The sequence below is a fragment of the Dasypus novemcinctus genome, chromosome 12 (assembly GCF_030445035.2).
Source record: "Dasypus novemcinctus isolate mDasNov1 chromosome 12, mDasNov1.1.hap2, whole genome shotgun sequence".
NCBI classification, from domain to species: Eukaryota; Metazoa; Chordata; class Mammalia; order Cingulata; family Dasypodidae; genus Dasypus; species Dasypus novemcinctus.
This window is the reverse complement of record NC_080684.1, coordinates 97,554,256-97,625,378: the sequence shown is the minus strand read 5'-3', so window position 1 is coordinate 97,625,378 and position 71,123 is coordinate 97,554,256. Positions and strand designations below refer to the sequence as shown.

The window sequence follows — 71,123 nt, the reverse complement described above, 5'->3', positions numbered from 1 at the left end:
TGTTCCTTGGCCTTAGCAGCCACTGTAGGTGCAGTAGGAGAAGCTCCTGGAGCTCTGCCCGACGCCCAGTGGATCGGGGGCCTCTCCTGCAAGCCCCGACCTGGAAAGACTGACCAGCCCCAACGTCTGCCTGTTCATGCACGTTAAAGCAGGACCGACCTCCAGGGGTCATGCCATGACTGGCAGCCCCCAATTCCCCCACTCCCAGTTCCTGCCCCTCTGGTCCCATTTTCCTTCCCCAAGTTTCAGTCCAAATAAAAGAACCCATCTTTATGGAGCCTTTCTGTGGCAGGATCTGTGGTTTTTGCTTTTCATGAACTTTAATGCTCAGGGCATCCACAATGTACAGAGGAAATTGAGGCACAAAAACATAGGATTGGCAGGTGGGAAACTGGGGTAGGATGCCAGGCCCAGCTCATGCTCCCAACCTCTTCGAGAGCCCGATGCCCCTTAAGGTTCCCTCTTTTCACCAGAGAAAGTGCCAGCTGTGCTGTGGGTCATGGGTAGAAGCTGCTTCCAGGTCTTTTCTGTGTCTGCCTTTCAAACAAGCCGCCTCCCTGGCTCCCGGCAGCCTCACTGCGCAGTCCTGAGCCAAGAGTGACGGCCACCCTCCCAGGACAAGCCTGTTTGCCCCGTGGCCTCTCCTGGCCCCTCCCAGGGTGCGGTGCCCTCCGGGTGGGCACGCCCACTCGTGTGCATTCGGGATCCGGGACTTCAGCCCCAGGGTCTCGGGCTGTTGATTCCCTGACCCGAGGGTGCAGGTCAGCGCCGTTCTGGGCGCTCCTCGGTGCTGTGTGCGCGCTCGCTGGTCACGTCCATGTTCCATTTGAGTGTGTTTTCGAGGGGCAGGTAGGAGAGCAGGGAATGAGCAAAGCGCGGGCTGAGCGGAACACTTGGTGAATTCCAAAGGAGAGGCCACCCAGCGCCGCAGTGGACGTGCCGGTGAGCGCATCTGCAGTTTGGAGACGGCAGTTTTTTGAATAGTAAACAAATAAATAATAAACATTGTGCAGCCACCACTGAAAAGTGTGTTGCAATGCATTGGAAATCCACAATAAAATTTTATTCACCAATGAGTATCAATAAAGTAAGTTCAGATGATGGAACCACCAAAAAAAAAAAAAGGAACTGCAGATAAGGCTCCCCACTGGGCCTCTTAGGACAGGTGCAGCCCCGCCTTGGGTGAGGTAATAGATAACGGTCTAAGATACAAGCTGGACTTGAAGTGACACCCGAGCACTGGCCTGCAGGACCGAGGACGCTGCCCCAGGAGCCACTGCCATGTCGGTGAGGTCCCCGGCCCCCCCTGCCCACCTCCCTCCCCTCATCCACACCCTCGCCCGGGTCAGGGGGTGGGAGGCTTTGGGGGAGAGCATCGCTGCTCCTCTTGGGGCCCTGGATGCCCCGACTGTACAGCAAGGACGCGGGACCTGTCACCTCCACGGCCTTTCAGCTTCGGGGGTCTCTCGCCTGCGCCCGGAGCCTGAGCCCATCTCTTTCCCTCTCCAGCCTCACTTTCCTCACCAGTAAGAATCATGATGTCAGGATCCTAAAAACTGAAGTCTACTGAGCTTTTAAAAAGGCAGTCGCTGATGCTAGGGGTGGAATAGCCCAAGTGAGAATCTGCACTGCAGGGGCTGAGTGGATGCTCTTGGAGGCTCCTGGTTTTTTGATTTCAAACCAGGCCCTACCAGCGCTTGCTGTGTGGCCTTGGGCAAGTCACAGCCCCCCTCTGGACCTCAGATTCCCATCTGTGGCATGGGATCATCAGTGCCACCCTGAGGCTTAGACTCGAGAGGGCCATGTGTGAATGAGGTGATGCCCCCTCACCCCCCAAGGAGGACCTTGGCATCCAGGGACCTTCTCCTTTCCCCTCTTCACCCACCTGTCCCCTTTGCTTTCCACTCTTCCTCCTTCTCCAGAGACCACCCAGCCCAAATCCCTTCTATCACAGATGGTGAGTGAGACCCAGAAAGGGGCAGGGGTAACCCCGGGTCACCCAGCCAGTCATGGCAGAGCTGGGAGTAGACCCCACTGCCTGCACCCAGCCCAGCCCACAGCTCCGTGCTCTTCCACCCCAGCCCCCCAGCTCTGCCTGCCCCACCCCAGGCCACAGTCTCTGTTGAGTAGAAAGAGGATGGCAGGCCTGCACCCTCCAAAGGGTCTGACACCCTATTTGTGCAGACGCACCTGCAGCAGCCCCACCCATCTTGGGGGCTCGGAACATCATTCTCAGCCAGGGAACCCCAGGGGGCACCCAAGTTCTCGCTCTCCCACCCCCACCCAGATTTTCTTGGGAAGGGGCTCGGGGCAGGCAAAGCACTGGGATTAGATGGAAGACTGGCCTTTCCAGGCCACTCGGCCTTAGGCGGGGCAGGCAATGCCCTGTGGCAGGCACAGGCCACTGCTTTTTGTCCCTCCGTTCATGTCTGCCCCTTTGGAAGTTCCGTCATCACCCTTACTGGGTAACCGCATCTCCAGGCGGTGCAGTTCCTTGTCTGCCAGTAAGAGACTTACTGAGAGCTTTTTCCAGGCTGCCCCTCCCAGCACTGAGACCTGGCGATTTCTCTAGGATCTGGGAACTGCATCTCCAGCTTCCCAATCCCACTTGCTTTAAGGCAGTAAATCTCCCTTCGAAGAATTTAGTCCTACGGGACACCTGGCACTGCTGGCGCGAGGTTTTTGGTTGGCAGAGCCTGGTGCGGGAGGGTCTGCTGGCACCGAGTTGGTAGAGGCCAGGGGTGCCGTGAAGATCCCACAGGGCACAGAGCAGTCTCCCACTCCCAGCAAAGAGTCCTGACCGCAAATGTGAAGTCCTGAGCTCCAGAGCCCTGCTCTCAGTCACCTGTCTCACCTGCCACCATCGCCTCTTTCTGACCTTCTCACACTTGTTGCCTCTGGGGGAGTCGGGCAACATCCTGCCGTCCTACCCCTGTGAGAAGGAGCAGCTCCCAGTCCTCCTTCCTGGGAAGGTGTTGACTTTGGGGGGTGGGGGGCATCCTCTTGTAGCCACTGTCCTTGAAGCACTGGGAGGCGCCCCTTTCTAGGGAGCTGCTTCAGGGCTCTCAGGTTATGCTCCTCAGAGAATAGGGCTGGTCACTGAACAGAAATCCCAGACTTTAAAAATGGTCTGCAGGGAAGGATGTAGCTCAGGGGTTGATCACGTGCTTCCATTTAGAAGGTCCTGGGTTCATCCCTGGTACCTCTTAAAACCAAACATTCGAAAAGAAACAAATGAAAAAACTAATTCTGATTGGGGAGCAGACGTAGCTCTGTATTTGAGCACTTGCTTCCATGTACCAGGTCCTGGTTCCTCCCTGGGACTTCCTAAAACAAAGAAAAGTTCTGCCTCTAATTACTCTAAATCTTTGGTGCCTGGTGTATATCATCAGTGTTCAGGCTCCAACTGCAGATGTCAAAAATGGGCCTTTTCTCCAAGTGGGGAAGGGGCTCTGCAGTCCTGCGTGAAGAACCTCCCTTGGCCCCAGCGCAGCCCTGGGAAGCTCTCGCTCCATAGAAAGCCAGTCCCCACCCGTCCTGCAGAAACAGGGGAGGAAATGCACAGTCAACCCCCAGATGCAGCCTGTGGGGTGGCTGGGAGCAAAGCAGTTAGGGCAGGACAGGGGTGCGGGAAGCCTTGGTTGGAGCGCTCTGAATGTTCCCTCCCCAGCAGGTGTGGGGAGCACTTCCCGGGCTTAGGATCCCACCTGGGCAGGGGGACGGTGAGACAGGAGCTGCTTCATGTGCTGAAGGGCCCAGGCCCACGTGGGACTGGTCTTCTGGGGGCCTCAAGTACAACGTCTCTCTCTGCTCTAACTGCCCAGGAGACATGTGAGGCTGCGAATATGGCCATGAAGTTGGGGACAACCCTGATGATCAAGGGCAAAATTGCCAAAGATGTTGATCGGTGAGTTGGGGGAAGGGGAGCAGGTGGGGGCAGGAGGCAGCCTCGGTGCCCAGAACTTGGGCCAAGCGTGCTTTTCCACATCCTGGCAGCCTGTCACCCCACACCCCTGCTGGCTCCTCTTGTGGTAGGACGTGCCTTCACCTCTGTGCCTGGGATTGGGGCCCTCAGAATTCACGCTGTGCCACGTCTCCGTTCCTTGTCCCCAGCATCCACTGTAGGGGCAGGAGGAGAAGCTCCTGGAGCTCTGCCCGGCGCCCAGTGGATCGGGGGCCTCCCCTGCAAGCCCCGACCTGGAAAGACTGACCAGCCCCGATGTCCACCTGTTCATGCACGTTAAACCAGGGCCGACCTCCAGGGGGCGATGACCGATGGTGTTCCCCCCCCTGCCCTAGAGCCCAGCAGAGGCAGAGCTCCGCCTCCAGGGGGCGCCTGTGAGCTGAGGGATTTCAGCATTTCTGGGGACTGACCCCTGTCAGCCTTTCATTATGAATGTCTCGGAGGATCACCACCTTGTTTTAGGGCAGAGACCTTGATTAAGACCACTTGTCTTTAGTGACTCTTCCAGCCACGACTCCCTGCCCCCAGACCATTCTATGCAGTGGTGGCCCCTGACCCTCACCTATTTCTCTCACCCTGCAGCTTTGCGATTAATCTGGGTGAAGGGCCCGAGAAGCTGGGCCTGCACTTCAACCCTCGCTACGACCAGTCCTCCATTGTCCTCAACTCGTTTGACGGCGGATGGGGGAAGGAGGTTGTGGTAGATCATCTGCGCTTTGCCCGAGGGTCAGAGATCACGGTGAGGTCAAAGGGGAAGGGACCTGGGAGGATGCCAAGGAGAGCCCAGCCTCGCTGCCACCCTCCTTCTCTCTGCAGGTCATAATGACCTTTGATAGTGACGGATTCAAGGTGACGCTGCCAGACTTGCACCAGATCACCTTCCCTAACAGGCTGGGCCTCTCCCAGGTGCCCTACCTGGGCGTGTCGGATGGCTTCAGCATCACCTCCATGAAGTTTGACTGAGTGGCAGCACCTGCCAGAGGAAAAGGCCCAGCCAGCACCCCACCCACGTCCTCCTGAGTCACGCCAGGAGCGGCAGCCCCCACTCCCCCACTCCCAGTTCCTGCCCCTCTGGTCCCACTTTCCTTCCCCAAGTTTCAGAGCAAATAAAAGAATGCCCCTTTACGGAGCCTTTCTGTGGCAGGATCTGTGGTTTTTCCTTTCCACGCACTTTAATGCTTAGGGCATCTTCCTGATACAGAGGAAACTGAGGCGCAAAGTCCCAGGATTACCAGATGGGACCTGGGGCAGGATGCAGGGCCAGCTCATGCTCCCAACCTCTTCAGAGTCTGCCCCTCCTCAGGGCTCTTCCTTTTCCCAGAGAAAGTGCCAACTGTCCTGTGGGATCATGGGGCAGAGGCTGCATCCAGGCACCTGGTCAGGGCTGTTCCCTGGATCTGCAGATGAGGCTCCCAGCTGGGCCTCTTATCCCAGGTGTGTTCCAGCCTGGCTGCCCGTGAGCCGAGCCCTGGGCGAGGTAATAGACAATGGCCCGTAGGGCAGCACCCCAGCACCGGCCTGCAGCACCGAGGACGCTGCCCCAGGAGCCGCTGCCATGTCAGTGAGGACCCCGGCTCCCCCTGCCCACCTCCCTCCCCTCATCCACACCATCACCCGGGTCTGGGGGTGGGAGGCTTTGGGGGAGAGCATCACTGCTCCTCTTGGGGCCCTGGATTCCCCGACTGTACAGCAAGGACGAGGCACCCATCACCTCCGTGGCCCTTCAGCTTCAGGGTTCTCCCCTCCCCTGCCACCCACCTGCGCCCGGGGCCTGAGCCTGTCTCTTTCCCTGTCCAGCCTCACTTTCCTCAGCAGTGAGAATAATGACATCGTGATAATAACAACTAAAGATTACTAAGCGTTTTAAAAAGTCAGAAAGTGATGCACAGGGGTGGAATAGCCGACGGTGACAATCTAAACAAAGGGGGCAGAGTGGATGCTCTAGGAGGCTCCTGGTTCTTTGATTCTAAACCAGGCCTTGCCAGAGTTTGCTGTGTGGCCTTGGGTAAGTTACAGTCTCTCTGGACCTCAGATTCCTATCTTAGGAATGGGATCATCAGTGCCACCCTGAGGCTTAGACTCAAGTGGGCCATGTGTGAATGAGGTGATGCCCCCTCACTCCCCAAGGAGGACCTTGGGATCCAGGGACCTTCTCCTTTCCCCTCTTCACCCACCTGTCCCCTTTGCTTTCCACTCTTCCTCCTTCTCCAGAGACCACCCAGCCCAAATCCCTTTTATCACAGATGGTGAGTGAGACCCAGAAAGGGGCAGGGGTAACCCCGGGTCACCCAGCCAGTCATGGCAGAGCTGGGAGTCGACCCCACTGCCTGCACCCAGCCCAGCCCACAGCTCCGTGCACTTCCACCCCTCCCAGCTCTGCCCGCCCCACCCCAGGCCGCAGTCTCTATTTGTTGAGTGGAAAGAGGATGCCCGGCCTGCACCCTCCAAAGGATCAGACACGCTATTCTTGTAGAAGCACCTGCTTCAGCTACCCCCATCCTGGGGGCTCGGTTTCCTCTATCTCAGCCTGAAAATCCCAGGAGGCACCCAGCACCAGCTGTTGCTGTCCCATCCCCCCAGATTGTCTTGCAGGAAGGGGCTTGGTGGGAGGAGCAGGCAAAGCCCTGGGAGGAGACTGACGACTGGTCTTCCCAGGCCACCCTTCCTTAGGTTTTGCAGGTGCTGCTCTGTGGCAGGCACAGGCCACTGCTGTCCGTCCCTCTGGTCATGTCTGCCCCTTTGGAAGGTCCGTCATCACCCTTATTGTGTAACCACATCTCCAGGAGGTGCAGTTCCTTGTCTGGCAGTAAGAGACTGACTGAGAAAGCTTCATCCAGGCTGCCCCTTCCAGCACTGAGACCTGGCGATTTCTCTCAGATGAGAGCTGGGTCTCCAGCCTCCCAATCCCACTTGCTCTAAGGCAGTAAATCGACCTGGGCAGATTTTAGTCCCAGGGCACACCTGGCAATGCTGGAGCGAGGTTTTTGGTTCACACATCCTGCCGGAGGTGGGGTGGGGAGGGCTGCTGGCACCGAGTGGGTAGAGGCCAGGGGCGCTTAAAGACCCCACAGGGCACAGAGCAGACCCCACCCCCAGCAAAGAGTCCTGAGGCCCCCAGTGTGCTATGATGGTCATGAATCTTTCTTCCTTGTTTCATTTTGCTGAAGACTGTTTATGTGCACATAACGAATTTCTTCATCTTCTTCCTCAAATTCTCCCCTTATCATATAACAAGTTGTACCGTTTCATGTACTAATATTTGAGGTTATCAAGATTCAGACTGAATATTACCCAAGACCTTGCACCCTCTTCTGTATAAAATTAATTTGTTTCTGGTATACGCTATAGAGTTGAACATCGTCAGGCAGATATATATATATATATATATATATATATATATATATATATATATATATATATATATATATGCATGTCTGTTATTGTGTTTACTTAGAGACTAAGTATGGTTTAAGGTAACGTGTATGGTTGCCAAGTTGAAAATGGCTGGACTGTGATGGGTAGGCTTTTGTGTCAACTCGCCCAGGTAAATGTGTCTAAGCAAGGCATTGGTCAAGCAAGCACTGGGCTAAGTGTAATACAAGGGCATTTATGGACTTGGTCTCCAATGACTTTATTGCAGTGGTAAATCACAGTAAATGATTACATCAGTCAGGGAGATTGCCATCAGCAATGAGTGATGCTTAACCCAATCAGTTGAATGCCTTAAAAGGGGAAGTGATTCCCGCATTTGGAGAGAATTTCCCAGCTAGTCTTTGGACAGCCAGAACTTGTAATGAACCCTTCTTGGACTTTCACTGCAGCCCCTGGTCGCAGCCTGCCTGCGCAACGTGGACTTGTGCATCCCCACGGCTGCGTGAGAGACTCTTACAGAATCGCATATTATTGACAGATATCTCGTGTTGATTCTGTTTCCCTAGAGAACTCTGACTAACATGGCTTGGTACCTGGAGTGGGGTACTGAGCTCCACAGCCCTGCTCTCAGGCACCTGTCTCCCTGCCACCATCGCCTCTTTCTGACCTTCTCACACTTGTTGCCTCTGGGGGAGGCGGGCAACATCCTGCCGTCCTACCCCTGTGTGAAGGAGCAGCTCCCAGTCCTCCTTCCTGGGAAGGTGGTGGCTTTGGGGGGCAGGGGTAATACTCCTGCGGCCACTGTCCTTGAAGCACTGGGAGGAGCCCCTGTCCAGGGAGCTGCTTCAGGGCTCTCAGGTTATGGCCCTCAGAGAATAGGGCTGGTCACTGAACAGAAATCCCAGACTTTAAAAATGGCTTGCGTGGACCAGATGTAGCTCAGGGGTTGACAGCCAGCTTCCCTGGGTTCAGTCCAAACAAACAAATGGAAAAAACCAACCCTCACTGGGGAGCAGATGTAGCTCAGTATTTGAATGCCTGCGTCCAAGCACCAGGTCCTGGGTTCTATCTCCAGTTCCACCTAAAATTAAAAAAAAAAAATTCTGCCACAAATTACTGTGAATCTTTGGAGCCTGCTCAAAACCATCACTGCTCAGGTTCCAGTTGCAGATGTCAACAATGGGCCTTTACTCCAAGTGGGGAAGGGGCTCTGCAGCCCTGCGTGGAGACCCTCCCTTGACCCCAGCGCAGCCCTGGGAAGCTCCCGCTCCACAGAGAGCCAGTCCTCGCCCCGTCCTGCGGGAACACGGAGCAAATGCACAGTGACAAGGGACCACGGTGAGGCCGCCTGCAGTGGCCGTCAGTCCTGCTGGGCCCTCTGCTCGGGGCTTTGCCAACAGTATTTCGAGTCGTCCCCACCGGCTTGAGGGAGGCTGCTCCCAGCCTCAGTGTCTGCAACGCCCCACAGCAGGGGCTCGGCCACTGTTTTTGGATGACTAGATGAAGTGAGCCAGTGGGAGGACGAGGGAAGTGATTTCTGGAGAGGGACTTAGGGGGACCCGTTCAGACACGTGACTTGTGGCAGCATCTGTGGTTTTTGCTTTTCCTTTCTTTCTTTTCTTTGCTTTTTTAAAAGATTTATTTATTTATTTATTTCCCCTTCCCCCAAACCCCCTCACTCCAGTTGTCTGTTCTCTGTGTCTATTTGTCTGTGTCTATTTGTCCGCTTCTGTTGTTGTCAGCGGCACGGGAATCTTTGTTTGTTTTTGCTCCGTCATCTTGTTGTGTTCTCTCTCCGTGTGTGTGGCGCCATTCTTAGGCAGGCTGCACTTTATTTTGTGCTGGGCGGCTCTTCTTATGGGGCGCACGCCCTGTGCATGGGACTTCCCTACGTGGGGGGACACCACTGCGTGGCAGGGCACTCCTTGTGCGCTTCAGCACTGCGCATGGGCCAGCTCCACACGGGTCAGGAGGCCCTGGGTTTGAACCGTGGACCTCCCATGTGGTAGACGGGTGCCCTGACCACTGGGCCAAGTCCACTTCCCGGTTTTTGCTTTTCATGCAGTTTAATGCTCAGGGCATCCTCATGATACAGAGGAAACTGAGGCAGAAGGTCCTAGGATTGGCAGGTGGGTAACTGGGGCAGGATGGAAATGTAGGCCATGTTTCCAACCTCTTCCAGAGCGCCCACCCCTCCTCATGACTCTCCCTTTTCACCAGAGGAAGTGCCAACTGTCCTGTGGATCATGGGGCAGAGGCTGCTTCCAGGTATTATCTGTGTCTGCCTTTCAAACAAGCCGCCTCCCTGGCTCCGGGCACTGTCACTGCGCTGTCCTCAGCCAAGAGTGACGGAGGACCTGGGAGCCTCATCTGCAGTTTCAGGGAACAGCCCCTGGTCCAGGTGCCTGTTGAGTGTTGGAAAGAGGATGCCCGGCCTGCACCCTCCAAGGGATTCGACACCCCTTTGTGCAGAGTCACCTGTTTCAGCTTTCCCCATCCTGGGGTATTGGGTTCATCTATCTCCGCCAGGAACCCCAGGAGGCACCCAGCACCCGCTGTCGCTCCCCACCCAGAATCTTGGGAGGGTGTGGGTGGGGCAGGTAAAGCACTGGGAGGAGTCGGGAGACAGATCTACCCAGCCCACCCGATCTTAGGCGGGGTAGGTGCTGCTGTGTGTCAGGCACAGGCCACTGCTATCCATTCCTCCGGTCATGTCTGCCCCTTTGGAAGGTCCCGTCATCACCCTCATTGGGTAACCGCATCTCCAGGCGGTGCAGTTCCTTGTCTGGCAGTAAGAGACTGACCGAGAGCTTCATCGAGGCTGCCCCTCCCAGCACTGAGACCTGGCGGTTTCTCTCAGATCTGAGAGCTGCGCCTCCAGCCTCCCAATCCCACTTGCTCTAAGGCAGTAAATCTGCCCTGGGCAGATTTTACTCTCAGGAAATATCTGGCACTGCTGGAGGGAGGTTTTTGTTGGCACAGTCTGGCGCGTGTGGGTGGCGGGCTGCTGGCACCGAGTGGGTAGAGGCCAGGGGTGCCGTAAAGATCCCCCAGGGCACAGAGCGGCCTCCCCACCCCCAGTGAAGAGTCCCTAGGCCCCCAATGTGCTATGATGATCGTGAATCTTTCTTCCTTGTTTCATTATAGTCATGATGATTTATGTACACAAAATGAATTTCTTTGTCTTCTTCCTCAACTTTCCCTCTATGATATACCAAGTTGTGTCTGTTTCATGTCATAGTATTTGAGGATGTCAAGTTTGAGAGTGAATATTATCAAAGAACTTGTACCCTCTTCTCTATGGAATTAATGAGTTTCCAGTCGTACGCAGGAGAGTTGAACATTGTTATGCGGAAATATATATATATATATGCATGTCTGTTATTGTGTTTACTTAGAGACTAAGTATGGTTTAAGGTAACATGTATGGTTGCGAAGTTGAAAATGGCTGGACTGTGATGGTTAGGCTGTCGTGTCAACTCACCCAGGTAAATGTGTCTAAGCCAGGCATTGGTCAAGCAAGCACTGGGCTAAGTGTAATACAAGGGCATTTATGGACTTAGTCTCCAGTGACTTTTCTGCAGTGGTAAATCACAGACAGCTGGCTGTAGTTACATTAATCAGGGAGCTTGCCATCAGTAAGAGTGACGCTTAGCCTAATCAGTTGAATGCTTTCAAAGGGGAAGGGATTCCCGCATTTGGAGAGAATTTCCCAGCTCGTCTTTGGACAGCCAACATCTCCCAGAACTCATCAAGAACCTTCACTGGACTTTCACTGCAGCTCCTGGTCGCAGCCTGCCTGCGGAAGCTGGACTTGTGCACCCCCACGGCTGCGTGAGAGACTCTTATAGAATCAAATACTATTGACAAATATCTCTTGTTGATTCTGTTTCCTTAGAGAACTCTGACTAATACAGCTTGGTACCCAGAGTGGGGCACTGAGCTCCTGAGTCGTGTTCTCGGGCACCTGTCTCACCTGGCACCATCGCCTCTTTCTGACCTTCTCACACTTGTTGCCTCTGGGAGAGTCAGGCAACATCCTGCCGTCCTACCCCTGTGCAAAGGAGCAGCTCCCAGTTCTCCTTTCTGGAAATGTGCTGGCTATGGGGTGGGGGGGGGCGCATCCTCTTGCAGCCACTGTCCTTGAAGCACTGGGAGGAGCCCCTGTCCAGGGAGGTGCTTCAGGGCTCTCAGGTTATGCTCCTCAGAGAATAGGGCTGGTCACTGAACAGAAATCCCAGACTTTAAAAATGATCTGCGTGGAGCAGATACAGTTCAGTTTCCATTTGAGTGTGTTTTCGAGGGGCAGGTAGGATAGCAGGGAATGAGCAAAGCGCGGGCTGAGCGGACCACTTGGTGAATTCCAAAGGACAGGCCACCCAGCGCCACAGGGGACGTGCCAGTGAGCCCATCTGCAGTTTGGAGACGGCAGTATTTAGAATAGTAAACAAATAAATTATGAACATTGTGTAGCCATGACCGAAAAGTGTGTTGCAATGCATCGGAAATCCACAATCAAATTTTATTCACTAAAGAGTATCAAGAAAATAAGTTCATATGATGGAACCAAGAAAAAATAAAAGGAACTGCAGACAAGGCTCCCCACTGGGCCTCTTATGACAGGTGCAGCCCCACCTTGGGTGAGGTAATAGATAACGGCCTAAGATACAAGCTGGACCTTGAAGAGACACCCGAGCAGTGGCCTTCAGGACCGAGGAGGCTGCCCCAGGAGCCGCAGCCATGTCAGTGAGGTCCCTGGTCCCCCCTGCCCGCCTCCCTCCCCTCATCCACGCCCTGGCCCGGGTCACGGGGTGGGAGGCTTTGGGGGAGAGCATCGCTGCTCCTCATGGGGCCCTGGATTCCCCGAGTGTATAGCAAGGATGAGGCACCCGTCACCTCCATGGCCCTTCAGCTTCCAGCATCTCCCCTCCCCTGCCGCCCACCTGCGCCCCGAGCCTGAGCCCGTTTCTTTCCCTCTCCAACCTCACTTTCCTCACCAGTAAGAATCATGATGTCAGGATCCTAAAAACTACAGTCTACTGAGCTTTGTAAAAAGGCAGACACTGATGCTCAGGGATGGAATAGTGCAACGTGACAATCTGAAGAGGGTGGAGTGGATGCTCTTGGAGGCTCCTGCTTCTTTGGTTCCAAACCAGGCCTTGCCAGAGCTTGCTGTGTGGTCTTGGGCAAGTCACAGCCCCATCTGTGGAATGGGATCATCAGCACCGCCCTGAGAGGCTTAGACTTGAGAGGGTCATGTGTGAATGGGTTGATGACCTCTCGCCCGCGAGGAGGACCTTGTGGTCCAGGGACCTTCTCCTTTCCCCTCTTCACCCACCTGTCCCCTTTGGTTTCTTCTCTTCTTCCTTCTCAAGAGACCACCCAGACCAAACCCCTTCTATCACAGATGGTGAGTGAGACCCCGAAAGAGGCAGGGGTCACGCCCGGTCACCCAGCCAGTCATGGCAGAGCTGGGAGTCGATCCCACTGCCTGCACCCAGCCCAGCCCACAGCTCCGTGCACTTCCACGCCACCCCCCAGCTCTGCCTCGCCCACGCTAGGCCGCAGTCTTTATTTGTTGCGTGGAAAGAGGATGCCCCGCCTGCACCCTGCAAAGCATCTGACACCCATTTTTCGGTGGCACCTGCAGCAGCCCCACACCTATCCTGGGTGCTCGGGTTCATCTATCTCCACCAGACAACCCCAGGAGGCACCCAGCTCCAGCTGTCGCTCCCCACCCAGAATCTTGGGAGGGTGTGGGTGGGGCAGGTAAAGCACTGGAAGGAGACGGGAGACAGGTCTACGCAGGCCACCCGATCTTAGGCGGGGTAGGTGCTGCTGTGTGTCAGGCACAGGCCACTGCTGTCCATCCCTCTGGTCATCTCTGCCCCTTTGGAAGGTCCTGTCATCACCCTCATTGGGTAACCGCATCTCCAGGCGGTGCAGTTCCTTGTCTGGCAGTTAGAGACTGATTGAGAGCTTCATCGAGGCTGCCCCTCCCAGCACTGAGACCTGGCGATTTCTCTAAGATCTGAGAGCTGCGCCTCCAGCCTCCCAATCCCAGTTGATTTAGGCCAGTAATCTGCCCTGGTGAGATTTCAGTCCCAGCGGACAGCTGGCACTGCTGGAGCGAGGTTTTTGTTTGGTACAGCCTGGCGGGCGTGGGGTGGGGGTGGCTGCTGGTACCGAGTGGGTAGAGACCAGGGGCGCCGTAAAGATCCCACAGGGCACAGAGCAGCCTCCCCACCCCCAGCAAACAGTCTTGACCCCTAATGTGCAGTCCTGAGCTCCAGAGCCCTGCTCTCAGGCACCTGTCTCACCTGCCACCATCGCCTCTTTCTGACCTTCTCACACTTGTTGCCTCTGGGGGAGGCGGGCAACATCCTGCCGTCCTACCCCTGTGCGAAGGAGCAGCTCCCAGTCCTCCTTCCTGGGAAGGTGGCGGCTTTGGGGGGTGGGGAGCATCCTCCTGCGGCCACTGTCCTTGAAGCCCTGGGAGGAGCCCCTGTCCAGGGAGCTGCTTCAGGGCTCTCAGGTTATGCTCCTCAGAGAACAGGGCTGGTCCCTGAACAGAAATCCCAGACTTTAAAAATGGTTTGCGTGGACCAGATGTAGCTCAGGGGTTGCGCACGTGCTTCCATTTAGGAGGTCCTGGGGTCATCCCTGGTACCTCCTAAGACCAAGCAAACAGAAACGAACAAATGAAAAAACGAACTCTCATTGGGGAGGAGATGTAGCTCGTATTTGAGCACCTGCTTCCATGCACCAGGTCCTGGTTCCTTCCCCGGGACCTCCTGAAACAAGATCAAGTTCTACCTCTCATTACTCTAAATGCCCGTGTGGAGCTGGCCTAGGCACAGTACTGATGCACCCAAGGAGCGTCTCGCCACGCAGCAGAGTCTCCGCGTAGCGGAGCCTCACGCGCAAGGAGTGCACCCTGTAAGGAGAGCCACCCAGTGCGAAAGAAAGTGCAGCCTGCCCAGGAATGGCGCCACATACTCGTAGAGCTGACACAGCAAGATGATGGGGCAAAAAGAGACACAGATTCCCATGCTGCTGACAACAACAGAAATGAACAAAGAAGACGCAGGAAATAGACACAGAGAACAGACAACTGGAGTGGGGGCGGGGGGGACGGGAATAAAATAAAAGAAATAATAAATAAATCTTAAAAAAGAAATTACTCTATATATTTGCTGCCTGGTCCACGTCATCACTGCTCAGCCTCCAGTTGCAGATGTGAACAATGGGCCTTTTCTCCAAGTGGGGAAGGGGCTCTGCAGCCCTGCGTGGACACCCTCCCTTGGCCCCAGCGCAGCCCTGGGAAGCTCCCGCTCCATAGAAAGCCAGTCCCCGCCCCGTCCTGCGGGAACAGGGAGCAAATGGACAGTGACAAGGGATCACGGTGAGGCCGCCCGCAGTGGCCATCAGTCCTGCTGGGCCCTCTGCTCGGGGCTTTGCCAACAGTATCTCGAGTCGTCCCCACCGGCTTGAGGGAGGCTGCTCCCAGCCTCAGTGTCTCCAAACGTCCCACAGCAGGGGCTCGGCCACAGTTTTTGGATGACTAGATGAAGTGAGCCAGTGGGAAGATGAGGGAAGTGAGGTTTGGAGAGGGACTTAGGGGACATGTTCAGACACGTGACTTGTGGCATTTTGTAGATTTTCTGGTGCAGTCTGTTTTCTGCTAGCACAGTTTGGTGCCCAAACTAATCAAACCTTGCTTCCTGGGATCTGCTCAGGGCACCTGTGAGGCCGGCAGGCTGCAGTCTACCCATTTCTGGATGGGTAAACTGAGTCTTCCCCACTGAGCCCCCATATTTAGCCTGTGGGGTGGCTGGGAGCGAAGTAGTTAGGGCAGGACAGGGGTGCGGGAGGCCTTGTTTGGAGCTCTGGACGTTCCCTCCCCAGGAGTTTGGGGAGCACTTGCCGGGCTCGGGACCCCACCTGGGCAGGGGGCAATGAGACAGGAGCTGCTTCATCTGCTGAAGGGCCCAGGCCCACGTGAGATTGGTCTTCTGAGGGGCCTCAGGTAAAACGTCCCTCCCTGCCCTAATTTCCCAGGAGACATTTGAGGTTACAAATATGGCCATGAAGTTGGGGCAACACTGAAGATCAAGGGCAATGTCGCCAAAGATGCTCATCGTTGACTTGGGGGACGGGGAGCAGGTGGGGGCAGGAAGCAGCCTCGGTGGCCAGAACTCGGGCCAAGCGGGCTTTTCCACATCCTGGCAGCCTGTCACCCCTCACCCCTGCTGGCTCCTCTCGCGGTAGGATGTGCCTTCACCTCTGCACCTGGGTTTGGGGCCCTCAGCATTCACGCTGTGCCATGTTTCTGTTCCTTGGCCCCAGCAGCCACTGTAAGGGCAGGAGGAGAAGCTCCTGGAGCTCTGCCCGGCGCCCAGTGGATCGGGGGCCTCCCCTGCAAGCCCCGACCTGGAAAGACTGACCAGCCCCCGTGTCCACCTGTTCATGCACGTTAAACCAGGGCCGACCTCCAGGGGGCGCTGACCGATGGTGTCCGCCCCCCTGCCCTAGAGCCCAGCAGAGGCAGAGCTCCGCCTCCAGGGGGCGCCTGTGAGCTGAGGAATTTCATTATTTCTGGGGACTGATCTGTATCAGCTTTTCATTGTGAATGTCTTGGACGATGACCCCCCTTGTTTTAGTGCAGAGACTTTTGTTAGAGAACTTATCTTTAGTGGCTCTTCCAGCCAAGACACCCTGCCCCCAGACTGTTCTACACAGCTGTGGCCCCTGACCCTCACCTATTACCCTCCTCCTGCAGGTTTGCGATTAATCTGGGCCGGGGGCGGGACAAGCTGGGCCTGACCTTGAGCCCTCACTTGGACGAGTCCTCCATTGTCTGCACCTCATGGGATGGCACGTGGGGGCCTGAGAATGTGGAGAAACACATGCCCCTTCGCCCAGGGTCAGAATTCACGGTGAGGTCAAAGGGGCAGGGGGCCGAGGGGATGTGAAGGGGAGCCCAGCCTCCCTGACACCCTCCTTGCCTCTGCAGCTCACTGTGGCCTTTGAGAGTGAGGGATTCAAGGTTACGCTGCCAGATGGGTATCAGTTCAGCTTCCCCAACAGGCTGGGCCTCTGCCAGCTGCCCTACCTGAGTGTGGAGGGGGGGGGGAGGGGGGGGTTTAGCATCTCCTCCCTGAAGTTTGACTGAGTGGGCAGCACCTGCCAGAAGAAAGGGACCAGCCAGAACCCCACCCACGTCTTCCTGAGTCACGCCAGGACCGGAAGCCCCCACTCCCCCACTCCCAGTTCCTGCCCCTCTGGTCCCATTCTCCTTCCCCAGGTTTCAGAGCAAATGAAAGAACCCGCCTTTACGGAGCCTTTCTGTGACAGGGTCTGTGGTTTTTGCTTTTCATGCACTTTAATGCTCAGGGCATCCTCACGATACAGAGGAAACTGAGGCACAAAGTCATAGGATTGCCAGGTGGGGGCTTGGGACAGGATGCATGCCCCAGTTTATGCTCCCAGCCTCCTCAGAGAGCCCTCCCCTCATCTTGGCTCTCGCTTTTCACCAGAGAAAGTGTCACCTGTCCTGTGGGTTTATGTGGCAGGGGCTGCTTCTAGGCACCTGGGCCAGGGCTGTTCCCTGGAACTGCAGATGAGGCTCCCAGCTGGGCCTCTTATCCCAGGTGTGTTCCAGCCTGGCTGCCCATTAGCCCAGCCCTGGGCGAGGTAATAGACAATGGCCCCCAGGGCAGCACCGCGAGCACTGGCCACCAGGAGCCGCTGCCATGTCGGTGAGGTCCTTGGCCCCCCAATGCCCACCCGCCTCCCCTCATCCATGGCCTGGCCCGGATCAGGGTGTGGGAGGCTTTGGGGGAGAGTATCGCTGCTTCTCTTGGGGCCCTAGATTCCCCGACTGTACAGCAAGGATGAGGCACCCGTCACCTCCATGGCCCTTCAGCTTCGGGGTCCTCCCCTCCCCTGCCGCCCACCTGCGCCCGGAGCCTGAGCCTGTCTCTTTCCCTCTCCAGTCTCTCTTTTCTCATCACAAAGAATAATGACATTATGATACTAATAACTACAGTCTACTGAGCTTTGAAAAGGCAGACATTGATGCTAGGGGTGGAATAGCCCAAGGTGACAATTTACACTGCAGGGGGCGGAGTGAATTCTCTTGGAGGCTCCTGGTTCTTTGATTCTAACCCAGGCCCTGCCAGAACTTGCTGTGTGGCCTTGGGTAAGTTATAGCCCCCGCTGGACCTCAGATTCCCATGAGTGGAATGGGATCATCAGTGCCACCCTGAGAACTTAGACTTGAGAGGGTCATGTGTGAATGGGGTGATGCCCCCTCACCCCCTAAGGAGGACCTTGGGGTCCAGGGACTTTCTCCTTTCCCGTCCTCACCCACCCGTCCCCTTTGCTTCCCACTCTTCCTCCTTCTCCAGAGACCACCCACCCAAATCCCTTCTATCACAGATGGTGAGTGAGACCCAGAAAGGGGCAGGGGAAACCCCAGGTCCCCCAGCCCAGCCCACAGGTCCGTGAGCTTTCACCCACCCCATCCAGGCCCGACTCCCCCACCCCAGGCCGCAGTCTCTATTTGTTGAGTGTAAAGAGGATGCCAGGCTGCACCCTCCAAAGGAGCTGACACCCATTCGCACAGAGGCACCTGCACATCCCCACTCCCATTCTGGGCTCCCAGGTGCATCTATCACAGCCAGGCAACTCCTGGAGACAGCCAGTTCTAGTTTCCCTCTCCCACCCTCAGGTAGAAAGTCTCGTGGAGGGTGGGGCTTGGTGGGAGGGGCAGGCAAAGCCCTGGGAGGAGACGGGAGACTGGCCTTCCTAGGCCACCCGGCCTTAGGTGGGGCAGGCCCTGCTCTGTGGCAGGCACAGGCCACTGCTTCCAGTCCCTCCGGTCATGTCTGCCCCTTTGGAAGGTCCCGTCATCACCCTCATTGGGTAACCGCATCTCCAGGCGGTGCAGTTCCTTGTCTGGCAGTAAGAGACTGACCGAGAGCTTCATCCAGGCTGCTCCTCCCAGCACTGAGACCTGGCGGTTTCTCTAACATCTGAGAGCTGCGCCTCCAGCCTCCCAATCCCACTTGCTCTAAGGCAGTAAATCTGCCCTGTGCAGATTTTAGTTCCAGGGGACACCTGGCAATGCTGGAGCGAGGTTTTGGTTGGCGCAGCCTGGTGGGGGTGGCATGGGGAGGGCTGCTGGCATCGAGTGGGTAGAGGCCAGGGACGCCATGAAGATCCCACAGGGCACAGAGCAGACCCCACCCCCAGCAGAGTCCTGACCCCAAATGTGCTGTAGCGGTCATGAATCTTTCTTCCTTGTTTCATTGTGCTGATGACTGTATATGTGCACATAATGAATTTCTTTGTCTTCTTCCTCAAACTCTCCCCTTATCGTATAACAAGATGTGTCTGTTTCATGTCATAATATTTGAGGATGTCAAGTTTGAGAGTGAATATTACCCAAGAACTTGCACCCTGTTCTGTATGGAATTAATGCGCTTCTGGCTATACGCTGGAGAGTTGAACATTGTCCGGTGGAAATATATATGTATGCATGTCCGTGACTGTTTTTACTTAGAGACTAAGCATGGTTTAAGGTAATGTGTGTGGTTGCCGAATTGACAAGGGTGGACTGTGATGGGTAGGCTATTGGGTCAACTCGGCCAAGTAAATGTGCCTAAGCAAGGCATTGGTCAAACAAGCACAAGGGCATTTACGGACTTAGTCAACATTGACTTTTCTGCAGGGGTAAATCATAGATAGCTGGTTGTAGTTACATTAATCAGGGAGATGGCCACGGCAAGAGTGACACTTAACCCAATCAGTTGAACGCCTTAAAAAGGGAAGTGATTCCAGCATTGAGTGAGAATTTCCCAGCTCGTCTTTGGACAGCCAACATCTCCCAGAACTCATCAAGAACCTTCCTTGGAATTTCATTGCAGCCCCTGCTCGCAGCCTGCCTATGGAACCTGGACTCTTGCATCCCCACGGCTGCGTGAGAGACTCTTATATAATCACATATTATTGACAGATGTCTCTTGGTGGTTCTGTTTCCCTAGAGAACTCTGACGAATACAGCTTGGTACCCGAAGTAGGGTACTGAGCTCCAGAGCCCTGCTCTCAGGCACCTGTCTCACCTGCCACCATTGCCTCTTTCTGAACTTCTCACACTTGTTGCCTCTGGGGAAGTCGGGCAACATCCTGCCGTCCTACCCCTGTGCAAAGGAGCAGCTCCCAGTCCTCCTTCCCGGGAAGGTGGTGGCTTCGTGGGGTGTGGGGGCATCCTCCTGCGTCCACTGTCCTTGAAGCACTGGGAGGAGCCCCTGTCCAGGGAGCTGCTTCAGGGCTCTCAGGTTATGCTCCTCAGAGAATAGGGCTGGTCACTGAACAGAAATCCCAGACTTTAAAAATGGTCTGCAGGGACCACATATAGCTCAGTATTTGAGCACCTGCCTCCAAGCACCAGGTCCTGGGTTCTATCTCTAGTACTACCTAAAATAAAAAAATAAAATAAAAAAATTCTGCCACAAATTACTCTGAATCTTTGGAGCCAGCTCAACATCATCTCTGCTCAGCCTCCAGTTGCAGATGTGAAAAATGGGCCTTTTCTCCAAGTGGGGAAGGGGCGCTGCAGCCCCTGCGTGGAGACCCTCCCTTGGCCCCAGCGCAGCCCTGGGAAGCTCCCGCTCCATAGAAAGCCAATCCCCATCCCGTCCTGCGGAAACAGGGAGCAAATGCACAGTGACAAGGGTTGATGGTTAGGCCGCCCGCAGTGGCCGTCAGTCCTGCTGGGCCCTCTGCTCGGGGCTTTGCCAACAGTATCTCGAGTCGTCCCCACCGGCTTGAGGGAGGCTGCTTCCAGCCTCAGTGTCTCCAAACGCCCCACAGCAGGGGCTCGGCCACTGCTCTTGGATGACTAGATGAAGTGAGCCAGTGGGAGGACGAGGGAAGTGAGGTGTGGAGAGGGACTTAGGGGACACGTTCAGACACGTGACTTGTGGCATTTTGTAGATTTTCAGGTCCAGTCTTTTTTCTACTGGTACAGTTTGGTTCCAAACTAATCAAACCTTGCTCCTGGGGTTCTGCTCAGGGCACCTGTGAGGCTGGCAGGCTGCAGTCTACCCATTTCTGGTTGGGTAAACTGAGTCTTCCCCCCTGAGCCCCCAGATGCAGCCTGTGGGGGTGGGCGGGAGCAAAGCAGTTAGGGCAGGACAGGGGTGAGGGGAAGCCTTGGTTGGAGCTCTGGACGTTCCCTCCCCAGCAGGTGTGGGGAGCACTTCCCGCGCTCGGGACCCCACCTGGGCAGGGGGAGGGTGAGACAGGAGCTGCTTCATGTGCTGAAGGGCCCAGGCCCACGTGGGATCGGTCTTCTGAGGGGGCTCAAGTAAAATGTCCCTCTCTGCCCTAACTGCCCAGGAGACATTTGAGATTATGAATATGGCCAAGAAGTTGGGGACAACCCTCAAGGTCAAGGTGAAAGTTGCCAAACATGCTGATCGGTGAGTTCGGGGAAGGGAGCAGGTGGGGGCAGGAGGCAGCCTCGGTGCCCAAACCTTGGTTCAAGCGGCCTTTTCCACATCCTGGCAGCCTGTCACCCCACACCCTTGCTGGCTCCTCTCGTGGTAGGACGTGCCTTCACCTCTGCACCCGGGATTGGGGCCCTCAGAATTCACGCTGTGCCACATCTCCGTTCCTTGGCCCCAGCAGCTACTGTAGGGGCAGGAGGAGAAGCTCCTGGAGCTCTGCCCGGCGCCCAGTGGATTGGGGGCCTCCCCTGCAAGCCCCGACCTGGAAAGACTGACCAGCCCCGACGTTTGCCTGTTCATGCACGTTAAAGCAGGGCCGATCTCCAGGGGTCATGCCATGACTGGCAGCCCCCAATTCCCCCACTCCCAGTTCCTGCCCCTCTGGTCCCATTTTCCTTCCCCAAGTTTCAGTCCAAATAAAAGAACCCATCTTTATGGAGCCTTTCTGTGGCAGGATCTGTGGTTTTTGCTTTTCATGCACTTTAATGCTCAGGGCATCCACAATGTACAGAGGAAATTGAGGCACAAAAACACAGGATTGGCAGGTGGGGAACTGGGGTAGGATGCCAGGCCCAGCTCATCTCCCAACCTCTTCCAGAGCCCGATGCCCCTTACGGTTCCCTCTTTTCACCAGAGAAAGTGCCAGCTGTGCTGTGGGTCGTGGGCAGAGGCTGCTTCCAGGTCTTTTCTGTGTCTGCCTTTCAAACAAGCCGCCTCCCTGGCTCCCGGCAGCCTCACTGCGCAGTCCTGAGCCAAGAGTGACGGCCACCCTCCCAGGACAAGCCTGTTAGCCCCGTGGCCTCTCCTGGCCCCTCCCACGGTGCGGTGCCCTCCGGGTGGGCACACCCACTCGTGTGCATTCGGGATCCGGGGCTTCAGCCCCAGGGTCTCGGGCTGTTGATTCCCTGACCCGAGGGTGCTGGTCAGCGCTGTTCTGGGCGCTCCTCGGTGCTGTGTGCGCGCTCGCTGGTCACGTCCATGTTCCATTTGAGTGTGTTTTCGAGGGGCAGGTAGGAGAGCAGGGAATGAGCAAAGTGCGGGCTGAGCGGACCACTTGGTGAATTCCAAAGGAGAGGCCACCCAGCGCCACAGGGGACGTGCCAGTGAGCGCATCTGCAGTTTGCAGACGGCAGTATTTAGAATAGTAAACAAATAAATAATAAGCATTGTGCAGCCACCACTGAAAAGTGTGTTGCAATGCATTGGAAATCCACAATAAAATTTTATTCACCAATGAGTATCAATAAAGTAAGTTCAGATGATGGAACCACAAAAAAAAAAAAAAAGGAACTGCAGATAAGGCTCCCCACTGGGCCTCTTAGGACAGGTGCAGCCCCGCCTTGGGTGAGGTAATAGATAACGGTCTAAGATACAAGCTGGACTTGAAGTGACACCCGAGCACTGGCCTGCAGGACCGAGAACGCTGCCCCAGGAGCCGCTGCCATGTCATTGAGTTCGCCGGCCCCCCCTGCCCACCTCCCTCCCCTCATCCACACCCTCGCCCGGGTCAGGGGGTGGGAGGCTTTGGGGGAGAGCATCGCTGCTCCTCTTGGGGCCCTGGATTCGCCGACTGTACAGCAAGGATGCGGGACCTGTCACCTCCACGGCCGTTCAGCTCCGGGGGTCTCTCGCCTGCGCCCAGAGGCTGAGCCCGTCTCTTTCCCTCTCCAGCCTCACTTTCCTCACCAGTAAGAATCATGACGTCAGGATCCTAAAAACTGAAGTCTACTGAGCTTTTAAAAAGGCAGACACTGATGCTGGGGGTAGAATAGCCCAAGTGAGAATCTGCAGTGCAGGGGCTGAGTGGATGCTCTTGGAGGCTCCTGGTTTTTTTATTTCAAACCAGGCCCTACCAGTGCTTGCTGTGTGGCCTTGGGCAAGTCACAGCCCCCCTCTGGACCTCAGATTCCCATCTGTGGCATGGGATCATCAGTGCCACCCGGAGGCTTAGACTCGAGAGGGCCATGTGTGAATGAGGTGATGCTCCCTCACCCCCCAAGGAGGATCTTGGGATCCAGGGACCTTCTCCTTTCCCCTCTTCACCCACCTGTCCCCTTTGCTTTCCACTCTTCCTCCTTCTCCAGAGACCACCGAGCCCAAATCCCTTCTGTCATACATGGTGAGTGAGACCCAGAAAGGGGCAGGGGTAACCCCGGGTCACCCAGCCAGTCATGGCAGAGCTGGCAGTGGACCCCACTGCCTGCACCCAGCCCAGCCCACAGCTCCGTGCACTTCCACCTCCCGCCCCCAGCTCTGCCTACCCCACCCCAGGCCGCAGTCTCTGTTGAGTAGAAAGAGGATGGCAGGCCTGCACTCTGCAAAGGGTCTGACACCCTATTTGTGCAGACGCACCTGCAGCAGCCCCACCCATCTCGGGAGCTCGGATCATCATTCTCAGGCAGGGAACCCCAGGAGGCACCCAAGTTCTCGCTCTCCCACCCCCACCCAGATTTTCTTTGGAAGGGGCTCGGGGCAGGCAAAGCACTGGGATTAGATGGAAGACTGGTCTTTCCAGGCCACTGGGCCTTAGGCGGGGCAGGCAATGCCCTGTGGCAGGCACAGGCCACTGCTTTTTGTCCCTCTGGTCATGTCTGCCCCTTTGGAAGGTCCGTCATCACCCTTATTGTGTAACCACATCTCCAGGCGGTGCAATTCCTTGTCTGGCAGTAAGAGACTGACCGAGAGAGCTTCACCCAGGCTGCCCCTCCCAGCACTGAGACCTGGCGATTTCTCTAGGATCTGGGAGCTGCGCCTCTAGCCTCCCAATCGCACTTGCTCTAAGGCAATAAATCGCCCTTCAAGGAATTTAGTCCCAGGGGACACCTGGCACTGCTGGCGCGAGGTTTTTGGTTGGCAGAGCCTGGTGGGGGAGGGGCTGCTGGCACCGAGTCGGTAGAGGCCAGGGGTGCATGAAGATCCCACAGGGCACAGAGCAGCCTCCCCACTCCCAGCAAAGAGTCCTGACCCCTAATGTGCAGTCCTGAACTCCAGAGCCCTGCTCTCAGGCACCTGTCTCCCTGCCACCATCGCCTCTTTCTGACCTTCTCACACTTGTTGCCTCTGGGGGAGTCGGGCAACATCCTGCCGTCCTACCCCTGTGCGAAGGAGCAGCTCCCAGTCCTCCTTCCTGGGAAGGTGGTGTCTTTGGGGGGCAGGGGGCATCCCCCTGCGTCCACTCTCCCTGAAGCACTGGGAAGAGCCCCTGTCCAGGGAGCTGCTTCAGGGCTCTCAGGTTATGCTCCTCAGAGAACAGGGCTGGTCACTGAAGAGAAATCCCAGACTTTAAAAATGGTCTGCGGGGAAGGATGTAGCTCCGGGGTTGAGCACGTGCTTCCTTTTAGGAGGTCCTGGGTTCATCCCTGGTACCTCTTAAAACCAAACAATCGAAAAGAAACAAATGAAAAAACCAACTCTCATTGGGGAGCAGATGTAGCTCAGTATTCGAGCACCTGCTTGCATGTACCAAGTCCTGGTTCCTCCCTGGGACTTCCTAAAACAAGGAAAAGTTCTGCCTCTAATTACTCGAAATCTTTGGTGCCTGGTCTATATCATCACTGCTCAGCCTCCAGTTGCAGATGTGAACAACGGGCCTTCTCTCCAAGTGGGCAAGGGGCTCTGCAGCCCTGCGTGGAGGCCCTCCCTTGGCCCCAGCACAGCCCTGGGAAGCTCCCGCTCCATAGAAAGCCAGTCCCCGCCCCGTCCTGCGGAAACAGGGGCCAAATGGACAGTGAGCCCCAAGATGCAGCCTGTGGGTGTGGCTGGGAGTGAAGCAGTTAGGGCAGGACAAGGGTGCGGGAAGCCTTGGTTGGAGCTCTGGACGTTCCCTCCCCAGCAGGTGTGGGGAGCCCTTCCCGGGCTCAGGATCCCACCTGGGCAGGGGGACGGTGTGACAGGAGCTGCTTCGTGTGCTGAAGGGCCCAGGCCCACGTGGGATTGGTCTTCTGGGGGCCTCAAGTGCAACGTCTCTCTCTGCCCTAACTGCCCAGGAGACATGTGAGGCTGCGAATATGGCCATGAAGTTGGGGACAACCCTGATGATCAAGGGCAAAATTGCCAAAGATGTTGATCGGTGAGTTGGGGGAAGGGGAGCAGGTGGGGGCAGGAGGCAGCCTCGGTGCTCAGACCTCCGGCCAAGCGTGCTTTTCCACATCCTGGCAGCCTGTCACCCCACACCCCTGCTGGATCCTCTCGCGGTAGGACGTGCCTTCACCTCTGCACCCGGGTTTGGGCCCTCAGAATTCACGCGGTGCCACGTCTCTGTTCCTTGCCCCAGCAGCCACTGTAGGGGCAGGAGGAGAAGCTCCTGGAGCTCTTCCCGGTGCCCAGTGGACCGGGGGCCTCCCCTGCAAGCCCGACCTGGAACGACTGAGCAGCCCCGACATCCACCTGTTCATGCCGTTAAACCAGGGCCGACCTCCAGGGGGCGCTGACCGATGGTGTTCGCCCCCCTGCCCTAGAGCCCAGCAGAGGCAGAGCTCCGCCTCCAGGGGGCGCCTGTGAGCTGAGGGATTTCAGCATTTCTGGGGACTGACCCCTGTCAGCCTTTCATTATGAATGTCTCGGAGGATCACCACCTTGTTTTAGGGCAGACCTTGATTAAGACCACTTGTCTTTAGTGACTCTTCCAGCCACGACTCCCTGCCCCCAGGCCGTTCTATGCAGCGGGGGCCCCTGACCCTCAGCTATTTCCCTCCCCCTGCAGCTTTGCGATTAATCTGGGTGAAGGGCCCGAGAACCTGGGCCTGCACTTCAACCCTCGCTACGACCAGTCCACCATTGTCCTCAACTCGTTTGACCGCGGACTGGGGAAGGAGCTTGTGGTAGATCATCTGTGCTTTGCCCAAGGGTCAGAGATCACGGTGAGGTCAAGGGGGAAGATGCCAAGGAGAGCCCAGCCTCGCTGCCACCCTCCTTCTCTCTGCAGGTCGTAATGATCTTTGACAGTGACGGAGTCAAGGTGATGCTGCCAGACGGGCACCAGATCAGCTTCCCTAACAGGCTGGGCCTCTCCCAGCTGCCCTACCTGAGAGTGGAGGGGGGTCAGCATCTCCTCCCTGAAGTTTGACTGAGTGGGCAGCACCCCACCCACGTCCTCCTGAGTCACGCCAGGAGTCGCAGCCCCCACTCCCCCACTCTCAGTTCCTGCCCCTCTGGTCCCATTTTTCCTTCCCCAAGTTTTAGAGCAAATAAAAGAACCCGCCTTTACAGAGCCTTTCTGTGGCAGCATCTGTGGTTTTTGCTTTTCCTTTCTTTCTTTTCTTTTCTTTTTTAAAAGATTTATTTATTTCTCTCCCCTTCCCCCCAAACCTCCTCACTCCAGTTGTCTGTTCTCTATGTCTATTTGTCCGCTTCTGTTGTTGTCAGTGACACGGGAATCTTTGTTTCTTTTTGCTCCGTCATCTTGTTGTGTTCTCTCTCCGTGTGTGTGTGGTTCCATTCTTAGGCAGGCTGCACTTTCTTTCGTGCTGGGCGGCTCTCCTTATGGGGCGCACTCCCTGTACGTGGGGCTCCCATACGTGTGGGGTACCCCTGCGTGGCAGGGCATTCCTTGTGCGCATCAGCACTGTGTGTGAGCCAGCTCCACACGGGTCAGGAGGCCCTGGGTTTGAACCGTGGACCTCCCATGTGGTAGACGGGTGCCCTAACCACTGGGCCAAGTCCGCTTCCCGGTTTTTGCTTTTCATGTAGTTTAATGCTCAGGGCATCCTCATGATACAGAGGAAACTGAGGCATAAAGCCATAGGATGACCAGGTGGTGAACTGAGGCAGGATGTAAATCTCGGCCCATACTCCGAACCTCTTCCAGAGCATCCACCCCTCCTCATGACTTTCCCTTTTCACCAGAGGAAGTGCCAACTGTCCTGTGGATCATGGGGCAGAGGCTGCTTCCAGGTATTATCTGAGTGTCTGCCTTTCAAACAAGCCGCCTCCCTGGCTCAAGGCTGTGTCAATGCGCTGTCCTGAGCCAAGAGTGATGGCGGACCTGGGAGCCTCATCTGCAGTTTCAGGGAACAGCCCCTGGCCCAGGTGCCTGTTGAGTGTTGGAAAGAGGATGCCCGTCCTGCACCCTCCAAGGGATTCGACACCCCTTTGTGCAGAGTCACCTGTTTCAGCTTTCCCCATCCTGGGGTATCGGGTTCATCTATCTCCACCAGGAACCCCAGGAGGCACCCAGCACCAGCTGTCGCTCCCCACCCAGAATCTTGGGAGGGTGTGGGTGGGACAGGTAAAGCACTGGGAGGAGTCGGGAGACAGATCTACCCAGACCACCCGATCTTAGGCGGGGTAGGTGCTGCTGTGTGTCAGGCACAGGCCACTGCTGTCCGTCCCTCCAGTCATTTCTGCCCTTTGGAAGGTCCTGTCATCACCCTCATTGGGTACCCGCATCTCCAGGCGGTGCCGTTCCTTGTCTGGCAGTAAGAGACTGACCGAGAGCTTCATCCAGATGCCCCTCTGAGCACTGAGACCTAGCGATTTCTCTCAGATCTGAGAGCTGCGCCTCCAGCCTCCCACTCCCAGTTGCTCTAAGGCAGTAAATCTGCCCTGGGCAGATTTTACTCTCAGGAAATATCTGGCACTGCTGGAGGGAGGTTTTTGTTGGCACAGCCTGGCGCGTGTGGGTGGGGGGCTGCTGGCACTGAGTGGGTAGAGGCCAGGGGCGCCGTAAAGATCCCCCAGGGCTCAGAGAAGGCTCACCACTCCCAGCAAAGAGTCCTGAGGCCCCCAATGTGCTATGATGGTCGTGAATCTTTCTTCCTTGTTTCATTATGGTCATGATGATTTATGTACACAAAACGAATTTCTTTGTCTTCTTCCTCAACTTTCCCCTTATGATATACCAAGTTGTGTCTGCTTCAGTCATAATATTTGAGGATGTCAAGTTTGAGAGTGAATATTACCCAAGAACTTGTACCCTCTTCTCAATGGAATTAATGTGTTTCTAGTTGTACGCAGGAGAGTTGAACATTGTTTTGCGGAAATATATATATATATATATATATATATATATGCATGTCTGTTATTGTTTTTACTTAGAGACTAAGTATGGTTTAAGGTAACGTGTATGGTTGCCAAGTTGAAAATGGCTGGACTGTGATGGGTAGGCTGTCGTGTCAATGCGCCCAGGTAAATGTGTCTAAGCCAGGCATTGGTCAAGCAAGCACTGGGCTAAGTGTAATACAAGGGCATTTACGGAATTAGTCTCCAGTCTGCAGTGGTAAATCACAGACAGCTGGTTGTAGTTACATTAATCAGGGAGCTGGCCATCGGCAAGAATGATGCTTAACCTAATCAGTTGAATGCCTTCAAAGGGGAAGGGATTCCAGCATTTGGAGAGAATTTCCCAGCTCGTCTTTGGACAGTCAACATCTCCCAGAACTTGTGATGAACCTTCCTTGGACTTTCACTGCAGCCCCTGGTCGCAGCCTGCCTGCGCAACCTGGACTCTTGCATCCCCACGGCTGCGTGAGATTCTTACAGAATCGCATATTATTGACAGATATCTCTTGTTGATTCTGTTTCCCTAGAGAACTCTGACTAATACAGCTTGGTACCTGGAGTGGGATACTGAGCTTCAGAGTCCTGCTCCAGGCACCTGTCTCACCTGCCACCATCGCCTCTTTCGGACCTTCTTACACTTGTTGCCTCTGGGGGAGGCGGGCAACATCCTGCCGTCCTACCCCTGTACGAAGGAGCAGCTCCCAGTCCTCCTTCCTGGGAAGGTGGTGGCTTTGGGGGGCAGGGGTAATTCTCCTGCGGCCACTGTCCATGAAGCACTGGGAGGAGCCCCTGTCCAGGGAGCTGCTTCAGGGCTCTCAGGTTATGTCCCTCAGAGAACAGGGCTGGTCACTGAACAGAAATCCCAGACTTTAAAAATGGTTTGTGTGGACCAGATGTAGCTCAGGGGTTGACAGCCTGCTTCCCTGGGTTCAGTCCAAACAAACAAATGGAAAAAACCAGCCCTCACTCGGGAGCAGATGCAGCTCAGTATTTGAATGCCTGCGTTCAAGCACCAGGTCCTGGGTTCTAACTCCAGTTCCACCTAAAATTAAAAAAAAAAAAAAAAAATTCTGCCAGAAATTACTGTGAATCTTTGGCGTCTGCTCAAAATCATCACTGCTCAGCCTCCAGTTGCAGATGTGAACAATGGGCCTTTTCTCCAAGTGGGAAAGGGGCTCTGCAGCCCTGCGTGGAGACCCTCCCTTGGCCCCAGCGCAGCCCTGGGAAGGTCCCGCTCCACAGAGAGCCAGTCCCCTTCAGCTATTCGCCCAGAGTCCGTCCCACATCAGACCATACCCCCTGAGCATCCTAAACAGGTAACCCTCCTACTTATACTTTGATACGATTTTCTCAACATTTTGTTCTCAACGAACACCTGACACTCTCCCATGTTCGTATGTTGCCCCTCCCTCCCCCCAATTTTTGGACAATATTACCCCTCTGCCCATCCCCAGCCCCCCTGAAACCCACAAAGCCCCACCCGAAGGTAACCCCTTGCCCCCATTTTGTCCCTTCTCTGTGCTCATACTTACCGCCAGCTCATCACAGATTCCACCCCTGCAGACGTTAACTCACATCCTTCCTCCACCCCCCGATTTCCTGTAAGCCTCTTTTCCGGTGTCTAGCCCTCTGAGGCAGTTTGCTTATTTCATGTCATTGAGGTCATGTAGTATTTATCCTTCGATGCCTGGGTTGCTTCACTCAACATAAGACTGTCAAGGTTCATCCATGTTATCACGTGTGTTTGTAGTGTATTTGTTCTAACAGCCGAGTAGTATTCCATTGTGTGTATATACCACATTTTATTGATCCACTCGTCTGTTGATGGACATTTGGATTGATTCCAACTTTTGGCGATAGTAAACAATGCTGCTATGAACATTGGTGTACATATGTCTGTTTGTGTCCTTGTTTGCAGTTCTGATGGGTATATACCCAGCAGTGGTATTGCTGGGTCATATGGCAAATCGATGGTTAGGTTTTTGAGAAACCGCCAAACTGTCCTCCAGAATGGTTGGATCCTTCTGCATTCCCACCAGCAGTGGATGAGTGTTCCCCTTTCTTCACATCCTCTCCAGCATTTGTATTCTTCGGTTTTTTTCATAGCTGCCAATCTTATGGGAGTAAGATGGCATCTCATTGTAGTTTTGATTTGCATTTCCCTGATAGCTAGCTGAAGGCTCATTTTGCCAAGGTGGGTTGTACCATTGGGAAGAGACCCAAGAAGGGAGAGTTGGGGTGGACCCACATCCTGGGGAGGACTAATGCCGTCAAATAGAGAGAATTGTATCTCTAGTGAGAAAGGATGGCTCCCAGGGCATTAGGGCAGTTGAGAAAGTCAGGCCCTGAATACTGCTGCAAGTATCTCTGGACATGGCTTCTCGGGAAATGGAGATTGGCTGGCGTTGTGGGCCCCAAGGGGAGGGGATAATGGATGTGGAATGGATGGAAACAAGGTAAATATGGGGGCAAGAGAGGAGTTTTGTGAGAGTACACGAAGATGAATATAAAACATGTAATATTACTCCAAAAACATATAGGGGACAACAGACTAATAATGTAAACCATAAGGCAAAACATAGGATAACTAAAAAATTTAGAAAACTGTACAACCTAAAGTATGGACCACATAGTAAGCACAGATGTCATCTTGTTTGAAAGCTATTGTCTCGGAATCTGTACATCACTTTCTGGAACTATGATATGAACAAGTTAAGAGATTATCGCTGTGGAAGGGAAAAGGTTTTATGGTGAATCTGAGGAAGTACTGTATATTGTATATATGAATTTTGGTGATCTAAGACTCTTGTGAAGCTGACATTATGTTTGGATTGACTTTACAGGAAGTTTTGGATCACAGAGTGGTTCAACAATGGCAGCGGAGGAATACTGATATAGGATGTTATTGACAGGATATATATGGTTGACAGGGAGTTATACAGGGCATATGCCCGGGGTATATAGTAATGTCTAGATATACTCATAGTGAAAACAATTAAAAACAATAGCTGGGCGGGGGTACTGGTCCCTGGCCGGGGGGTCACTGTCGTGGACCCTGGAGGAGCAGCGGCAGTCCCCCAGGTGCAACGGCAAGAACCAGGAAGGAAGGAGGGCCCAACAGTGGGCTCCTGATACTTATGGCTATGCTTTTGAGCCTATACACCTGCAATAAGAATAAGGCCTAGAGTAGCACTGTGCCTGGGAGTTTCCTCCTGACAGCCTTCATGTTACTCAAATGTGGCCACTCTCACAGCCAAACTCAGCATGTAAATGCAGTGCATTCCCCCCAGCGTGGGACATGACACCCGGGGATGAGCCTCCCTGGCACCGAGGGATCACTACCACATATCAGCTGAAGATGCAACTAGAAAAGGACCTTGAATTAAAGGTTCAACACGGATCAGCAGAATATCCCTGTCTACATATAATAACATGACTTCAAAATGCTGTTTGACCTAATGTAAGGGGGAAATGGAAAGGAGAAATGAGAATTAAGGCTATGAGTCTCTCAAAAAGAGTCTGGAGGTTGTCAGAAGGAATGCCGCTATGCACAACTGAGCAGAGTCTGAGAGACAGATAAAGTAGATACAACCCTAGGTATTGCTTCTTTTGAGGGATAAAGAGACCCACGGGTTCTATGGTCATGGCAGATGGGGTTCACTGCCATGGCAGATGGCCCTTCTTTGGAGCTGGTGTTTCTGCGTGATGGAATTGGACTCAGAGGGGATCTCTTTTCACAAGACTTGCATGCTACTTTAATGGAATTGTAGTTGGTGCTGGGGTTTTAGATATATTTAGGGGATTTGAATCTCTGGGCTGATAATATGACACCCAGGCCCAGAGCCTCAAAAGACTTCAGCTCCTACACTGTGATTTATTGGACTTACCCCACTCAGCTAACATGGAGTTGAAGAAGGTCAACCACCACACCATGGAGGCTAGAGTGTCTACAACTGAAAGCAGGAGGAGTGCATCCAGTATCCATGTGGAATCTAAGCCCCCACTTGACATAGATGTGCAATGGACACAACCAATCCAATGTCCACAGAGAAAATGTGGAATGGGTGTGGGAAGGGTAGCCATGGTGGCTGCTGGGTTTGGGGAATGGCAGGAAGAGATGAGATGTGGAGGCGTTTTCGGGACGAGGAGATGTCCTGGGTGGTGCTTCACGGACAATTACAGGACATTGTAGATCCCCCCAGGGCCCACTGGATGGAACGAGGGAGAGTGTGGGCTATGATGTGGACCATTGACTAGGGGTGCAGTGATGCTCAGAGATGTACTTACCAGGTGCAATGGATGTGTCACGATGACAGGAGAGAGTGTTGCAGTGGGGGGAGTGGGGGGTGGGGGCGGTGGAGTTGAATGGGACCTCATATTTTTTAAATGTAATTTTTAAAAATAAATAAATAATTTTTTAAAAAAAGAAAGCAAGCCAGTCCCCGCCCCGTCCTGCGGGAACAGGGAGAAAATGGACAGTGACAAGGGACCACGGTGAGGCCGCCCGCAGTGGCCGTCAGTCCTGCTGGGCCTCTGCTCGGGGCTTTGCCAACAGTATCTCAAGTCGTCCCCACCGGCTTGCGGGAGGCTGCTCCCAGCCTCAGTGTCTCCAAAAGCCCCACAGCAGGGGCTCGGCCACTGTTTTTGGATGACTAGATGAAGTGAGCCAGTGGGAGGACGAGGGAAGTGAGTTCTGGAGAGGGACTTAGGGGGACACGTTCAGACACGTGACTTGCCGCATTTTGTATATTTTCTTTCTTTTTTTTTTTTAAATATTTATTTATTATTATTATTTTTTAATTACATTAAAAAAAATATATGAGGTCCCATTCAACCCCACCGCCCCTGCCCCCCACTCCCCCCACAGCAACACTCTCTCCCATCATCGTGATACATCCATTGTACCTGGTAAGTTCATCTCTGAGCATCACTGCACCCCATAGTCAATGGTCCACATCATAGCCCAGAGTCTCTCACGTTACATCCAGTGGGCCCTGGGGGGATCTACAGTGTCCCGTAATTGTCCGTGAAGCACTATCCAGGACAACTCCACGTCCCGAAAATGCCTCCACATCTCATCTCTTCCTCCCGTTCCCCACACCCAGCAGCCCCCATGGCTACCGTTCCCACACCCATTCCACATTTTCTCTGTGGACATTGGATTGGTTGTGTCCATTGCACACCTATGTCAAGTGAGGGCTTAGATTCCACATGGGTACTGGATGCACTCTTCCCGCTTCTAGTTGTAGACACTCTAGGCTCCATGTTGTGGTGGTTGACCTTCTTCAACTCCATGTTAGCTGAGTGGAGTAAGTCCAATAAGTCAAAGTGTAGGAGCTGAAGTCTGTTGAGGCTCTGGGCCTGGGTGTCATATTATCAGTCCAGAGATTCAAATCCCCTACATATATCTTAAACTCAGCACCAACTACAATTCCAATAAAGTAGCATGCAAGTCTTGTGAAAAGAGATCCCCTCTGAGTCCATTTCCATCATGCAGAAACACCAGCTCCAAAGAAGGGCCATCTGTCATGGCAGTGAACCCCTTCTGCCATGACCATAGAACCCGTGGGTCTCTTTATCCCTCAAAAGAACCAATACCTGGGGTTGTATCTACCTTATCTGTCTCTTAGACTCTGTTCAGTTGTACATAGGGGTATTCCTTCTGACAACCTCCAGACTCTTTTTTAGAGACTCACAGCCTTATAATCTCATTTCTCCTTTCCATTTCCCCCTTACATTAGGTCAAACCGCTTCCCGAAGTCATGTTATTATATGTAGACAGGTATATTCTGCTGTTCCGCATTGAATCTTTAATTCAAGGTCATTTTCTAGTTGCTTCTTCAGCTGGTATGTGGTAGTGATCCCTCGGTGCCAGGGAGGCTCATCCCCGGGTGTCGTGTCCCACGCTGGGGGGAATGCATCACATCTACACGCTGAGTTTGGCTGTGAGAGTGGCCACATTTGAGTAACATGAAGGCTGTCAGGAGGAAACCCCCAGGCACAATGCTACTCTAGGCCTTGTTCTTATTGCAGGTGCATAGGCTCAAAAGTGTAGCCATTAGTATCAAGAGCCCACTGTTAGGCCCTCCTTCCTTCCTGGTTCTTGCCGTTGCACCTGGAGGATTGCCGCTGCTCTCCCAGGGCCCACAACAGTGACCCCGCGGCCAGGAGCCCAGTACCCCCCCAGCTGTTGTTTTTAATTGTTTCCACTATGAGTATATATAGACATTACCATATACCCTGGGCATATGCCCTGTATAACTCCCTGTCAACCATATATATCCTGTCAATAACATCCCATATCAGTATTCCTCCGCTGCCATTGTTGAACCACTCTGTGATCCAAAACATCCCGTAAAGTGAATCCCAACATAATGTCAGCTTCAGAAGAGTCTTAGATCACCAAAATTCATATATACAATATACAGTATTTCCCCAGATCCACCATAAAACCTTTTCCCTTCCACAGCAATAATCTTTTAACTTATTCATATCATATTTCCTGAAACTGATGTACAGATTCCGAAACTATAGTTTTCAAACAAGGTAACATTTGTGCTTACTATGTGGTCCATACTTTAGGTTGTACAGTTTTCTAAATTTTTTAGTTATCCTATGTTTTGTCTTATGGTTTTCATTATTAGTCTGTCGTCCCCTATATGTTTTTGGTGTAATATTAGCTGTTTTATATTCATCCTCGTGTACTCTCACATAACTCCTCTTTTGCCCCCTTATTTACCTTTGTTCTATCCATTGCACGTCCATTTTCCCCTCCCCTTAGGGCCCACAACGCCTGCCAATCTAATGCCCTGGGAGCCGTCCTTTCTCACGAGAGATACAGTTCTCTCTATTCGACGGCATTAGTCTTCCCCAGGATATGGGTCCACCCCACCCAATGGTAGAACCCACCTTGGCAAAATGAGCCTTCAGCTATTCCCTCTGGAGTCCGTCCCGCATCAGACCATACCCCCTGAGCGTCCTAACCAGGTGACCCTCCTACTTATACTTTGATACGTTTTACTCAGCATTTAGTTCTCAATGAACTTCTGGCACTCTCCCATGTTTGTATGTTGCCCCTCCCTCCCACCTATTTCTTGGACCATATTACCCCTCTTCCCATCCCCAGCCCCCCTCAAACCCAGAAAACCCCACCCGAAGGTAACCCCTTGCCCCCATTTTGTCCCTTCTTTGTGCTCATACTTACCCCCAGCTCATCACAGATTCCACCCCTACAGACATTAACTCACATCCTTCCTCCACCCCCCGATTTCCAGTAAGCCACTTTTCCAGACTCTAGCTCTCTGAGGCAGTTAACTTATTTCATATCATTGAGGTCATATAGTATTTGTCCTTCAATGCCTGGGTTGCTTCACTGAACATAAGATTCTCAAGGTTCATCCATGTTATCACGTGCGATTGTAGTGTATTGGTTCTTACAGCTGAGTAGTATTCCATTGTGTGTATATACCACATTTTATTGATCCACTCATCTGTTGATGGACTTTTGGATTGATTCCAACTTTTGGCGATGGTGAACAATGCTGCTATGAACATTGGTGTACATATATCGGTTTGTGTCCTTGTTTTCAGATCTGATGGGTATATACCCAGCAGTGGTATTGCTTGGTCATATGGCAAATCTATGGATAATTTTTTGAGAAACTGCCAAACTGTCCTCCAGAATGGTTGGATCCTTCTGCATTCCCACCAGCAATGGATGAGTGTTCCCCTTTCTTCACATCCTCTCCAGCATTTGTATTCTACTGTTTTTTTCATGGCTGCCAATCTTATGGGAGTAAGATGGTATCTCATTGTAGTTTTGATTTGCATTTCCCTGATAGCTAGGGATTTGGAGCATTTTTTCATGTGCTTTTTAGCCATTTGTATTTCTTCTTTGGAGAAGTGTCTGTTTAAATCTTTTTCCCATTTTTTAAATGGGTTGTTTATCTTTTTGTTTTCGAGATATATGAGTTCTTTATATATGCAAGTTATAAGTCTCTTATCAGATATATGGTTGCCAAATATTTTCTCCCATTGTGTGGGTTCCCTTTTTACTTTCTTGACAAACTCCTTTGAGGTGCAGAAGGCTTTAATTTTGAGGTAGTCCCATTTATCTATTTGTTCTTTTGCTGCTCGTGCTTTTGGTGTGATATTCATGAAGCCATTTCCTATTACAAGGTCCTGTAGATGTTTCCCTACACTGCTTTCTAAGGTCTTTATGGTCTTGGCTCTTATATTTAGGTCTTTGATCCATCTTGAGTTGATCTTTGTATAAGGTGTGAGATGGTAATCCTCTTTCATTCTTCTACATATGGCTATCCAGTTCTCCAGGCACCATTTGTTGAATAGGCCATTCTCTCCCAGTTGAGAGGGTTTGGTGGCTTTATCGAATATTATATGGCTATATACATGAGGTTCTATATCTGAACTTTCAATTTGATTCCATTGGTCTGTGTGTCTCTCCTTATGCCAGTACCATGCTGTTTTCACTACTGTAGCTTTGTAGTATGTTTTGAAGTCAGGAAGTGTGATTCCTCCTATTTCGTTTTTCTTTTTCAATATGTCTTTGGCTATTCGGGGCCTCTTTTTATTCCAAATAAATTTCATAGTTAGTTTTTCTAGTTCCTTAAAGAAGGCTGTGTTGATTTTTATTGGGATTGCATTGAATGTGTAGATCAGTTTTGGTAGGATAGACATCTTAATAATATTCAGTCTTCCTATCCATGAACAGGGAATATTCTTCCATTTATTTAGGTCTTCTTTGATTTCCTTGAACAATCTTGTATAGTTCTCGATGTATAAGTTTTTTACATCTTTAGTTAAATTTATTCCTAAGTATTTGATTTTTTTATTTACTATTGTGAATGGTACTTGTTTCTTGATTTCCTCCTGATCTTGCTCATTATTGGTGTAGAGAAATGCTACTGATTTTTGCGCATTGATCTTATAACCTGCGACTTTGCTAAACTCATTTATGAGTTCTAAGAGCTTTGTTGAAGATCTCTCAGGGTTTTCTATATATAGGATCATGTCATCTGCAAATAATGAAATTTTGACTTCTTCCCTTCCAATTTGAATGCCTTTTATATCTGGTTCTTGTCTCAGTGCTCGAGCCAGTACTTCCAAGACAATGTTAAATAGGAACGGAGACAATGGGCATCCTTGTCTTGTTCCTGATTTTAGAGGGAAGGATTTCAGGATTTCGCCATTGTAAACAATGTTGGCTTTAGGTTTTTCATATATACTCTTTATCATGTTCAAAAAGTTTCCTTGTATTCCGATCTTTTGGAGTGTTTTTATCAGGAAGGGGTGCTGTATTTTGTCAAATGCCTTTTCTGCATCTATAGATATAATCATGTGGTTTTTTTCTCTCAGTCTGTTTATATGGTGTATTACATTGATTGATTTTCTTATGTTGAACCATCCTTGCATACCTGGGATAAATCCCACTTGGTCATGGTGTATAATTCATTTAATGTGTTGTTGAATACGATTAGCAAGTATTTTGTTAAGTATTTTTGCGTCTAGGTTCATTAGAGAAATTGGTCTGTAATTTTCCTTTCTTGTGGTGTCTTTGTTTGGCTTTGGTACTAGGGTAATGTTGGCATCATAGAAGGAATTAGGCAGTGTTCCTTCTGTTTCGATTTTTTGGAATAGTTTCAACAGGATTGGTGTTAGTTCTTTCCGGAATGTTTTGTAGAATTCACCTGTGAAGCCGTCTGGCCCTGGGGTCTTCTTAGTTGGGAGATTTTTAATGACTGATTCTATCTCTTTGCTTGTGATTGGTTTGTTAAGATCATCAATTTCTTCTTTCGTCAGTATGGGCTGCTTATGTATTTCTAGGAATTTGTCCATTTCCTCTAAATTGTCATTTTTGTTGGAATATAGTTTTTCAAAGTATCCTCTTATGATAGTCTTTATTTCTGTAGGGTCAGTGGTGATATCACCTTTCTCACTTCTTATTTTGTGTATTTGCATCTTTTCTCTTTTTTTCTTTGTTAGTCTCGCTAAAGGTTTGTCAATTTTGTTGATCTTCTCAAAAAACCAGCTCTTGGTCTTGTTTATTTTTTCAAGTGCTTTCTTATTTTCTATTTCATTTAGTTCTGCTCTTATCTTTGTTATTTCCTTCCTTCTTCTTCCTGTTGGGTTACTTTGTTGTTGTTTTTCTAATTCCTTCAAATGTGCAGTTAATTCTTCAGTTTCTGCTCTTTCTTCTTTTTTGATATATGAATTTATGGCTATAAATTTCCCTCTCAGTACCGCTTTTGCTGCATCCCATAAATTTTGGTATGTTGTGTTATCATTATCATTTGTTTCAAGGTAGTCATTGATTTCTTTTGAGATTTCCTCTTTGACCCACTGTTTTTCTAAGAGTGTGCTGTTTAATTTCCAAATTGTCGTGTGAAGTCTGGGTCTCTGTCCCTTGCAAATTTCCAGCTTGACTCCACTGTGGTCAGAGATATTGTTTTGTATGATTTCGATCTTTCTGAATTCATTAAGCCTTTCTTTGTGGCCTAGCATATGGTCAATCTTGGAGAATGTTCCATGTGCGCTTGAGAAAAATGTATATCCTGCTGTGTTTGGGTGTAATGATCTATATATGTCTATTAGATCCAGCTCTTCTAATATACTGTTCAAATGTTTTGTTTCTTTAGTGATTCTCTTTTGAGATGTTCTGTCCAGAGTTGATAGTGGTGTATTAAAATCCCCCACTATAATTGTAGATGCATCTATTCTTTCACTTAGTTTTTCCAGCGTTTGCCTCACATATTTAGAGGCGCCCTTGTTAGGAGCATAAATATTTATGATTGTTCGATCTTCTTGACAAATTGTCCCTTTCACTAAAATATAGTATCCTTCTTTGTCTCTCACAATTGTTTCGCATTTAAAGTCTATTTTGTCTGATATTAATATAGCTACTCCTGCCTTTTTTTGGTTGTTGTTTGCTTGTATGATTGTTTTCCAGCCATTCACTTTCAACCTCCATGAGTCTCTGGGTCTAAGATGTGTCTCTTGTAGGCAGCATATAGATGGGTCGTATTTCCTTATCCAGTGTCCCAGTCTGAATCTTTTGATAGGTGAGTTTAATCCGTTGACATTCAGTGTTATTACGTTTAGAGAGTTATTTATGTTAGCCATATTTTGGTTGGATTTGTGTTTGTTATATTTTGTTTGTATTATTTTATTTTCCCCTTCTATTTTTGTCTTTCTTGTTGCTTTTACACTCTCCTCCATCTCTGACTGTCCTGTTTTTTCCTTTCTTCCTGCAGAATTCCCTTAAGAATTTCTTGAAGGGGAGGTTTCTTGTTGATATACTCTTTCAGTTTCTGTTTATCTGTGAATATTTTGAACTCTCCATCATTTTTGAATGCTAGTTTAGCTGGATAGAGTATTCTTGGTTGGAGATTTTTTTCCTTTAGTACCTTGACTATATCATACCACTGCCTTCTTGCCTCCATCGTTTCAGATGAGAAATCAGCACTTAATCTTATGGAGTTTCCCTTGTATGTGATGGTTTTCTTTTCTCTTGCTGCTTTTAGAATTTTTTCTTTGTCTTGAGCATTGGATAATTTGACAAGTATATGTCTTGGGGTGGGCCTGTTGGGGTTTATGACCAGTGGAGTGCGCTGTGCTTCTTGGATATGTACATCTGTCTCTTTCAGTAGATTTGGGAAGTTTTCATTCATTATTTCCTGCAACACTCCTTCTGACCCCTTTCCCTTCTCTTCTCCTTCTGGAATGCCTATAATACGTATGTTTGAGCGTTTTGCGTTATCATTCAGGTCTCTAAGTCCTATCTGGATTTTTTCTACCTTTTTATTGACCACTTCTACTATCTGTTTGATTTCCAATGCACTGTCTTCCACATCACTAATTCTCTGCTCTGCCTCTTCTAGTCTGCTGATATTTGCTGCAAGTGTATTTTTGATTTCTTGAATTGTGGTGTTCATTTCCATCATATCTGTTATTTTTTTGCGCATGTCTGCAATTTCCCCTCCAAGTGTTGTCTTCACGCTGTTAACCTCTTTCATTACTTCATCAAATTTGTCGGTGATAAATGTTCTGAGATCTTTCATTGCTTGTGCGAAGTCCTGCCCCCCTTCCTGATTTTCAGTTTGTTGATTGGGTTCAGCCATGTTTTCCTGATTACTGGTTTGGTTTGTAGATTTTTGTTGCTGTCTTGTCAACATTTTTTCTTGACGGGTTTAATCAATTCCTTAGCTTCTTTGTCTAGTCTTGGAGATTAATTAGCTGTTGTTTTTGCGTAAGTGTTATATCTTCTCTTTGTCACTTTGTTCTTCTTATTCCAATTTCTTATTGCTAGTTAAGCTCACTTTAAAGGAAAGTATTAGTGCTGGGGAAAGTCAATTGTGTAAGGAAGGAAAAAGTGTGAAGTAGTATTGGTGATGTATGTTTACAAAGCAACAATATGAGTTCTGGGAGGATGGAGGTTAGATCATGTAAATTGTGTAGAGTTATAGTAGTAGGAAAGTACCTATAATGAGGTAGACGACTGAATATGGGAGGAATGTGGTACGTACTAAGAGGCTATTGTTTTCGTGAGAGAGGGAAAGAGAAAAGAAAGGTAATAGTTTCAGGGACGAATACCAGATGGAAAACTAAACAAAGGTATTAGAAATTAAGAGTTAGACACTTTGTGGATCAAAGAAAGGGAGATGGAATATAGGAGAGATAGCAGATGGTGGAGGATATCAAGTTGTAGGGGAAAGGGGATAGTGTAGATAGGCTAAATCTATTCACAGAGAAATGAGGCAGTGGAGGGTGAGGAAACCCAGCAAATGTGAGGTATTTCCTGTAGGACCTATTGTATTGTTAAGGTAAAATAGTATAAGAAGAATATTGGGGACAAGAAAGAGAGGATTGAAAAAAAAAAAAAAGAACAACAAGAACAACAACAACAACAACAACAAAAAAACAAAAACAAAAAGAAAAAAAACCCAAAGAACAGAAACCCCGCCGTCAGGCTCGGCTGGGCTCAGCTGGGCTCCGGTCCCCCGCCCGCCGCCCGCCGCCCGCCGTGGCTTGGCTGGGCTCGGCTGGGCTCGGGTCTCCCGCCTGCCGCCCGCCGCGGCTCGGCCGGACTCGGCTTCCCCGCCCACCGCCCGCCGCCACGGCGCAGCGCGGCTCGGCTCTCCCGCCCGCCACCCGCCGCGGTGCTAGCTGCCTCGGCTCTGCCTACCCAAGGAGGGAATCCTCCACACGTAGCTGGGATCTCCGTGTATATTTCACAGATGGATCCTCTCTGTTACCTTCCCTCCAAATCGATGTCCAGACACCTCCGGACCAGGAAAAATCCTGAAACAGCCGGTCCCAAAGAGTCTCCGACGCCTCCCAGCCGATTCCCCCCAGGAGCTAGTAACCGGGAAGTTCACTCAGCCGCCATCTTGCCTCCCCCTCTGTATATTTTCTGGTTGAGTCTGTTTTATGCTGGTTCAGTTTGGTTCCAAACGAATCAAACCTTGCTTCTGGGGTTCTGCTCAGGGGAACTGTGAGGCTGGCATGCTGCAGTATGCCATTTCTGGATGGGTAAACTGAGTCTTCCTCACTGAGCCCCCAGATGCAGCCTGTGGGGTGGCTGGGAATGAAGCAGTTAGGGCAGGACAGGGGTTGGGGAGGCCTTGATTGGAGCGCTCTGGACGTTCCCTCCCCAGCAGGTGTGGGGAGCACTTCCCGGGCTCGGTTCCCCACCTGGACAGGGGAACGGTGAGACAGGAGCTGCTTCATCTGCTGAAGGGCCCAGGCCCACGTGGGATCGGTCTTCTGAGGGGCCTCAAGTAAAACGTCTCTCTCTGCCCTAACTGCCCAGGAGACATTTGAGATTACGAATATGGCCATGACTGGGGAGAACACTCAAGTTCAAGGGGAAAGTTGCCAAAGATGCTGATCGGTGAGTTGGGGGAAGGGGAGCAGGTGCGGGACAGCAGGCAGCCTCGGTGCTCAGACCTCGGGCCAAGCGGGCTTTTCCACATCCTGGCAGCCTGTCACCCCACACCCCTGCTGGCTCCTCTCGCGGTAGGACGTGCCTTCACCTCTGCACCTGGGTTTGGGGCCCTCAGCATTCACGCTGTGTCACGTCTCCATTCCTTGCCCCAGCAGCCACTGTAGGGGCAGGAGGAGAAGCTCCTGGAGCCCTGCCCGGAGCCCAGTGGATCGGGGGCCTCCCCTGCAAGCCCCGACCTGGAAAGACTGACCAGCCCCGATGTGCATCTGTTCATGCATGTTACACCAGGGCCGACCTCCAGGGGGCGCTGACCGATGGTGTTCGGCCCCCTGCCCCAGAGCCCAGCAGAGGCAGAGCTCCGCCTCCAGGGGTCGCCTGTGAGCTGAGGGATTTCAGCATTTCTGGGGACTGACCCCTGTCAGCCTTTCATTATGAATGTCTCAGAGGATCACCACCTAGTTTTAGGGCAGACACCTTGATTAAGACCACTTGTCTTTAGTGACTCTTCCAGGCACGACTCCCTGCCCCCAGGCCGTTCTATGCAGCGTGGCCCCTGACCCTCACCTATTTCCCTCCCCCTGCAGCTTTGCGATTAATCTGGGTGAAGGGCCCGAGAAGTTGGGCCTGCACTTCAACCCTCGCTACGACAGGTCCTCCATTGTCCTCAACTCGTTTGACGGCGGATGGGGGAAGGAGGTTGTGGTAGATCATCTGTGCTTTGCCCGAGGGTCAGAGATCACGGTGAGGTCAAAGGGGAAGATGCCTGGGAGGATGCCAAGGAGAGCCCAGCCTCGCTGCCACCCTCCTTCACTCTGCAGGTCGTAATGACCTTTGACAGTGACGGCGTCAAAGACGCCGCACCAGATCAGCTTCCCTAACAGGCTGGGCCTCTCCCAGCTGCCCTACCTGAGCGTGGAGGGGGGGTCAGCATGTCCTCCCTGAAGTTTGACTGAGTGGGCAGCACCTGTCAGAGGAAAAGTCCCAGCCAGCACCCCACCCACGTCCTCCTGAGTCACGCCAGGAGTGGCAGCCCCCACTCCCCCACTCCCAGTTCCTGCCCCTCTGGTCCCATTTTTCCTTCCCCAAGTTTCAGAGCAAAAAAAAGAACCCACCTTTACGGAGCCTTTCTGTGGCAGCGTCTGTGGTTTTGCTTTTCCTTTTTTTCTTTTCTCTTCTTTTTTTAAAGATTTATTTATTTATTAATTTCCCCTTCCCCCCAACCCCCCTCACTCCAGTTGTCTGTTCTCTGTGTCTATTTGTCTGTGTCTATTTGTCCGCTTCTGTTGTCAGCGGCACGGGAATATGTGTTTCTTTTTGCTCCATCATCTTGTTGTGTTCTCTCTCTGTGTGTGTGGCGCCATTCTTAGGCAGGCTGCACTTTCTTTCGTGCTGGGTGGCTCTCCTTATGGGGCGCACTCCCTGTGCGTGGGGCTCCCCTACGTGGGGGGCACCCCTGCGTGGCAGGGCATTCCTTGTGCACATCAACACTGCGCGTGCGCCAGCTCCACACGGGTCAGGAGGCGCGGGGTTTGAACCGTGGACCTCCCATGTGGTAGACGGACGCCCTATCCACTGGGCCAAGTCCGCTTCCCAGTTTTTGCTTTTCATGCAGTTTAATGCTCAGGGCATCCTCATGATACAGAGGAAAATGAGGCATAAAGCCATAGGATGACCAGGTGGTGAACTGGGGCAGGATGTAAATCTCAGCCCATACTCCCAACGTCTTCCAGAGCGCCCACACCTCCTCATGACTCTCCCTTTTCACCAGAGGAAGTGCCAAGTGTCCTGTGGATCATGAGGCAGAGGCTCCTTCCAGGTATTATCTGTGTGTCTGCCTTTCAAAAAGCCGCCTCCCTGTCTCTGGGCACTGTCAATGTGCTGTCACGAGCCAAGAGTGACGGAGGACCTGGGAGCCTCATCTGCAGTTTCAGGGAACAGCCCCTGGCCCAGGTGCCTGTTGAGTGTTGGAAAGAGGATGCCCGGCCTGCACCCTCCAAGGGATTCGACACCCCTTTGTGCAGAGTCACCTGTTTCAGCTTTCCCCATCCTGGGGTATCGGGTTCATCTATCTCAGCCAGGAACCCCAGGAGGCACCCAGCACCAGCTGTCGCTCCCCACCCAGAATCTTGGGAGGGTGTGGGTGGGGCAGGTAAAGCACTGGGAGGAGTCGGGAGACAGATCTACCCAGGCCACCCGATCTTAGGCGGGGTAGGTGCTGCTCTGTGGCAGGCACAGGCCACTGCTGTCTGTCCCTCCAGTCATGTCTGCCCCTTTGGAAGGTCCCGTCATCACCCTCATTGGGTACCCGCATCTCCAGGCGGTGCAGTTCCTTGTCTGGCAGTAAGAGACTGACCGAGAGCTTCATCCAGGCTGCCACTCCCAGCACTGAGACTTGGCAATTTCTCTCACATCTGAGAGCCGCGCCTCCAGCCTCCCACTCCCACTTGCTCTAAGGCAGTAAATCTGCCCTGGGGAGATTTTAATTCCCGGGGACATCTGGCCCTGCTGGAGCGAGGATTTAGTTGGCACAGCCTGGTGGGGGTGGGATGGGGAGGGCTGCTGTCACCGAGTGGGTAGAGGCCAGGGGTGCTTAAAGACCCCACAGGGCACAGAGCAGACCCCACCCCCAGCAAACAGTCCTGAGGCCCCCAGTGTGCTATAACGGTCATGAATCTTTCTTCCTTGTTTCATTATGATGATGATTGTTTATGTGCACAAAATGAATTTTTTTGTCTTCTTCCTCAAACTTTCCCCTCATCATATAACAATTTGTATCCATTTCGTGTCATAGTATTTGCGGATGTGAAGTTTGAGAGTGAATATTACCCAAGACCTGGTACCCTATTCTCTATGGAATTAATGCATTTCTGGTTGTACGCAGGGGAGTTGAACATTGTCAGGCGGAAATATATATATAGGCATGTCTGTTATTGTTTTTACGTAGAGACTAAGCGTGGTTTAAGGTAATGTGTGTGGTTGCAGAGTTGACAAGGGGGGGAATGTGATGGTTAGGCTATTGTGTCAATTCGGCCAGATAATTGTGCCCAGATGTTTGGTCAATCAAGCACTGGGCTAACTGTAATACAAGGGCATTTTTGGACTTAGTCACCATTGACTTTACTGCAGGGGTAAATCATAGACAGCGGGTTGCAGTTACACTAATCAGGGAGCTGGCCATCGGCAAGAGTGACGCTTACAGCAATCAGTTGAATACCTTAAAAGGGGAAGTGATTCCAGCATTTGGAGAGAATTTCCCTACTCGTCTTTGGACAGCCAACATCTCTCAGAACTTGTGATGAACCTTCATTGGACTATTTTTGCAGCCCCTGGTCACAGCCTGCCTGCGGAACCTGGACTTGTGCATCCCCACGGCTGCGTGAGAGACTCTTATAGAATTGCATATTATTGCCAGATGTCTCGTATTGATTCTATTTCCCTGGAGAACTCTGACTAATACAGCTTGGTACTCAGAGTGGGGTACTGAGCTCCAGAGCCCTGCTCTCAGGCACCTGTCTCACCTGCCACCATCTCCTCTTTCTGACCTTCTCACACTTGTTATCTCTGGGGGAGTCGGGCAACATCCTGCCGTCCTACCCCTGTGCGAAGGAGCAGCTCCCAGTCCTCCTTCCTGGGAAGGTGGTGGCTTTGGAGGTGGCGTGGGGGCAGGGGACATCCTCCTTTGGCCACTGTCTTCGAAGCACTGGGAGGAGTCCCTGTCAGGGCGCTGCTTCAGGGCTCTCAGGTTATGCTCCTCAGAGAACAGGGCTGGGTACTGAATGGAAATCCCAGAATTCAAAAATGGTCTGCTGCAGGACCGGATGTAGCTAAGGGGTTGATCTCCTGCTTCCAATTTAGAAGGTCCTGGGTTCATACCTGGTACCTCCTAAAACCAAACAACAAATTGAAAAAACCAATTCTCATTGGGGAGCAGCTATAGGTCGTATTTGAGCACCTGCTTCCATGTACCAGGTCCTGGGTTCTATCTCCGTGACCTCCTAAAACAAGAAAAAGTTCTGTCACAAATTACGATGAATCTTTGGAACCTGCTCAACGTCATCACTGCTCAGCCTCTAATTGCAGCTGTGGAAAATGGGCCTTTTCTCTAAGAGGGGAATGGGGTCTGTAGCCCCTGCGTGGAGACCCTCCCTTGGCCCCAGCGCAGCCCTGGGAAGCCCCCGCTCCATAGAAAGTCAGTCCCTGTCCTGTCCTCTGGAAACAGGGGAGCAAATGGACAGCGACAAGGGACCACGGTGAGGCCGCCCGCAGTGGCCGTCAGTCCTGCTGGGCCCTCTGCTCGGGGCTTTGCCAACAGTATCTCGAGTCGTCCCCACCGGCTTGCGGGAGGCTGCTCCCAGCCTCAGTGTCTCCAAACGCCCCACAGCAGGGGCATGACATGGTTTTCAGATGACTAGATGAAGTGGGCCAGGGGAGGATGAGGGAAGTGAGGTTTGAAGAGGGACTTAGGGGGACTCGTTCAGGCACGTGACTTAAGGCATTTTGTAGATTTTCAGTCCAGTCAGTTTTCTGCTAGTACAGTTTGGTTGCAAACTAATGAAACCTTGCTTCTCGGTTCTGCTCGGGAACTGTGAGTTTGGTGGGCTGCAAAGTACCCATTTCTGGATGGGTAAACTGAGTCTTCCCCACTGAGCCCCCAGATGCAGGCTGTGGGGAGGCTGGTAGTGAAGCAGTTAGGGCAGGACAGGGGTGCGGGGAAGCCTTGGTTGGAGCGCTCTGGACTTTCCCTCCCCAGCAGGTGTGGGGAGCACTTCCCGGGCTCGGGACACCATCTGGGCAGGGGGACAGAGAGACAGGAGCTGCTTCATTTGCTGAAGGGCCCAGGCCCACGTGGGATTGGTCTTCTGAGGGGCCTCAGGTACAACGTCTCTCTCTGCCCTAATTGCCCAGGAGACATTTGAGATTATCAATATGGCCGTGAAGTTGGGGACCACCCTCAAGTTCAAAGGGAAAGTTTCTGATGATGCTCATCGGTGAGCTGGGGGACGGGGAGCAGGTGGGGGCAGGAGGCAGCCTTGGTGCTCAGACCTCGGGCCAAGCGGCCTTTTCCACATCCTGGCAGCCTGTCACCCCACATCCCTGCTGGCTCCTCTTGCGGTAGGACGTGCCTTCACCTCTGCACCTGGGTTTAGGGCCCTCAGAATTCACACTGTGCCACGTCTCTGTTCCTTGTCCCCAGCAGCCACTGTAGGGGCAGGAGAAGAAGCTCCTGGAGCTCTGCCCGGCGCCCAGTGGCTCGGGGGCCTCCCCTGCAAGCCCCGACCTGGAAGGACTGAGCAGCCCCGAGGTCCACCTGTTCATGCACGTTAAACCAGGGCCGACCTCCAGGGGGCGCTGACCGATGGTGTCCGCCCCCCTGCACTAGAGCCCAGCAGAGGCAGAGCTCCGCCTCCAGGGGGCGCCTGTGAGCTGAGGGATTTCAGCATTTCTGGGGACTGACCCGCATCAGCCTTTCATCGTCAGTGTCTCAGGTAGGGTCCAAGAGAAAAGTCATCCTTTTCTCCTACTTGGGTCCCTCAAAGCTATAGAAATGTGGGGTGCTCATGGCCTGAGTCCTCTGAATGAATGCTCCATATAAACAGAAAGCTCTTTCTCCCAGGGACCACAGATTCCTAACCCAGATGCCTGGAGTGCTCCTGCCGAGGTCCCTTAGCTCTGAAACATACCTGCAGTGATGGGGAGCTCACCACCTTAAGGAATCTCAAACAGTTTCAGATACTTGAAGAGAATTCAGATTGCCAGGACAGGCACCCTCAGATCCTAAAATTTTCAAATTCCTCCTATGAACAGCCTTGGTCCATGCTCCTAATGGAACGTGGTCCCCCAGGGCCAGGTCTGACCACGTGCTCACCTCCCTTGTTTTAGGACACAGTCCTTGATTAATGCAAATTTCTTTAGTGACTCTTCCAGCCACGACTCCCTTCCCCCAAGCTGTTCTACACACGGTGGCCCCTGACTTCACCGATTACCCTCCCTCCTGCAGCTTTGAGATTAATCTGGGCGGTGGGCCCGAGAGGCTGGGCCTGTACTTCAACCCTCGCTTTGACGAGTCCATCATTGTTGCAACTCGTGGGAAGGCAACTGGGGGGAGGAGCTTCGGGAAGATCATCTCTGCTTTGCCCAAGGGTCAGCGATCACGGTGAGGTCAAACGGGAGTGGGGGGCGGGGATGTGAAGGGGAGCCCAGCCTCCCTGACACCCTCCTTCTCACTGCAGGTCACTGTGGCCCTTGAGAGTGATGGATTCAAGGTGACGCTGCCAGACGGGCACCAGTTCAGCTTCTCTAACAGGCTGGGCCTCTGCCAGCTGCCCTACCTGAGCGTGGACGGTGGGTTCAGCATCTCCTCCCTGAGGTTTGACTGAGTGGGCAGCACCTGCCAGATGAAAATGCCCAGTGAGAACCCCTTCGACGTCTTCTTGAGTCAGGCCATGACCAGCAGCCCCCACTCCCCCACTGCCTTTCCTGCCCCTCTGGTCCCATTTTCTTCCCCAAGTTTCAGAGCAAATAAAAGAACCCACCTTTACGGAGCCTTTCTGTGGCAGGATCTGTGGTTTTTGCTTTTCATGCACTTTAATGCTCAGGGCATCCACATGATACAGAGGAAACTGAGGCACAAAGTCATAGGATTGCCAGGTTGGAATTGGGGCAGTATGCCAGCCTCAGCTCATGCTTCCAGTCACTTCAGAGAGCCTGCTGCTAATCACATCTCTCTTTTCATCAGAGAAAGTGCCAAATGTCCTGTGGGATTATGGGGCAGAGGCTGCTTCCAGGCACCTGGGCCAGGGGCTGTTCCCTGGAACTGCAGATGAGGCTCCCAGCTGGGCCTCTTATCCCAGGTGTATTCCAGTCTGGCTCCCATTAGCCCAGGCTTGGGAGAGGTAACACGTAATGGTCTAAGATATAACCTGGCAGAAGCAAGCACAGGAGTTTTCTAGGACAGTAAGGCCAGTGTGGCTTGAGGGATTAAATGGAAGAAAAGTGATAGACTCTGAGTCCAAGGGGCAATTAGGGTGTGCTGGGTGGTCTGTTGAGTTTCTCTCCAGACCCTCTTGTAGCAGTTTGATATGGTTATGAATTCCAAAAATAGATATTGGATTATGTTTGTAATCTGGTTTTTATCTGGGCGTGATTAAGTTATGATTAGGGCTTTGATTGTGCCACGTCATTAGGGCGTTGAGTCCCTGCCCCTTAGTGGTGGGGGGACTCACAGATAAAAGGCATGGCAAAGGACAGAGTTAGGGGTTTTTGATGTTGGAGTTTGATGCTAAAGCCTTAAGCTGGAGTCCCGGGAAGTAAGCTCACAGAGGAAAGGGAAGCCAGCCTCAGGAAGAGAGGAATGCTGAACCCAGGAAGAAGCAAGTCCCGGGAAGAAAGGAAACTTAAACCTGAGAGAAGCAAGAACCTGGAAGGGAGGAACCCAGGAAGCCTGAACCCTCGCAGATGTCGGCAGCCATTCGCTCCACATGTGGAAATAGACTTTGGTGAGGGAAGTAACTTATGCATTATGGCCTGGTATCCGTACGCTCCTACCCCAAATAAATACTCTGTATAAAACCAATCGATTTCTGGCGTTTTGCATCAGCACCCCTTTGGCTGACTAATCCACCTCTCTTCACCTTTCCACACCCTGCTCTGTGCTCAGGGCCTGTGCCGAGCAGGCCCTCTTGCCACCTGGCTACCCACTGGATCCTCTACAGGGCACTACCAAGTGGGGTGTGTGGATTATGGCCAATCGGGTCCTAAAAGAATCCCGTGGGTGCCTGTGCCTGAGTTCCTCCTTCCGACTCAAGTATTTCCTCCACCTTGTGAGGATTGGGTCGAATCAAATCACATTTAAATAGGTTGAATCAGTTATGGAAAATCTCCCAACAAAGAAAATCTACGACCGTATGGCTTCACAGGTGAATTGTCTGAAGCATTTCTAGAAGAATTAACACCAGTCCTGTTTAGACTCTTCGAAAAATTGAGAGGAGGGAAGATTACTGAACACATTTTACGAAGCCAGCAAAAATGGTACAAGTAAAAAAAATTATAACTCAATCGCTTTAATGAACATAGATGCTAAAATTCTCAACAAAATAATTTCAAATCTAATCCCAATAGCATATAAAAAGACTTATACATCAAGACCAAGTGGATTTATTCCTGGTATGCAGGGCTGGGTCAACGTAAGAAAATCAATCAGCATAATATCCTACATTAACAAATTGAAAGAAAATAAGCACATGATCATCTCAGTAGATGTAGAAAAGGCATTTTTAAAAAAGATTTATTTTTTGCTCTCCACTCTACCCCTCCCCATTTTCTGCTCTCTGTGTCCATTCACTGTGTGTTTTTCTGTCTCTTTTATGCATCTATTCTTAATAGGCAGTCGTGGGAACTGATCCTGGGAACTCCTTGAGTGGGAGAGAGGTGATCACTCTCTTGCAGTACTTCAACTCCCTGTTCCGTTATGTCTCCTCTGTGTCTCATGTTGCATCATCTTGCTGCACCAGCTCTTTGTGTCGGCTGGCACTCCCGTGCAGGGTGGCGCTCCTGTGTGGGCCGGCACTCCCCGTGGGCCAGCTTGCCCTCACCAGGAGGCCCTGGGCATCGAACCCTGGACTTCCTATATGGTAAATGGGAGCCCAACTGCTTGAGTCACATCCATTTCCCCAGAAAGGGCATTTGATAAAATCCAGCATCCTTTATTAAAAATACTTCGAATGATAGGAAGAGAAGGACAATTCCTCAATATGATAAAGGGAATATATGAAAAACCCATAGCCAAAGTCATACTCAAAGGGGAAAAGTTGAAACTTTCCCTCTAAGTTCAAGAACAAGGTAAGAATGCCCACTGTCACCACTAGTATTCAACATTGTATTAGTTGTTTTAGCTAGAGCAATTAGAGAAAGGAAAAAAAATGGCATCCAAATAGGAAAGAGAAAGTAACACTCTCATTATTCTTAAATGACATGATCCTTTATTTAGAAATTCCATAATGTCTACGACAAAGCTACTTGACTAAAAACCAGTCCTACAAAGTGCCAGAACACAAGATCAACATGCAAAAATCAGTAATATTTCTGTACACTAGTTTTGATCAAGCTGAGGAGGAACTGAAGGAAAAAATTCCACTTACAATAGCAAAAAAACAAAACAAAACAAAACTCAAATACCTAAGAATCAATTTAAGCAAAGAAGTATAGAACCTATATGCAGAAAACTGCAAAACAATGCTTAAAGAATCAATGAAGACCTAAACAAATGGAAAGACATTCCATGTTCATGGAGTAGAAGCCTAAATATCTTTGAGATGTCAGTCCTACGCAAACTGATTTATAGATTCAACGTAATACCAATGAAAATTGCACCAGCCACGTTTACAGAATTAGAAAAGGCAATTACCAAATTCATTTGAAAGGGAGCGTGCACTGGAATAGCCAAAAGCATTCTAAAAAAGAACAGTGATGTGGGAGGACTTTCACTGTCTGACCTTGAAATATACTACAAAGCTATAGTGGTTAAAACAGCATGTATTGGCATAAAGTCAGATATGTCAATCAGTGCAATAGAGTTGAGAGTTGAGAAATAAACCCTCACTTCTTCAGCCAACTGATTTTTTAAAATTGAAATGTATCATTCATACATGAACATACATAAACAATAAGTGTATAGTAAAGATTGTGAACTTACAAAATAAACATACATACATCACACAGGGGTCGCATACATCAGCCCTCCGCCAACTGTTTGCATTGGCGTGAAACATTTGTTACAAACTATGCGAGAGCATTGTCAAAATATTACTACCAACTATATTCTTTACGTAACATTTGGTGTAGTTATCCCCCAACCCATAGTAATTTTTTAAAAGTTAATTTTTCTTACAGATTTGTGAACTTGCAAAACAATCATACGGATGTGTAGATTTCCCATACAACTCCACACCCTGGTGGAACATTTGTTACAGATTATGCGATAATATCATCAGGCTATTACTACCAATCATGGTCCATAGCATACATTTGGCACACTTTCCCATACACCTCCATTATCAACACAATACACTTGGCATTGATGCAAGAATATTATAGTATTGCTGTTAATGACAGTCTACAGGTCACACCAATTGCAGTTTCTCCATATTCCCATCACCCTGCAGTAGTGATGTATATCTGCTGTAGCTCACAGAAGGACTCTCTTGCATTTGTACCCTTAAACACAATTCTCAACTGCCTCTGGGTTCACTGTGCTACTCAGTCCCTAGATTATTCTTTAGCATTCTTTCTGTTGACATTTATTTCCCCAGACTACCTTTTTCAGTCACTATCCCATTTATAAACCAGTTGCTACTCACTATAATGTGTTACTATCAACTCTATCCATCTCCCCACTTTCATGATCAAGTTAATTAATACTTCTATGTATATTAAGCATCCATAGATCTTCTCAACCCTCCTCTCATGTCCTTATAACATATACTCTAGGTTTTAATTCTGTGTGTTTATTATTTGTATTTAGTTCATATTAATAAGTTCATGAAATATTTGTCCTTCTGTGTCAGCCAACTGGTTTTTGACAAACCTACCAAGTCCATGTTAATGGGACAAAGCAATCTTTAACAAATAGTGCTGGGAGAATGAAAGATGACCGGAATCTCCCTTCCTGTATAAGGACCAACTCAAAATGGATCAAAGATCTAAATATAAAAGCTATTACCATAAAAGTACTAGAAGAAAATGTGGGGAACCATCTTCAAGACTTTGTGGTAGGTGGTAGTTTCTTGGACCTTACACTGAAAGCAGGAGCAACAAAAGGAAAAGTAGATAAATGGGACTTCCTCAAAATTAAACCTCAAAGGACTTTGTCTATAGGGTGAAAATGCAGCCAACTCAATGGGAGAAAATATATGGAAACTATCTATCCAATAATATCCATGAGACATAAGAGATGCTACAAAGCAACATACAAAGACAAACAACCTGATTGAAAAATGGGCAAAAAACTTGACCAGACATTGTTCAAAGAAGAAATACAAATGGTGAAAAAAATACATGAAAAATGGTCAACATCACTAGCAGTCAGGGAGATACAAATCAAAGCTACAATGAGATATCATTTCACACCTATTAGAATAGCCACCATGAAAAAGAGAAAACCAGAAGTGTTGCAGAGGATGTGGAGAGATGGGAGCACTTATGCACTGTTGGTGAGAATGTAGAATGGGATGGCCACTGTGGAGGACTGTTTGGCAGTTCCTAAAGAAGTTGAATGTCGATTTGCCATGTGACCTGTCAATATCGCTACTAGGGGGAAACGGACTTTGGCCCAGTGGTTAGGGCGTCCGTCTACCACGTGGGAGGTCCGTAGTTCAAGCCCCGGGCCGCCTTGACCCATGTGGAGCTGGCCCATGCGCAGTGCTGATGCGCGCAAGGAATGCCGTGCTACACAAGGGTGTCCCCCTGCGTAGGGGAGCCCCACGCGCAAGGAGTGCACCCATAAGGAGAGCCGCCCAGCGCGAAGGAGGGAGCAGCCTGCCGAGGAATGGCGCCGCCCACGCTTCCCGTGCCGCTGACGACAACAGAAGCGGACAAAGAAACAAGACGCAGCAAAAAGACACAGAAAACAGACAACCGGGGGAGGGGAGGGGAATTAAATAAACAAAAATAAATCTTTTAAAAAAAAATATCGCTACTAGGTATACACCCAGAAGAACTGAGAACAGTGACATGAACAGATGTCTGCACATCGATGTTCATAGGGGCGTTATTCATAATTGCCAAAAGATGGAAACAACAAGTTGTCCATCCACAGATGAATGGATCAAAAAATTATGATGTACTCACACAATAGAATATTATGCAGCTGTAAATAAAAATGTTTTGAAGCATATGGAAGCAACATGGATGCACTTGGAGGACATTATGTTGAGTGAAGCAAGCCAGATATAGGCAAGCGGACTTGGCTCAACAGATGGATCGTCCACCTACCACATGGGAGGTCTGCGGTTGAAACCCAGGACCTCCTTGACCCGTGTGGAGCTGGCCCATGCGCAGTGCAAGGAGCACCGTGCCGTGCAGGAAGTCCCCCACGTAGGAAAACCCCACGTGTAAGGAGTGCGCCCCGTAAGGTGAGCAACCTAGAGTGAAAGAAAACCCAGCCTGCCCAGGAGTGGTGCTGCACACACAGAGAGCTGATGCAGCAAGATGGCTCAACAAAAAAGACACAGATTCCCGGGCTGTTGGCAAGAGTAGAAGCGGACACAGAAGAACACACAGCGAATGGACACAGAGAGCAGACAACTGAGGGGCCGGGTGTGGGGGTGGGGGTGGGGTGGGGAAGGAGAGAGAAATAAAAAAAAAAAAAGAAAAAGAGATACAAAAGAACAAATATTGAACAATTGTGCTCTTATGAACTAAGTATGTGGTGTAAACTCATGGGGTTAATAACTAGAATATGGGTCACCAGAAAATAGAACAAGGATAGAGAATTGAAAGCTGAGGATTAACTTGTGTAAAATTGGTGTACAGGTTGGTTGTTAATCTTTGCAAATGAACAGAAAAGGTGGAAGCACATCATAATGCTTGTAAGTAGCAGGGCAATAATATTCTATGTGTTTGACAGTGGTTGAAGAAAAAAGTCTAAGGTCATGTGTATTACTAGGAGGACAACTGAAATTGTAACATGGGACTGTGTATCATAGGAAACTCTCATGTAAAATATGAGTATGGGTAATATTGCATATATAAAGCTATTTTTCCTTGGAACTGAACAAATGTATGTTGATATTACAAGATGTTACTATCAGGTCAAAAGAAAACAACCAAAAAACATTATGAAAGTGAAAGACAGCAGGCACAAAGTATTACATATTGTATGATTCCATTTATGTAAAACATAAATATAAATAAATTTATAAACATGAAAAGTAAAAAGATACAAGCTGGACCTTGAAGAGACACCCGAGCACTGGCCTGCAGGACTGAGGACGCTGCCCCAGGAGCCGCTGCCATGTCGGTGAGGTCGCCGGCCCCCACTGCCCACTTCCCTCCCCTCATCCACGCCCTCGCCCAGGTCAGGGGGTGGGAGGCTTTGGGGGAGAGCATCGCTGCTCCTCTTGGGGCCCTGGATTCCCCGACTGTACAGCAAGGACGAGGCACCTGTCACCTTCATGGCCCTTCAGCTGCGAACTTCTCCCCTCCCCTGCTGCCCTCCTGCGGTGGGGGCCTGAGCCTGTCTCTTTCCCTCTCCAGTCTCTCTTTTCTCGCCAGTAAGAATCATGACATCATAGTATTAATAACTACAGTCTACTGAGCTTTTTAAAAAGGCAGACACTGCTGCTCAGGGATGGAATAGAGGAACGTGACAATCTGCAGTGGTTGGAGTGGATGCTCTTGGAGTCTCCTGGTTCTTTGATTCCAAACCAGGCCTTTCCAGCGCTTGCTGTGTGGCCTTGGGCAAGTCACAGCCCCCCTATGGACCTCAGATTCCCATCTGTGGCATGGGATCATCAGTGCCACCCTGAGGCTTAGACTCGAGAGGGCCATGCATGAATGGGGTCCTTGAAAGGAGGACCTTGGGGTCCAGGGACCTTCTCCTTTCCCCTCCTCACCCACCCGGCCCCTTTGCTTTCTGCTCTTCTCCTCTACAGACCACCCAGCCCATATCCCTTCTATCACAGATGGTGAGTGAGACCCAGAAAAGGGCAGGGGTAACCCCAGGTCACCCAGCCAGTCATGGGAGAGCTGGGAGTCGACCCCACTGCCTGCACCCAGCCCAGCCCACAGCTCCGTGAACTTCCACCCCACCAGCTCTGCCTCCCCCACCCCAGGCCGCAGTCTCTATTTGTTGAGTGGAAAGAGGATGCCAGGCCTGCACCCTCCAAGGATCTGACACCCTATTTGTGCAGAGACACCTGCAGCAGCCCCGCCCATCATGGAGGCTTGGGGTCATCTATCTCAGCCAGGGAAATCCAGGAGGCAGCCCAGCTCCAGCTCTCACTCTTCCACCTTCACCCAGATTGTCTTGCAGGAAGGGGCTTGGTGGGAGGGGCAGGCAAAGCACTGGGAGGAGACGGGAGACTGGTCTTCCCAGGCCGCCCTTCCTTAGGTTTAGCAGGCGCTGCTCTGTGGCAGGCACTGGCCACTGCTGTGTGTCCCTCTGGTCATGTCTGCCCCTTTGGAAGGTCCCGTCATCACCCTCATTGGGTAACCGCATCTCCAGGCGGTGCAGTTCCTTGTCTGGCAGTAAGAGACTGACCGAGAGTTTAACCAAGGCTGCCCCTCCCCAGCACTGAGACCTGGCGATTTCTCTAAGATCTGAGAGCTGCGCCTCCAGCCTCCCAATCCCACTTGCTCTAAGGCAGTAAATAGACCTGGCCAAATTTTACTCCCAGGAAATATCTGGCACTGCTGGAGTGAGGTTTTTGTTAGCACAGCCTGGCAGGGGTAGTGTGGGGAGGGCTGCTGGCACCGAGTGTGTAGAGGACAGGGGCGCCATAAAGACCCCACACGGCAGAAAGCAGACCCTACCCCCAGCAGAGTCCTGACCCCCAATGTGAAGTCCTGAGCTCCAGAGCCCTGCTCCCAGGCACCTGTCTCACCTGCCACCATCTCCTCTTTCTGACCTTCTCACACTTGTTGCCTCTGGGGGACTTTGGAAACATCCTGCCGTCCTATCCCTGTGCAAAGGAGCAGCTCCCAGTCCTCCATCCCTGGAAGGTGGTGGCTTTGGGGGGCAGGGGACATCCTCCTGCGGCCACTGTCCTTGAAGTACTGGGAGGAGCCCCTGTCCAGGGAGCTGCTTCAGGGCTCACAGGTTATGCTGCTCAGAGAATAGGGCTGGTCACTGAACAGAAATCCCAGGGTTTAAAAATGGTCTGCAGGGAAGGATGTAGCTCAGGTGTTGAGCTCGTGCCTCCATTTAGGAAGTCCTGGGGTCATCCCTGGTACCTCCTAAAACCCAACAAACAAAAACAAACAAATGAAAAAACCAACTCTCGAGATCCAATGCAGAGGGCGGTGTGCCAAGATGGTGGCTGAGTGAACTTGCCTGATAGTATCTCCTGCAGGGAAACGGCTGGGCGGCGTTGGAGCCTCTTCGGGACCAGGCTGTCTCGGGATTTTTGCGGGTCAGGAGGTATCTGGACAACAATTTGGTGGGAAGGTAACAGAGAAAATACGTCTATAAAATAAACACAGAGGTCCCGGCTGCCAGCGGAAAGTTCCCTCCTTGGGTGGGCGGAGATGCGGCATCGGGCGCCTCCACGGCGGTTTTTTTTTTTTTCGGAGGCTCTGCAGTACCGGGGAATTCATAATCCCTGAGCGGCCTATTGGGGGGTCAATAGGAAAGGAGGCGCTTGCAGACCGATTTGGGGAGACAAACGGGAGTTTTATGGCAAAGAGGGGGGAATTTTTGATTGCGGACACAAACAATAGCGCTTCCGCCTAGAGCCCCGCCCCACCCCAAGCCTGGCTGCCGATCTACAGTGGACTTAAAGTGAGAGCAATAAAGAGACGCCACCAGGGTCTGGTAGGGTGGGAGACATTTGGAAGCTGATTAGGGGAATATTTTGCGAAGCGTGGGAATTTCGGGTTTGGACTCTTATTAGCATTTCTGGCTGGAGCCCCTGCCCAGGCCTGGCTATTGATATGAGTCATTAAATTGGCTGCAGCCTAGAGGCGCCCGCAGGTGGCCGTTCCGGGGGGATCACAGGGTGGGAGGGGTCCTGAAGTCAATTGGTGATATATCCACAGAATAGACCCCAGTAAGTGAGTGAATTGTGGGGTACAGAAGACAGGGTAGAGCTTGTGGATGTGACCTCATCCTTAGGGCTGGCACCCACCTGCAGGGATCCCTGAAGGCTGTGATGCACTGTGGTGCTCCTAGGCTTCCTGTTAACCGGACTTGAGGTTGCCAGGTCTGAGTCCCCTAAACCCTGGTGGCCCACACCCCAGAGACTCACACCTCTTGGGTCCTCAATATCTCAGACTTTCCATCCCTGAATCCATCACGCCCTGAGGTCCATCTGAGGTCTTTGAATGTCCTACCCCTCAACGTTTGCATTTTTTCTTTTGTTTTGTTTTTATTTTTACTCTATTTTAATTTTTTATTTTATTTTTTTAATGTTCTGATTGCTAACATTGCATTATCCCCTAGTCTTTTCTCCCAGTGTATCCCCCAAAGTCTTTTTTTTTCTCTCTCTCTCTCTTGTCCCCCATCTTCTTCTTATTCTATTTTATCTTAACTATACAAGAGGTGCTGCAGGAAACACCTCACATTTGATGGTTTCCTCATCCTCCACTGCCTCATTTCTGTGTGAATAGATTTTGGCTATCTACACTATCTCCTTTCCCCCTACATCTTGATATCCACCATCATCTACTATCTCTCCTATATTCCACATCCCTTTCTTTGATCCACAAAGTGTCTAACTCTTTTTTTTTTTTAATTATTTATTTATTTTTAAAAATTACATTAAAAAAAATGAGGTCCCATTCAATCCCACTGCCCCCACCCCCCACTCCTCCCACAGCAAACACTCTCTCCCATCATTGTGACACATCCATTGCACCTGGTAAGTACATCTCTGAGCATCAATGCACCCCATAGTCAATGGTCCACATCATAGCCCACACTCTCCCACGTTCCATCCAGTGGGCCCTGGGGGGATCTACAATGTCTCGTAATTGTCCGTGAAGCACCACCCAGGACAACTCCAAGTCCTGAAAACGCCTCCCCATCTCATCTCTTCCTCCCATTCCCCAAACCCAGCAGCCACCATGGCTACCCTTCCCACACCCATTCCTCATTTTCTCTGTGGACATTGGATTGGTTGTGTCCATTGCACATCTATGTAAAGTGGGGGCTTAGATTCCACATGGATACTTGATACACTCCTCCTGATTTCAGTTGTAGACACTCTAGGCTCCATGGTGTGGTGGTTGACCTTCTTCAACTCCATGTTAGCTGAGTGGGGTAAGTCCAATAAATCAAAGTGTAGGAGCTGAAGTCTGTTGAGGCTCTGGGCCTGGGTGTCATATTATCAGTCCAGAGATTCAAATCCCCTAAATATATCTTAAACCCCAGCACCAACTACAATTCCAATAAAGTATCATGCAAATCTTGTGAAAAGAGATCCCATCTGAGTCCAATTCCATCACGCAGAAACACCAGCTCCAAAGAAGGGCCATCTGCCATGGCAGTGAACTCCATCTGCCATGACCATAGATCCCGTGGGTCTCTTTATCCCTCAAAAGAACCAATACCTGGGGTTGTATCTACTTTATCTGTCTCTTAGACTCTGCTCAGTTGTGCATAAGGGCATTCCTTCTGACAGCCTCCAGACTCTTTTTTAGAGACTCATAGCCTTATAATCTCATTTCTCCTTTCCATTTCCCCCTTACATTAGGTCAAACAGCATTTGAAGTCATGTTATTATATGTAGACAGGGATATTCTGCTGATCCGTATTGAACCTTTAATTCAAGGTCATTTTCTAGTTGCATCTTCAGCTGGTATGTGGTAGTGATCCCTCGGTGCCAGGGAGGCTCATCCCCGGGTGTCATGTCCCACGCTCGGGGGAATGCACTGCATCTACATGCTGAGTTTGGCTGTGAGAGTGGCCACATTTGAGTAACATGAAGGCTGTCAGGAGGAAACTCCCAGGCACAGTGCTATTCTAGGCCTTGTTCTTATTGCAGGTGTATTGGATCAAAAGCATAACCATTAGTATCAGGAGCCCAGTGTTGGGCCCTCCTTCCTTCCTGGTTCTTTCTGTTCCACCTGGGGGACTGCCGCTGCTCCCCCAGGGTCCATGACAGTGACCCCCCGGCCAGGAGCCCAGTACCCCCCCAGTTGTTGTTTTTAATTGTTTCTACTATGAGTATATCTAGACATTACTGTATACCCTGGGCATATGCCTTGTATAACTCCCTGTCAACCATATATATCCTGTCAATAACATCCTATATCAGTATTCCTCTGCTGCCATTGTTGAACCACTCTGTGATCCAAAACTTCCTTCCCTCCAAATTGATGTCCAGACACCTCCGGACCAGCAAAAATCCCGAAACAGCCTGGTCCCAAAGAGTCTCCAACACCGCCCAGCCGACTCCCTGCAGGCGATACTAACAGGGAAGTTCACTCAACCGCCATCTTGCCCCTCGCCGCCCATGTCTAACTCTTAATTTCTAATACCTTTGTTTTGTTTTCTGTCTGTTATCCACTCTTGAAACTATTACCTTTCTTTTCTCTTTCCCTCTCTCATGAAAACAATAGCTTTTTAGTTCATACCGTATTCTTCCCATATTCAGTCATCTACTTCATTATAGGTACTCTACCTACTGCTATAACTCTACACAATTTACATGAATCTAACCTCCATCCTCCCAGATCGCATATTGTTGCTTTGTTAACATATATCACCAATACTACTTTACACTTTTTCCTTGCTTACACAATTGCCTTTCCCCGGCACTAATACTTTCCTTTAAAGTGAACTTAACCAGCAATAAGAAATTAGAATAAGAAGAACAAAGTGACAAAGAGAAGATATAACACTTATGCAAAAACAACAGCTAATTAATCTCCAAGACTAGACAAAGAAGCTAAGGAACTGATTAAACCTGTCAAGGGAAAAAATGATGACCAGACAGCAACAAAAATCTACAAACCAAACCAGTAATCAGGAAAACATGGCTGAATCCAATCAACAAACTAAAAATCAGGAAGGGGAGCAGAACTTCGCACAAGCAATGAAAGATCTCAGAACATTTATCACCGACAAATTTGATGAAGTAAAGGAAGAGGTTAAAAACATGAAGACAACACTTGGAGGGGAAATTGCAGACATACGCAAAAAGATAACAGATATGATGGAAATGAACACCACAGTTCAAGAAATCAAAAATACACTTGCAGCAAATATCAGCAGACTAGAAGAGGCAGAGCAGAGAATTAGTGATGTGGAAGACAGTACATCGGAAATCAAACAGATAGTAGAAGTGGTCGATAAAAAGATAGAAAAAATCCAGGTAGGACTTAGGGACCTGAATGATAATGCAAAACGCTTAAACATACGTATTATAGGCTTTCCAGAAGGAGAAGAGAAGGGAAAGGTGTCAGAAGGAGTGTTGCAGGAAATAATGGCTGAAAACTTCCCAAATCTACTGAAAGAGACAGATGTACATATCCAAGAAGCACAGCGCACTCCACTGGTCATAAACCCCAACAGGCCCACCCCAAGACATATACTTGTCAAATTATCCAATGCTCAAGACAAAGAAAAAATTCTAAAAGCAGTAAGAGAAAAGAAAACCATCACATACAAGGGAAGCTCCATAAGATTAAGTGCTGATTTCTCATCTGAAATCATGGAGGCAAGAAGGCAGTGGTATGATATAGTCAAGGTACTAAAAGAAAAAAATTTCCAACCAAGAATACTCTATCCAGCTAAACTAGCATTCAAAAATGATGGAGAGTTCAAAATATTCGCAGATAAACAGAAACTGAAAGAGTATACCAACTAGAAACCTCCCCTTCAAGAAATTCTAAAGGGAGTTCTGCAGGAAGAAAGGAAAAAACAGGAGAGGCAGAGTTGGAGGAGAGTAAGAGCAACAAAAAAGACAAAAATAGAAAGAAAAAAAAATACAAACAAAATATGACAAACACAAATCCAATTAAAATATGGCTAACACAAATAATTCCTTGAAAGTAATAACACTGAATGTCAACGGATTAAACTCACCTATCAAAAGATTCAGACTGGGACATTGGATAAGGAAATATCACCCATCTATGTGCTGTCTACCAGAGACACATCTTAGACCCAGAGACTCATGGAGGTTGAAAGTGAATGGCTGGAAAACAATCATACAAGCAAACAATAACCAAAAAAAGGCAGGAGTAGCTATATTAATATCAGACAAAATAGACTTTAAATGCGAAACAATTGTGAGAGACAAAGAAGGATACTACATTTTAGTGAAAGCGACAATCTGTCAAGAAGATCGAACAATCATAAATATTTATGCTCCTAACAAGGGTGCCTCTAAATATGGGAGGCAAGTGCTGGAAAAACTAAGTGAAAAAATAGATGCATCCACAATTATAGTGGGGGATTTTAATACACCACTATCAACTCTGGACAGAACATCTCAAAAGAGAATCACTAAAGAAACAAAACATTTGAACAGTATATTAGAAGAGCTGGATCTGATAGACATATATAGATCATTACACCCAAACACAGCAGGATATACATTTTTCTCAAGCGCACACGGATCATTCTCCAAGATAGACCATATGCTAGGCCACAAAGAAAGGCTCAATGAATTCAGAAAGAACGAAATCATATAAAACAATATCTCTGATCACAGTGGAGTGAAGCTGGAAATTTGCAAGGGTGAGAGGCCCAGATTTCACACCATGATTTGGAAATTAAAGAGCACACTCTTAGAAAAACAGTGGGTCAAAGAGGAAATCTCAAAAGAAATCAATGACTACCTTGAAACAAATGACAATGATAACACAACATACCAAAATTTATGGGATGCAGCAAAAGCAGTACTGAGAGGGAAATTTATAGCCATAAATTCATATATCAAAAAAGAAGAAAGAACAAAAAGTGAAGAACTAACTGCACATTTGGAGGAATTAGAAAAAAAACAACAAAGTAATTCAACAGGAAGCGAAAGGAAGGAAATAACAAGGATAAGAGCAGAACTAAATGAAATAGAAAATAAGAAAGCACTTGAAAAGATAAACAAGACCAAGAGCTGGTTTTTTGAGAAGATCAACAAAATTGACAAACTTTTAGTGAGACTAACAAAGAAAAAAAGAGAGAAGATGCAAATACACAAAATAAGAAATGAGAAAGGAGATATCACCACTGACCCCACAGAAATAAAGACTATCATAAAAGGATACTTTGAAAAACTATATTCCAACGGAAATGACAATTCAGAGGAAATGGACAAATTCCTAGAAACACATAAGCAGCCCATATTGACGAAAGAAGAAATTGATGATCTCAACAAACCAATCACAAGTAAAGAGATAGAATCAGTCATTAAAAACTTCCCAACTAAGAAGAGCCCAGGGCCAGACGGCTTCACAGGTGAATTCTACAAAACATTCCGGAAAGAACTAACACAATCCTGCTGAAACTATTCCAAAAAATTGAAACAGAAGGAACCTTGCCTAACTCCTTCTATAATGCCAACATTACCCTAGTACCAAAGCCAAACAAAGGCACCACAAGAAAGGAAAATTACAGACCAATTTCTCTAATGAACCTAGACGCAAAAATACTTAACAAAATACTTGCTAATCGTATTCAACAACACATTAAACGAATTATACACCACGACCAAGTGGGATTCATTCCAGGTATGCAAGGATGGTTCAACATAAGAAAATCAATCAATGTAATACACCATATAAACAGATTGAAGGAAAAAAATCACATGATTATATCTATAGATGCAGAAAAGGCATTTGACAAAATACAGCACCCCTTCTTGATAAAAACACTCCAAAAGATCGGAATACAAGGAAATTTTTTGAATATGATAAAGAGTATATATGAAAAACCTACAGCCAACATTGTTTATAATGGAGAAATCTTGAAATCCTTCCCTCTAAATTCAGGAACAAGACAAGGATGCCCATTGTCTCCGCTCCTATTTAACATTGTCTTGGAAGTACTTGCTCGAGCACTGAGGCAGGAACCAGATATAAAAGGCATTCATATTGGAAAGGAAGAAGACAAAATTTCATTATTTGCAGATGACATGATCCTATACATAGAAAACCCTGAGAGATCTACAACAAAGCTTCTAGAACTCATCAATGAGTTCAGAAAAGTCGCAGGTTATAAGATCAATGCGCAAAAATCAGTAGCATTTCTGTACACCAATAATGAGCAAGCTTAGGAGGAAATCAAGAAACAAATACCATTCACAATAGTAAATAAAAAAATCAAATACTTAGGAATAAATTTAACTAAAGAGGTAAAAAACTTATACACCGAGAACTATACAAGACTGTTCAAGGAAATCAAAGAAGACCTAAATAAATGGAAGAATATTCCTTGTTTATGGATAGGAAGACTGAATATTATTAAGATGTCTATCCTACCAAAACTGATCTACACATTCAATGCAATCCCAATAAAAATAAACACAGCCTTCTTTAAGGAACTAGAAAAACTAAGTATGAAATTTATTTGGAAAGGAAAGAGGCCCCGAATAGCCAAAGACATATTGAAAAAGAAAAACGAAATTGGAGGAATCACACTTCCTGACTTCAAAACATACTACAAAGCTACAGTAGCGAAAACAGCATGGTATTGGCTTAAGGAGAGACACACAGACCAATGGAATCGAATTGAAAGTTCAGATATAGAACCTCATATATATAGCCATATAATATTCAATAAAGCCACCAAACCCTCTCAACTGGGAGAGAATGGCCTATTCAACAAATGGTGCCTGGAGAACTGGATAGCCATATGTAGAAGAATGAAAGAGGATTACCATCTCACACCTTTACAAAGATCAACTCAAGATGGATCAAAGACCTAAATATAAGGGCCAATACCATAAAGACCTTGAAAAGCAGTGTAGGGAAACATCTACAGGACCTTGTAATAGGAAATGGCTTCATGAATATCACACCAAAAGCACGAGCAGCAAAAGAACAAATAGACAAATGGGACTTCCTCAAAATTAAAGCCTTCAGCACCTCAAAGGAGTTTGTCAAGAAAGTAAAAAGGGAACCCACACAATGGGAGAAAATATTTTGCAACCATATATCTGATAAGAGACTTATAACTTGCATATATAAAGAACTTCTATAGCTTGAAAATAAAAAGATAAACAACCCATTTAAAAAATGGGAAAAAGATTTAAACAGACACTTCTCCAAAGAAGAAATACAAATGGCTAAATAGCACATGAAAAAAATGCTCCAAATCTCTAGCTATCAGGGAAATGCAAATCAAAACTACAATGAGATACCATCTTACTCCCATAAGATTGGCAGCTGTGAAAAAAACAGAAGAATACAAATGCTGGAGAGGATGTGAAGAAAGGGGAACACTCATCCACTGCTGGTGGGAATGCAGAAGGATCCAACCATTCTGGAGGACAGTTTGGCGGTTTCTCAAAAAACTAACCATAGATTTGCCATATGACCCAGCAATACTGGGTATATATCCAGCAGAACTGAAAACAAGGGCACAAACCGATATATGTACACCAGTGTTCATAGCAGCATTGTTCACTATCGCCAAAAGTTGGAATCAACCCAAATGCCCATCAACAGACGAGTGGATCAACAAAATGTGGTATATACACACAGTGGAATACTACTCGGCTGTAAGAACAAATGCTACAAACACACGTGATAACATGGATGAATCTTGAGAACCTTATGTTGAGTGAAGCAACCCAGGCATTGAAGGACAAATACTACATGACCTCAATGCTATGAAATAAACAAGCTGCCTCAGAGAACTAGAGACTGGAAAATAGGCTTACAGGAAATCGGGGGGTGGAGGAAGGATGTGAGCCGACGTCTGCAGGGGTGGAATCTGTGATGAGCTGGCGGTAAGTATGAGCACAAAGAAGAGATAAAATGGGGGCAAGGGGTTGCCTTTGGGTGGGGCTTTGCGGGTTTGAGGGGGGCTGGGGATGGGCGGATGGGTAATATTGCCCACAAAATTGGGGGGAGGGAGGGGTAATATACGAACATAGGAGAGTGTCAGGTGTTGGTTGAGAGTAAAATGCTGAGAAAATCGTATAAAAATATAATTAGGAGGATTACCTGTGTAGGATGCTCGGAGGGGATGGCCTGATGCACGACGGACTCCTGGGGAATGTCTGAATGCTCATTTTGCCAGGGTGGGTTGTACCATTGGGTAGAGTCCCAAGAAGTGAGAGTTGGGGTGGTCCCACATCCTGGGGAGGACTAATACCATCAAATAGAGGGAACTGTATCTCTCGAGAGAAAGGATGGCTCCCAGGGCATTAGGGCAGTTGAGCAAGTCAGGCCCTGAACACTGTTGCAAGTATCTCTGGACGTGGCTCCTCGGGAAATGGAGATTGGCTGTCGCTGGGGGCCCCAAGGGGAGGGGAAAATGGATATTGAATGGATGGAACCAAGGTAAATGTGGGGGCAAGAGAGGAGTTTTGCGAGAGTACAAGAGGATGAATATAAAACATGTAATATTACACCAAAAACATACAGGGGACGACAGACTAATAATGTAAACCATAATGTAAAACATAGGATAACTTAAAAATTTAGAAAACTGTATATCCTAAAGTATGGACCACATTGTAAGCACAGATGTCACCTTGTTTGAAAGCTATTGTTTCAGAGTCTGTACATCAGTTTCAGTAAATATGATATGAATAAGTTAAAAGATTATCGCTGTGGAAGGGAAAAGGTTTTATGGTGAATGTGTGGGAGTACTGTATATTGTATATACGAATTACTGTGATCTAAGACTCTTGTGAAGAGAAGCTCAATAATCAGGAAAAAAGAAAAGAAAACGACAGGATGTAGACATTTTTCCAAATCAAAATGTACTTTAGATCTAACCTTTAAACTCATCACTATATTCCATTTTACTAGTAAGGGAACCTGATTATATTGGGATTCACTTTACAGGAAGTTTTGGATCACAGAGTGGTTCAACAATGATGGCGGAGGAATACTGGTATGGGATGTTATTGACAGGCTATATATGGTTGACAGGGAGTTATACAGGGCATATGTCCAGGGTGCATGGTAATGTTTAGATATACTCATAGTGGAAACAATTAAAAACAACAGCTGGGGGGGGTACTGGGTTCCTGGCTGGGGGTGCTCTGTCGTGGTCCCTAGGGGAGCAGCGACAGTCGCCCAGGTGCAACAGTAAGAACCAGGAAGCAATGAGGGTCCCACAGTGGGCTCCTGATACTAATGACTATGCTTGTGAGCCTATACGCCTGCAATAAGAACAAGGCCTAGAGCAGCATTGGGCCTGGGAGATTCCTCCTGACAGCCTTCATGTTACTCAAATGTGGCTAGTCTTGAAGCCAAACTCAGCATGTAGATGCAGTGCATTCCTCCCAGCGTGGGACATGACACCCGGGGATGAGCCTCCCTGGCACCGAGGGATCACTACCAAATACCAGCTGAAGATGCAACTAGAAAATGACCTTGAATTAAAGGTTCAATGCAGATCAGCAGAATATCCCTGTCTACATATAATAACATGACTTTAAAATGCTGTTTGACCTAATGTAAGGGGGAAATGGAAAGGAGAAATGAGTTTATATGGCTACGAGTCTCTAAAAAAGAGTCTGGAGGTTGTCAGAAGGATTGCCCTTATGCACACCTGAGCAGAGTCTCAGAGACAGATGAAGTAGATACAACCCCAGGTATTGGTTCTTTTGAGGGATAAAGAGACCCGAGGGTTCTATGGTCATGGCAGATGGGGTTCACTGCCATGTCAGATGGCCCTTCTTTGGAGCTGGTACTTCTGCGTGATGGAACTGGACTCAGATGGGATCTCTTTTCACAAGACTTTCATGATACTTTACTGGAATTGTAGTTGGTGTTGGGGTTTAAGATATATTTAGGGGATTTGAATCTCTGGACTGACAATATGATAGCCAGGCCCTGAGCCTCAACAGACTTCAGCTCCTACACTCTGATTTATTGGACTTACCCCACTCAGCTAACATGAAGTTGAAGAAGGTCAACCACCACACCATGGAGCCTAGAGTGCCTACAACTGAAATCAGGAGGATTGAATCCAGTATCCATGTGGAATCTAAGCCCCCACTTGACATAGATGTGCAATGGACACAATCAATCCAATGTCCACAGAGAAAATGTGGCATTGGTGTGGGAAGGGTGGCTATGGTGGCTGCTGGGTTCAGGGAATGGGAGGAAGAGATGAGATGGGGAGGCGTTTTCGGGACTTGGAGTTGTCCTGGGTGGTGCTTCATGGACAACTATGGGACATTGCAGATCCCCCCAGGGCCCACTGGATGGAACATGGGAGAGTGTGGGCTATGATGTGGATCATTGACTATGGGGTGCAGCGATGCCCAGAGATGTACTTACCAGGTGCAATGGATGTGTCATGATGACGGGAGAGAGTGTTGCTGTGGGGGGAGTGGGGTGTGGGGGCGGTGGGGTTGAATGGGACCTCATGTTTTTGAATGTAATATTTTTTTAAAAAATGAATAAATATAAAAATTTTTAAAAAAACCAACAACTCTCATTGGGGAGCAGATGTAGCTCAATATTTGAGAGCCTGTTTCCATGTACCACGTCCTGGGTTCTATCACTGGGACCTCCTAAAACAAGAAAAAGTTCAGCCTCTAATTACTCTAAATCTTTGGTGCCTGGTCCACATCATCACTGCTCAGCCTCCAGTTGCAGATGTGAACAATGGGCCTTCTCTCCAAGTGGGGAAGGGGCTCTGCAGCCCTGCGTGGAGACCCTCCCTTGACCCCAGCGCAGCCCTGGGAAGCTCCCGCTCCACAGAGATCCAGTCCCCGCCCCGTCCTGCGGGAACAGGGAGCAAATGCACAGTGACAAGGGCCCACGGTGAGGCCGCCCGCAGTGGCCGTCAGTCCTGCTGGGCCCCCTGCTCGGGGCTTTGCCAACAGTATCTCGAGTCGTCCCCACCGGCTTGAGGGAGGCTGCTCCCAGCCTTAGTGTCTCCAAACGCCCCACAGCAGGGGCTCGGCCACTGTTTTTGGATGACTAGATGAAGTGAGCCAGAGGGAGGACAAGGGAAGTGAGGTTTGGAGAGGGACTTAGGGGACAACGTTCAGACACGTGACTTGCCGCATTTTGTATATTTTCAGGTCCAGTCTGTTTTCTGCTGGTACAGTTTGGTTCCAAATGGATCAAACCTTTCTTCTGGGGTTCTGTTCAGGGGAACTGTGAGGCTGGCATGGTGCAGTGTACCATTTCTGGATGGGTAAACTGAGTCTTCCTCACTGAGCCCCCAGATGCAGCCTGTGGGGTGGCTGGAATGAAGCAGTTAGGGCAGGACAGGGGTGTGGGAGGCCTTGGTTGGAGCTCTGGACATTCCCTCCCCAGCAAGTATGGGGAGCACTTCCCGGGCTCAGGACCCCATCTGGACAGGGGGACGGTGAGACAGGAGCTGCTTCATCTGCTGAAGGGCGCAGGCCCACGTGGGACTGGTCTTCTGAGGGGCCTCAAGTAAAACGTTTCTCTCTGCCCTAACTGCCCGGGAGATATTTGAGATTATGAATATGGCCATGAATTTGGGGACAACCCTCAAGGTCAAGGGGAACGTTGCGAAAGATGCTCATCGGTGAGTTGGGGGACGGGGAGCAGGTGGGGGAAGGAGGCAGCCTCAGTGCTCAGACCTCGGGCCAAGTGGGCTTTTCCACATCCTGGCATCCTGTCACCCCACACCCCTGCTGGCTCCTCTCGCAGTAGGACGTGCCTTCACCTCCGCACCTGGGTTTGGGGCCCTCAGAATTAACGCTGTGCCACGTCTCCGTTCCTTAGCCCCAGCAGCCACTGTAGGGGCAGGAAAAGAAGCTCCTGGAGCTCTGCCTGGTGCCCAGTGGATCGGGGGCCTCCCCTGCAAGTCCCGACCTGGAAAGACTGACCAGCCCCGATTTCCATCTGTTCATGCACATTAAACAAGGGCCGACCTCCAGGGGGCGCTGACCGATGGTGTTCGGCCCCCTGCCCCAGAGCCTAGCAGAGGCAGAGCTCCGCCTCCAGGGGGCGCCTGTGAGCTGAGGGATTTCAGCATTTCTGTGGACTGACCCCTGTCAGCCTTTCATTATGAATGTCTCGGGGGATCACCACCTTGTTTTAGGGCAGACCTTGATCAAGACCACTTGTCTTTAGTGACTCTACCAGCCACGACTCCCTGCCCCCAGGCCGTTCTACGCAGCGGTGGCCCCTGACCCTCACTTATTTCCCTCCCCCTGCAGCTTTGAATTAATCTGGGTGAAGGGCCCTAGAAGCTGGGCCTGCACTTCAACCCTCGCTACGACCAGTCCACCATTGTCCTCAACTCGTTTGACGGCGGATGGGGGAAGGAGCTTGTGGTAGATCATCTGTGCTTTGCGCGAGGGTCAGAGATCACGGTGAGGTCAAAGGGGAAGGGGCCTTGGAGGATGCCAAGGAGAGCCCAGCCTCGCTGCCACCCTCCTTCACTCTGCAGGTCGTAATGACCTTTGATAGTCACGGATTCAAGGTGACGCTGCCAGACTGGCACTAGATCAACTTCCCTAAGAGGCTGGGCCTCTCCCAGCTGCCCTACCTGAGAGTGGAGGGGGGTCAGCATCTCCTCCCTGAGGTCTGACTGAGTGGGCAGCACCTGCCAGAGGAAAAGTCCCAGCCAGCACCCCACCCAGGTCCTCCTGAGTCACGCCAGGAGTGGCAGCCCCCACTCCCCCACTCCCAGTTCCTGCCCCTCTGGTCCCACTTTCCTTCCCCAAGTTTCAGAGCAAATAAAAGAACCCGCCTTTACGGAGCCTTTCTGTGGCAGCGTCTGTGGTTTTTGCTTTTCCTTTTTTTCCTTTTCTTTTCTTTTTTTAAAAGATTTATTTATTTATTTATTTCCCCTTCCCCCCAACCCCCCTCACTCCAGTTGTCTGTTCTCTGTGTCTATTTGTCTGTATCTATTTGTCCACTTCTGTTGTCAGCGACACGGGAATATGTGTTTCTTTTTGCTCAGTCATCCTGTGTTCTCTCTCCGTGTGTGTGGTGACATTCTTAGGCAGGCTGCACTTTCTTTCGTGCTGGGCGGCTCTCCTCATGGGGCGCACTCCCTGTGCATGGGGCTCCCCTACGTGGGGGGCACCCCTGCGTGGCAGGGCATTCCTTGTGTGCATCAGCACTGCGTGTGAGTCAGCTCCACACGGGTCAGGAGGCCCGGGGTTTGAACCGTGGACCTCCCATGTGGTAGACGGGTGCCTTAACCACTGGGCCAAGTCCGCTTCCCGGTTATTGCTTTTCATGCAGTTTAATGCTCAGGGCATCCTCATGATACAGAGGAAACTGAGGCACAAGGTCCTAAGATTGGCAGGTGGTGAACTGGGGCAGGATGTAAATGTAGGCCCATGCTCCCAACCTCTTCCAGAGCGCCCACCCCTCCTCATGACTCTCCCTTTTCACCAGAGGAAGTGCCAACTGTCCTGTGGATCAAGGGGCAGAGGCTGCTTCCAGGTATTCTCTGTGTGTCTGCCTTTCAAACAAGTCGCCTCCCTGGCTCTGGGCACTGTCACTGCGCTGTCCTGAGCCAAGAGTG

The 71,123-nt window shown here is 50.2% G+C and overlaps 1 protein-coding gene and 1 pseudogene across 1 annotated transcript; both read left to right on the top strand.

The window, feature by feature from the left end:
• The first annotated feature begins 1,229 nt into the window (after positions 1-1,229).
• Positions 1,230-5,093, top strand: LOC101423451 (galectin-2-like). Its single transcript, XM_058309243.1, has 4 exons — positions 1,230-1,287; positions 3,825-3,907; positions 4,547-4,703; positions 4,781-5,093. Exons 1-4 carry the CDS (start codon positions 1,282-1,284, stop codon positions 4,925-4,927), a joined length of 393 nt encoding a protein of 130 aa, XP_058165226.1. The 5' UTR covers positions 1,230-1,281; the 3' UTR covers positions 4,928-5,093.
• Positions 5,094-25,783: 20,690 nt separating this feature from the next.
• LOC101438367 (galectin-2-like) lies at positions 25,784-48,192 on the top strand (annotated as a pseudogene).
• Positions 48,193-71,123: the final 22,931 nt, after the last annotated feature.

Bases quoted from the DNA above. Each gene is read 5' to 3' on its own strand.
- LOC101423451 (XM_058309243.1), top strand. The intron at 3,908-4,546 runs GTGAGTTGGGGG...CTCACCCTGCAG, and splicing joins ATTGCCAAAGATGTTGATCG to CTTTGCGATTAATCTGGGTG. The intron at 4,704-4,780 runs GTGAGGTCAAAG...TTCTCTCTGCAG, and splicing joins CCCGAGGGTCAGAGATCACG to GTCATAATGACCTTTGATAG.